The following is a 72,089-nucleotide window of genomic DNA, read 5'->3' on the forward strand; positions in this document are numbered from 1 at the left end:
CATTCGATTTTCCATTATCTCAGTCTTTTATTGTATTTCAACAATGGTTTCACTTTAACACATACTTGTCATTTAACAAATTACTGTACTTTATATTAATTTATCGTAAAAATGCACTGATGTAGTCAAATTACATACTGGAGCTTGTCAAGATATGTTGCATGAATTCACAATGGGAATACAATAAATGGAAAAATGATTGAATTATTACTCCCACAATTTTTCACACATTTTCACCATATATTTGACCCATTCTACACTTGACAAGCAGTTCCATATTCCACCAATTTGTACGCATGGTCATGGCGGTGCGTAAATTTACGCAAACTCTCAAGCAAACGTTCACATTGATAAATCTTACACATTACGTTGGAATGATCCCACACATGGTTTACGCACATATTTGTCCCTTTGAATGATAAATGAGGCTCCAGAAATTTACGCCCAATGTACCATTACTGTAAATATGTAGGGAAATTTCACATCACATCCATTATTTCCTAAACAGTGTAAATGTATTGGTACATCTTGTTTGGCTAATGTCACCCTAAGTCTCTTCCTGTACCCACACACATACAGTAAATGCCCCCCCTCCCAGGCCACTTATCCACCCTGACCTTTTTAAAGTGGGTATCAGTCTTAATGTAGGCTTATACACATCAATAACTTAATTACATCTGTCAAGCAATTAGAATTTATGTAAGTGTTCATTCATGGCCTCTTTCTCCTTGTGTAGAAATTACTTTCCCATCAGACATCACTTCAGATTAGACTCCTGACTGCTGTTGGAACATCATGGCACTGACTGAGGGAAGAAATAATCCCGCTTAAAAGCAGAGTATTCGTACTGCAGCCATAAATTAATAATATTAATGAATCATCCACGGAGGAATTATAATATATGATTATTTCTGTAAGTGCTTTCTGGCCTCTTCAATATACAAGCAATGATAATAGATCATTAAAACTATTCCTTGAGAGATTGAATCTCCTGCACCCAGACAAGATCATTCTTAGGCTACAATCTGCCTCTGTTTTTGGCATCGTGCATTACTTTGAACACTGCTGCTGCAAGTCTGAAAGAATCATAGTTATGTTTACCAGCTTGCTGGGAGTGTGTGAGTGTGAGTTTGTGTGTGTGGCTGAGCAAATCTCCCAGATGGTAACTATGCAGTTTTTTTTGTCATTGACAAAGTACCTGTCTGGGAGTCCTAAATTGACTATGGTGTGAGGACCTCTAGTGGACTGTAGATTAACTACAATCACTGTACAATAAACTAACCCTGAGTCATTCACCCAGTTGATCACCGGTGTGCTGTCTGTCTCACAGGGGACATGGAGGACGGACAGGGGGACAGCCATGCTATTGGTGTTTGGTCAGGCTGCTTTCACTGCCTCCCACCCCCCCATCACAACCAGCTGCTGAATGGAGAGATTAGCCCCATCTCTCACTCTTCTCACTCATAGAAAAAGGCTGACTGGGTTTAAGGGACTGATAAATGGCTTCTGTTCATTCCTTCATATATCTTGACCTGTACTGCACACACACTGAAGTGTAATCTTCCTGACGCGCTAGCCCCTACATACTGTATATTGTTTATTATTACGGCTGAAATTGCTTTCATTAGAATCTCTCTTCATCATGGGTATTTGCATTGGGTGTAACCTTTACCTACTATGGTCAGATAGCCTTTCCTCAATTATGAGTTCATCAGTGCGCACTACTGTAAAAATATTATTCTAAATGCTCTTGGACATAGCTTTAACCTGCAGTACTTTCTTCAATTACTCATTGGCTATTGGCACTAAATAGTAATTCCCTCATATTTGAACTCAAAAGGACCTCAGAGAAGAAATCACATCTATGTAGAAGAAGCTGTTTCTGCAGAACAAAGAAGGGCAGGGCGGCACTAGTTAATTACCAGATTGTTGAAGACTGAACATAATTTAAAAGCAAGGCAAGCAATCAAACCAGAACCCCAATCTCTCCGAAGTAATTACTAGATCCGTGCCTTCTACACCGAGCTGTCAATCACTCCACACAAACAGGCTCCAGCTTCATACTGAGACAAAGCGCTCTCTACAATTAAAGGGATTGTAATGAGACAAAAATATTTGAGACTTTGTGTTTGTGTGTCTGTCTATCGGGAATTGTTTTAATTAGCTATTGATACAGATCAACTGGCTATCATCCTGAGTCAGTTCAGCCTCGGGCACACTTCTCTTACTCTGATGCCAATAGTACTTTTCATCTTGGACACACACACACACACACACACACACACACACACACACACACACACACACACACACACACACACACACACACACACACACACACATTCTCTTTCTATAAGGGGATTTCCTGGGCTGTTTGTTGAGAGTGAGTGAGGGGGTATTTTAATTGGATTTTGAATGATCCATTCCACAGTGAGGCTTTTGGAACAAGTTTACTGTTGGTTCTGAAGTGATTTAATTCCTTCAAAGCCTTTTGTATTTTTCATTTTCTGAGAGGGCTTTAGTTATAATTTAAACTGACTTCCCTTAGGGTATCTTCCCCAAAACTACTATAGGAGAAACAGAGAACTATACTGAGCTGAAAGAAAGCACAATGGTGACACTGAATCACCAGGGGAAAGCCTTATCTACCACACTGACTCACTGCTGCTAATTAAAAGAGGGAACTTAAAGACTAGAATAAGGAGATGAAACAGGATGGTGTCACGCAGGACATGAACATAATGAACATCATGAACATCACATTAAGGTTGCTATTGCCTAGATGTACATGATCTCTCTGTTGACAATGGTAAAGATGAGGGAGAATTATAGAAACAGACAAAGATGGTGACAACAGAAAATACACAATCCCTGTGTTTGTGTGTGTCTGTGAGAGAGATTTGATGCTCTGGATGTGTGTGAGATCTGGAGGCGGTGTACAGGGGAGGACAACATTCAATTAGAGCCAATTGCAGAATTACAGCTAATCAGACAGGAGAGATAATGTGTCTGTAATGAGGATAATAAGGTCAGGTTGGAGGGGAGAGAGGAGCTGAGTGTATTACTGCAGGTCTGGAACCACCCTTTGGACAGGACTGTCTACAGAGATGCTCACTGAAATGCTTTCAAAATGGGGATAGGAAACAGTAACCCCGACATGAAAGAGAACAAGGGATGGCGGCTATACCCATATGTGTGCAATGAAAGGGTTAATACAGGAAGGCTGGAGAAAGAGAATAGATCTGTTGGTGCTGTGGCTACCTTAATGACATTTCTATAGATATAGAGCTTTATTGTTTACTCAGACTGTCGTCTTTTAGTGATCATTTTCCATGTTGACAAGCAACAGCAGTTGTGGGAGTAATAGCAGAAAAATGCGGAAGCATACTTCAAATATTGGCATGGCCAGCCCATCACAGGCTCCAGCTGTGCACTTCAGTGGTGTTTAAAAAGAACATTTATGCATTGGTGTTTTATTATACAGTCTGACATTTACCTGGAATTTTCTTTGAATTTCTTTGGGATTCATGGAGGAAATAGCCCTCTGTATCGTTTGGTAAATAACTGAATGTACAAACTGTTATTGTACCACGTGATTTTGTGACTAAGTACCAGGTCAATAGAGTCTGAAACAGGACTGTGAAATACATTGTTGCATTTTCCTCTGCTGTCCCAGCTGTTAAGTAACCTCCACTCATTTATTTTGTGCAGTATGTTGAAGGGAGATCTGTTAACACACAAACCCAACCAGGATCCTCCTGAAAACCATGGCATATTGCCCCAGTTAGAATATTTGGTTTCTTGGAAGTTGTGTGAACGTACGTTTGAGTTTTTCCATTAGTTCTGGAACGAAGCCATATGGTTCCTGACCAGTAAAATGTAACGTTTTTTTTAAACGTTCTGAGAACGGAATGGAACATTTGACCTTTTCTGGGAATGTACATTTTTAGGTTGCAGGGAGTTTGTGAGAATGTTTTACTGTGGTTCCCTGAAAGTTTTCCTGAGATGTTTTATTTGTGCTGAGAACAGAAATTATAGGTTACTTGAAGGTAATTCAATGACTTTCTGAGAACATGTTTCAATAAGACTTTAATAAAACTCCTAGCTTAGTTTGGATTCAATAAGACTTTAATAAAACTCCTAGCTTAGATTGGATTAACCTCCAAGCACAGATAGGACACATGGAAATGAATTTGCTTAGGCATTAATCATGCAAACAAATTTTTATTTTTTGTTTTAGATTCGAACCTATAATATTCTGTTCTCTATCCATGGATTTAGTCCACCTTGCCTCCAGGATGGAGCTAGCATGATAAAAAAAAAATTAAACTCGTACCAAGTTGTTAATTTTAGTCTATTCAAGCAGACCCCATTTCAAAGGAATCAAGCACTCATTCGAATCAGGTGTGGCCAATTAGTGGGCTCAGCCAACAAACCTGAACACACTTAACAAGATAAAGGATAGAGTTTTGTTGATGCTGAGAATGGAATGTGTATCTTTTTAAATAACATTCTTAGAATGTTACAAAAGTGTTTTTTATGGAAAGGTTTCTTAACACGTTCTAAGAACAATTTGAGAATATGACTTTAAATAGAACCATGAGGAAACGTTATGCTGAAGTACTGAAACTTCCACAGAAGAACGTTATTCCTTAATGTTCGCTGAACTATTTTAGAACATTCCAGTTGGACAAACTTCCTAGACCATTTCCAAATGTAAATTAAATGTAACCATCTTTGAACTTTTAGGAAACATTCTCTTAAAGTAATGAAATACCAAGAAAATAACCTTTTTTTTTGTCATGTTCCTTAAATGTGCTGAGAATGTTCCAAAGCCACACAACTTTCCTTCACCATTCCCAGAAAGTTGTGGGAAGATTGTATGCAAAATAACCATAGGACAAACACGCTCTCACCAAGCACTAAGAAACATATGGTTCTCAGAACGTTATGTGCTAGCTGGGCGAGAAGTAATATTCTGCCTTTGTTTTGGCCATTTGTATTTTAAAGCATTCTTAACTGATGCCAAAGATGGCACAATTTCACTCAATTGATCTAAGACCAGGGGCTGTGTTATCAGATAAAAGCCCCTCAATGCCAAAACAGTGTTATGTTATGATGCAGTCTCATTTTGTCTAGAAGATCTTCGGGAGGGCAAAGTGGCATAAGATGGCATTATACACTTGAGCTGACTGGAAGAGAGTTTCTAACTGTTTTAACTCCATTCCCTCTTCCTGCCCCTGCTTTATGCAAATGAGTTTTTTGCTTCTGCCAGAACATCTTTGATCCAGCAGCTTTGAATCCCTCTGCAGATGCTGCCTTAGGGGTCATTCTACTATCCAGAACCAGGGCCAGAGCCAGAGCCAGAACCAGAGCCAGAACCAAGGCCACCGCCAGGCTGAGGCAAAGGATGTCCAGACACACAGTTAAGACAGCTGCCACCATAGCCATAAAAAACAATGTACATTTTTGGTGAGCTCTGATTTTACAACTGAGTGCAATGTGATGATGAGGACTATTTTAAACAATGGGTTATATAATTCAATACATTATTGTGACAAACAACACAAACAACATTTGTTCAATAAAAGGGGGTTATTATTGAAAATCAAGGCAGATTTCGTACACAGTCTGACTGAGTATCCTCCAGTACTGTGACCATCTAGTTGAGTCGCTTGGCACAGACAAAGGCCAACAGGTTGGAACAGGTGAGATCATTCCATTGCATTCCACCGGGCCACTTAATGAGAACACAGTCTTCAGTGTCTTGGTCATTATCTAGGCTGCTCTCCGTTCCAGTGGATGAAGTCCACCTGGGAGCCGTCAGACCACATCCACCTGCGCTCCTTGTGGATGTCGCTCAGTCCGATCCAGGTGAGGCTCTCAGCAGGGTCGCAGCTCTTGATCAGGTTGTTTATAATGTAGTGTTTATCCAGGTAGATCATTTCTGGACGTGGAACCCTCATCACCTCAAAATGAATGGTATGCAATGAACTATTGACCTATGTTATCTTTGAGGCTGTTTAGTCAGTGTATGTGGCAAAAAAAGGACACAGAAATCAGAGGTTTTAAGTGTATTTCTCTCTACCCTCACTAAGAGATATAAACAAGCTGTAAAAGGCAGCACTACAAGATAAGTGCTATTGCCACATAAACCAGTTCTTATATCTGCAGCTGTGTTTTTCCCATAATCTATGCCAAGTTAAGAAGGAAAGAAAATAAAGAAAATAAACCTAACAAAATACAAAATATAACTTTAGGGTCAATCGTCAGTGATATCAACGAAAACTATTGTTGCTCTTTAGAGAAGAGAGTAGAGAGGTCTTCATAGTCTAGGTACATTAACTAAGCACACAGATACAGTAATGGTGCCTCTAGCAGTTCTCAATGAAAGAGGTTCTCAATGGACATAGCCAGTAAGTGAATGTATTGTCTTGAAACAATTGAATTAATAACTGAAGAAAATATGAAATAATAATATAGGTTACATGTTTTGTGACTGGTCGAAGGTAGGTACTAGGGTTTAATATTTTGTGTACTGTAGGCAGTCCAACAGGTTTCCATTGACCCAGCAACAAAAAAACATTGCGATATAGGATCATTTTTCTAACGATCGACAACATTTTAATTCGCCACTGGCGCCCTGTGCTCTTCACAGATGAAAGCAGGTTCACACTGAGCACATGTAACAGACGTGACAGTCTGGAGACGCCGTGGAGAACGTTCTGCTGCCTGCAACATCCTCCAGCATGACCGGTTTGGCGGTGGGTCAGTCATGGTGTGGGGTGGCATTTCTTTGAGGGGCCGCACAGCCCTCCATGTGCTCGCCAGAGGTAGCCTGACTGCCATTAGGTACCGAGATGAGATCCTCAGACCCCTTGTGAGACCTTATGCTGGTGCGGTTGGCCCTGGGTTCCTCCTAATGCAAGACAATGCTAGACCTCATGTGGCTGGAGTGTGACAGCAGTTCCTGCAAGAGGAAGGCATTGATGCTATGGACTGGCCCGCCTGTTCCCCAGACCTGAATCCAATTGAGCACATCTGGGACATCATGTCTCGCTCCATCCACCAACGCCATGTTGCACCACAAACTGTCCAGGAGTCGGATGCTTTAGTCCAGGTCTGGGAGGAGATCCCACATGAGACCATCCGCCACCTCATCAGGAGCATGCCCAGGCATTGTAGGGAGGTCATACAGGCACGTGGAGGCCACACACACTACTGAGCCTCATTTTGACTTGTTTTAAGGACATTACATCAAAGTTGGATCAGCCTGTAGTGTGGTTTTCCACTTTAATTTTGAGTGTCACTCCAAATCCAGTTCTCCATGGGTTGATACATTTGATTTCCATTGATAATTTTTGTGTGATTTTGTTGTCAGCACATTCAACTATGTAAAGAAAAAAGTATTTAATAAGAATATTTCATTCAGATCTAGGATGTGTTATTTTAGTGTTCCCTTTATTTTTTTGAGCAGTGTATTAATTGCACTATAATGGTGACAAGCGGTACCCACAAAGTGTTAGGGCCTACATAAGTTCCAACAGCAGTCCCAACACATTACCACTTCTACACCTGGCTATCAGCGGAGCCATGTCTGGCAGCAAAACAGTTCATTCAGCCTCATTTACTGCCTTTAAAAAAAACATACAGTGGCAAGAAAAAGTATGTGAACCCTTTGGAAATACCTGGATTTCTGCATAAATTGGTCATCAAATTTGATCTGATCTTAATCTAAGTCAAAACAATAGACAAACATAGACATAAACTAATAAATTATTATATTTTATTTTTCTTGTCTATATTGAATACATAATTTAAACATTCACAGTGTAGGTTGGAAAAAGTATGTGAACCCCTAGGCTAATGACTTCTCCAAAAGATAATTGGAGTCAGGAGTCAACTGACTTGGAGTCCAATCTATGAGACGAGATTGGAGAGGTTGGTTAGAGCTGCCTTGCCCTATAAAAACACTCACAAAATTTGAGTTTGCTATTCACAAGAAGCATTGCCTGATGTGAACCATGCCTGAACAAAATAGATTTCAGAAGACCTAAGATTAAGAATGGTTGACTTGCATAAAGCTGGAAAGGGTTACAAAAGTATCTCTAAGAGCCTTGATGTTCATCAGTCCACGGTAAGACAAATTCTCTGTAAATGGAGAAAGTTCAGCATGGTTGCTACTTTCCCTAGGAGTGGCAGTCCTGCAAAGATGACTGACTGCAAGAGCACAGCCCAGAATGCTCAATGAGGTTAAGAAGAAGTCAGTTAAAGACTTACAGAAATCTCTGGAACATGCTAACATCTCTGTCGATGAGTCTATGACACGTAAAACACTAAACAAGAATGGTGTTCTTTGGAGGACCCCACGGAAGAAGCCACTGCTGTGCACAGATGAAACTACAGTGGAGTTGTTTGGAAGGAACACACAACACTATGTGTGGAGAAAAAAGGCACAGCACATCAACCTCATCCCAACATCATGGTTTGGGGCTGCTTTGCTGCCACAGGGCCTGGACAGCTTGCTTTTTTTGATGGAAAAATGATTTCCCAAGTTAATCAAGACATTTTGCAGGAGAATGTTAGGCTATCTGTCCACAAATTGAAGCTCAACAGAAGTTGGGTGATGCAACAGGACAACGACCCAAAACACAGAGGTATATCAACAACAGATTGGCTTCAACAGAAGAAAATATGCCTTCTGGAGTGGTCCAGTCAGAGTCCTGACCTCAACCCGATTGAGATGCTGTGGCATGACCTCAAGAGAGCAGTTCACACCAGACATCCCAAGAATTTTGCTGAACTAAAACATTTTTGTAAAGATGAATGATCCAAAATTCCTCCTGACCATTGTGATGGTCTGATCTGCAACTACAGAAAATGTTTGGTTGAGATTATTGCTGCCAAACGATGGTCAACCAGTTATTAAATCCAAGGTTTCACATACTTTTTCCACCTTGCACTGTGAATGTTTACACGGTGTGTTCAATAAATAACGCTGTTTCTAGACCGGCATTGAAAATAAGAATATGTTCTTAACTGACTTGCCTAGTAAAATAAATAAGACATATAGTTGTTAGTTTAAGCAGACTGTGTTTGTCTATTGTTGTGACCTAGATGAAGATCAGATCAAATTTTAGGACCAATTTATGCAGAAATCAAGGTATTTCCAAAGGGTTCACATACTTTTTCTTGCCACTGTAGCTGATATGGCTGACTTGCTTAAACAAATGTGGTTTCTACTGACAATTGAGATGTACAAACTATGGCATGAGTGGTTAAGAGGCAATCCGTAATTTCGATTAAGACATGAGCGAGCTAGGACGGACGTAGTCAATAACTATTTGTTCAGCACTTTTGAAATGTACAGCGACAGAATTCAGAACATGGGTCATTCTTACAGTAATCTCCCTGTACACCAAGTCAGAACTGTGGAATAAATAAAGGGGGCATATAAGCAAACAATGAAAGTTCTTACAATGTTCAATGATTACATTTCTCTAAAACAGGCTACATGTGCAACATCAAATCAGAACAGCAGGGTAGGTTATGAGGGAGGGAAGGGATCAAATTATTAGGGTGGGGCACATGGGCTACTAACAGCTTACTACACAACATACACTTAGCATTACTTTATCCTTGGCATATTCCTTAATTTATGCAGCAGCATACAATATATTTTGGACTCACTTTGTTGTGCTGTGCTCACCTGAACAGGAAGATGGCGTGGCGGTCCTTTTTTTGGGCTCTAGAAAGAGGCCAGAAATTCCGACTTGGAATTCTGAGTTGGATAAGCATTCAAAATGATTTGTGTTTAGTGAGTCCGCCAGATCAGAGGCAGTAGGGATGACCAGGGATGTTCTCTTGATAAGTGTGTGAATTGAACCATTTTCTGTCCTTCTATGCATTCAAAATGTTATGAGTACCTTAGGGTGTCAGGAAAATGTATGGAGTAAAAAGTACATTATTTTCTTTAGTAAAGTAAAAGTTGTCAAAAATATAAATAGTAAAGTACAGATACGCAAAAAAATTACTTACGTAGTACTTTAGAATATTTTTACTTAAGTACTTTACACCACTGCCAGTAGATTGCCAACATGATGCACGATGATGCCTGCTTGTCTAGCTTGCTAGCTTTTGAAAGTATGACATGATCAACCCAATCAAAGCTACGTTAGATATAACTTGATTTGATGTAATTTTATTTATGGCCAATGACCTTGAGCCTTCTTGGATGGGCACTTCTAATGTAAGTCTATGGCAGCACCCAATGGGCTTGAATTTTCAAGCTCTACCTGTAGATTTTGTGGTGACGTAGTGTCCCCATGAGTGCCAGAACACGGAGCCATTCACGGCGCAACTAGAGAACATTACCAACCGTACCCTCCATATATTCTGCTGGCTGCCCCTCCATCACAGAAAGCACTGAGCTAGGCTGAAACACCTGCATTTTGGAGCTGCCTTACTCAAGAAAGCAAAAAAATATATATATTTGTATGCGGCTTTGGAAACTCAATTTGTTTTGTTTTTTACATTGTCTGCAAACTGATATGTGACGTGTATTAATGCCAAAATAACTGCCTCATCTGCTCTGAATTACGCAACGTCACTGTACATCCTGTACCGCCCTGGGATCTTGTCAGGGTATCTCTGTGCATTGAAATTGCCATTGATAAAGTGCAATTGTGTTTGTTGTCCGTAGCTTATTCCTGCCAATACCATAGACCCACCGTCACCATGCGGCACTGTGTTCACAACGTTGACATCAGCAAACCGCTCGCCCACACAACGCCATACGCGTGATCTGCGGTTGTGAGGCCGGTTGGATGTACAGTACTGTCAAATTCTCCAAAACGTTGTTGGAGGTGGATTATGGTATAGAGATGAACATTCAATCCTCTGGCATGGCAACAGCTCTGGTGGACATTTCTGAAGTCAGCATGCAAATTACACGGTTCCTGAAAACATGAAACATCTGTGGCATTGTGTTGTGTGCCAAAACTGCACATTTTATTTTCCCCAGCACAAGGTGCCCCTGTATAATGATCATGCTGTTTAATCAGCTTCTTGATATGCCACACGTAAAGTGGAAATGAGAAATGCTTTTTTATATCAGCTCATGAAACATGGAAAAAACACTTTACACGTTGCTGTTCATATTTTTGTTCAGTGTATTTTCTATGCAAACTTTTAAAATGTTGACAAAATAAATCACTGGACAAGTTAATGGAAACAGCTATACTGTCTTGATGCAGTGTTAATAGTGAATCTCTAGCGCCATCTATAGACCATTTTCTTAAAATGTAACCCGTTCACACAGTATATTTCCTTCGGCTACTATGATGGTTTCATTCATTCATGACATCATATACAATGTTGCAACCTTTTATTTTTCTGTCAATGGTTTCAACAATGTTACCTTAGCTTATTCCCAGTAATGCCTATCCTCACTTGAAAAACACACTGCTCCATGACAATATGTTACACAAGTATGTGACGTAGTCAAAAGAGGCGGCGTTAGCTACGCCGGACGCTTGCCTTGGATTCAACATCAAACCCGTCTCAGAAAGTTGCCTTATTTACGTATTTGTTGGAGCGTCCCATGGATTTAATATAAGTAGATCGTCTACTGACAAACTTCACGTGACTTATCTCCGAAAGTCATCGATCTGGTAAGTTTTAGGTAATTTTTTTCTCCGTGTAAGGCCTAGTCATTTCGCAAATGTCTGATTGAGGGAGTAGAATTCGTTCTGAAAATGTCGACCATTCTAAATATTTTTTGTTGACGATTTGACTGTCATCAAAATGAAGTTGTCAAGAGACATACATAACTTACGCTTACGTATCGAGAAACAAGCACGCTAGGGTTGTGGATTGCAATAGTTATGATCTATAATACAATTATGCATATACTCAATTAGTGGAAATAACGTGTCATTGCACAAGCGAATTTCCTGAAAGTGTGATAATGTAGCTAATGTACTCTTGTGCATTTTTTGTTTTTATTACTAGAAATCTATGCCATCAAAACCACTCTTTATTTTGAAGTCCAAGTTACAGCTAGTCTACTGTACTGTATCTGTGTCAGCTGTTCACTGTATAAAATGGACTAAGAAAATAACACAATGCCACTGTGAGTTTGTAGGCTCAGCCTAGATGATGATAGATGCCACTTTTCTCAAATCCCAGCTAGGTAAATGATTTTGGTCTGGCTCAGTAGCGGATTGTATCATTATAGTCATCATCCTGTGATTACCGTTGATCTCAGCATGTTAACCAATCAAATCAGCTACTACAGTTTATGACCTAAAGAATAGTGCCTTTGCAATTGAGGACAATCAAGCGTTTTGCATCAAGCCAGCTGTCTAGTTGATTTTAGAGCTGATGATCCAGCATTTCTCTTTGTTGTCTTTACAAATCCCATTCCTCTGACCTTTGCTTCATGATGATGTGAACCTATGATGTGCAGAGGATGTTTTGTTAGTTCCTGTTATTCAGTGCTGTGTCAAGTGATCTCTAACTAACACTAGGGTTTGTCTATTGTGCATTTTAGGGCAGAGCGCCAGAGGTTGAGCTACAGCCATGGTGCAACAATACCAGTCACCTGTAAGGGTCTACAAACACCCCTTTGAGCTGATAATGGCGGTAAGTTATGTACATTTGTGTGTTTAGGCTGCTGCTTTGTCTATGCATATATGTGTGGGTGGGTAGTGTGGGATGCTTGTGAGAGGTTGCAGTGCTCATGTGCAAAATGGACCCAGGCAGACAGACTGCCAGTGTTTTGTGCTGCAGGAACAAAGTGTGGTTTGGCTGCATAGAAACCTATCTCATCTCATACAATATATCTCTATACACTGTATTACAGTGTCCCTGGGCACTGTATGTCATATTCTAGTGTTTTGTTGGTGAGATCATTGTTTATCCACCTTTTTGTTTTGAGAACACAGTCTGCAGTATTTCTGTTCACCCAACCCAATTAGTCGTGGCAGCAGATAACACACTACCATATTTATTATTGAGTATGAAACTGTAAGAGTACGATTTAATTAGTAACTTTTTGCCTTTAGTATTTTTGCAGGTCCTTGACTAAAGCGATGCTCTCTGTTAAATGCAATACCATATATTAGCTTTTCCACTTGCCCTGCTGTAATATACATCATTCTTGATTTCAGTCACCAATCACCACTGCATAGATGTACTGGTACATTAGTAGTTCTGCAGATGGTTGCAAAAGTCATAGAAGATATACCAATCCACAATGTCATATACAGCCCCAAAGCATGATGTTTCCACCCCCATGCTTCACAGTAGGTATGGTGTTCTTTGGATGCAACTCAGCATTCTTTGTCCTCCAAACACGACGAGTTGAGTTTTTACCAAAAAGTTATATTTTGGCTTCATCTGACCGTATGACATTCTCCCAATCTTCTTCTGGATCATCCAAATGCTCTCTAGCAAACTTCAGACGGGCCTGGACATGTACTGGCTTAAGCAGGGGGACACGTCTGGCACGGCAGGATTTGAGTCCCTGGCGGCGTAGTGTGTTACTGATGGTAGGATTTGTTACTTTGGTCCCAGCTCTCTGCAGGTCATTCACTAGGTCCCCCCGTGTGGTTCTGGGATTTTTGCTCACCGTTCTTGTGATAATTTTGAACCCACGGGGTGAGATCTTGCGTGGAGCCCCAGATCGAGGGAGATTATCAGTATGTCTTCCATTTCCTAATAATTGCTCCCACAGTTGATTTCTTCAAACCAAGCTGCTTACCTATTGCACATTCAGTCTTCCCAGCCTGGTGCAGGTCTACAATTTTGTTTCTGGTGTCCTTTGACAGCTCTTTGGTCTTAGCCATAGTGGAGTTTGGAGTGTGACTGTTTGAGGTTGTGGACAGGTGTCTTTTATACTGATAACAAGTTCAAGTTCAAACAGGTGTTCAAAAGTTTGGGGTCACTTAGAAATGTCCTTGTTTTTGAAAGAAAATCACTTTTTTTGTCCGTTTTTAAAATAACATCAAATTGATCAGAAATACAGTGTAGACATTGTTAATGTTGTAAATGACTATTTTTTACCCTCCCTAACCCGGACGATGCTGGGCCAATTGTGCGTCGCCCCATGGACCTCCCGGTCGCGGCCGGCTGCGACAGAGCCTGGGCTCTAACCCAGAGTCTCTGGTGACAGAGCTAGCACTGCGATGCAGTGTCCTAGACTAGAGGTTGACCGATTATGATTTTTCAACGCCGATACCAATTATTGGAGGACCAAAATAGACTCTGGGTTCGAGCCCAGGCTCTGTCGCAGCCGGCCGCGACCGGGAGGTCCATGGGGCGACGCACAATTGACCCAGCATCGTCCGGGTTAGGGAGGGTTTGGCCGGTAGGGATATCCTTGTCTCATCGCACACTAGCGACTCCTGTGGCGAGCAGGGTGCGTACAGGCTCGGGAGAGACAAAGGTTGAACGATTTAAAATAAAAAATATATATATTTTTTTAAATAAACATTACAACAATACTGAATGACCACTACTTTTAACTTAATATTATACATCAATAAAATTAATTTAGCCTCAAATAAATAATGAAACATGTTCAATTTGGATTAAATAACGCAAAAACAAAGTGTTGGAGAAGAAAGTAAAAGTGCAATATGTGCCATGTAAGAAAGCTAACGTTTAAGTTCCTTGCTCAGAACATGAGAACATATGAAAGCTGGTGGTTCCTTTTAACATGACTCTTCAATATTCCCAGGTAAGAAGTTTTAGGTTGTAGTTATTGTAGGAATTATAGGACTATTTCTCTCTATACCATTTGTATTTCATTAACCTTTGACTATTGGATGTTCTTATAGGCACTTTAGTATTGCCAGTGTAACAGTATAGCTTCCGTCCCTCTCCTCGCTCCTACCTGGGCTCGAACCAGGAACACATCGACAACAGCCACCCTCGAAACAGCGTTACCCATGCAGAGCAAGGGGAACAACTACTCCAAGTCTCAGAGCGAGTGACGTTTGAAACGCTATTAGCGCGCACCCGGCTAACTAGCTAGCTATTTCACATCGGTTACACCAGCCTAATCTCGGGATTTGATAGGCTTGAAGTCATAAACAGTGCAATGCCTAAAGCACAGTGAAGAGCTGCTGGCAAAATGCATGAAAGTGCTGTTTGAATGAACACTTACGAGCCTGCTGCTGCCTACCACCACTCAGACTGCTCTATCAAATATCAAATCATAGACTTAATTATAACATAATAACACACAGAAATACGAGCCTTAGGTCATTAATATGGTTGAATCCGGAAACTATCATCTCGAAAACAAAACGTTTATTCTTTCAGTGAAATACAGAAGCGTTCCAAGTCTAAATATTCCTGTTACATTGCACAACCTTCAATGTTATGTCATAATTACGTAAAATTCTGGCAAATTAGTTTGCAACGAGCCAGGCGGCCCAAACTGTTGCATATACTCTGACTCTGCGTGCAATGAACGCAAGAGAAGTTTCACCTGGTTAATATTTCATGCTAACCTGGATTTCTTTTAGCTAAATATGCAGGTTTAAAAATATATACTTCTGTGTATTGATTTTAAGAAAGGCATTGATGTTTATACTTAGGTACATGTTGGAGCAACGACAGTCCTTTTTCGCGAATGCGCACCGCATCGATCATATGCAACGCAGGACACGCTAGATAAACTAGTAATATCATCAACCATGTGTAGTTAACTAGTGATTATGATTGATTTGTTTTATATAAGTTTAATGCTAGCTAGCAACTTACCTTGGCTTCTTACTGCATTCGAGTAACAGGCAGGCTCCTCGTGAGGCAGGTGGTTAGATCATTGGACTAGGTAACTGTAAGGTTGCGAGATTGAATCCCCGAGCTGACAAGGTAAAAATCTGTCGTTCTTCCCCTGAAAAAGGCAGTTAACCCACTGTACCCAGGCTGTCATTGAAAATAAGAATGTGTTCTTAACTGACTTGCCTAGTTAAATAATCGGCCAAATCGGCGTCCAAAATTACCGATTTCCGATTGTTATGAAAACTTGAAATCGGCCCTAATTAATCGGCCATTCCGATTAATCGTTCGACCACTACCCTAGACCACTGCGCCACCCAGATGGCCAATATGGGGTGCATTCTGGCTTGTGACACAGAACAAGCAGTTCTCCCGTCGCCGCTCCTCCTCCATATCATTTCTTCTCTCATTTCTATCTTCTCTCGTCTCTCCCCTGGGCCTAGTTGTATAGTACCCGTCTGCTGCCTGGCCTACCGCCACAGCCCTGTTAGGGCTGATAAGACTACTCCATCCGAGGGGGGGAAGTTGTGGCTTAGTACAATTTCACTCAGACAAAACACGCTGTATGAAGGGTTGTTTATATCATATCAACCCCCACATCTGTTCAGTGCACGGCCTAACTGTGTTTTAAGGTGAATAGCTTGGTCCAAAAGCCATTAAAATGCAATCATTATATCTTAAAATTTATATCCACTTTTATTTAAGCTCTTGGCTCTGTCTTGGCATCTGTTTACCTTGTTTCTGCTCTGTTTGAGACGCTGTGCCACTTCCTGTTCTTTGGGGTTATCTATTAAGTCAGAAGCAAGTTACATTGTATAATAAGAAGGCCAGCGCTGGAAAAGGTCATTACTGAACAAAAGCTTAGTTCGTTAAAAACACTGAAATTGTTTATTTTGTAAGTGTCCTGTGTTACGCAACCTGATTACAGTGGAAGTCAGGTGCTCTGTTCTTTCTCTTTCTCTAACTGCAGCCGTGGCTCTGCTTCACCAAATACCAAAAAACCCAACCTTTGACCCCCAGCAGTTCTTATCTCAGTTCTAGTCTCGGCAACATCTGTTAAATGTCTGGGAATGTTTTGTTCTACTTCCATTCACACACTGTCAGCGTGATTCAAAGGCACTTCAAAGATTGTCAGTTGATTTAAAGGTTGCGGGGCTGCCTGTCTGTAAAAAGCCTGTTCTAATGACAGCAGTTCACACTAGATAGAGGGCCTAGCCAGACTAGAGGCTTCCTCTGTCCTCTGACTGACCATCCCACTAACTGATCCTTGGTTTGGCCTACTGACAGCCATTACAGTATCACTCCTGTCCTGACACCATCATCACACCAAACCTGGCATGTTGGTTTACCGCTTATCACTGACGACGACAACTCCTCCGTTCTCGGGAACGTTTATGTAAACAGATTTGTTTTTCATATTCAAATCAAAATCAAATAACATTTTATTGATCACCTTCACATGGTTAGTAGATGTTAATGCGCGTGTAGCGAAATGCTTGTGCTTCTAGTTCCGACCATGCAATAATATCTAACAAGTAGTCTAACAATTTCACAACTACCTTTTACACACAAAGTGTAAAGGAATGAATAAGAATAAAACCCCAAAGATCAAGCAATGCAGATGTAGCACAGTGGCTAGGAAAAAATCCCAGGAAAGGCTGGAACCTAGGAAGAAACCTAGAGAGGAACCAGGCTCTGAGGGGTGGCCGGTGCTGGAGAGAGAGGATGGAAACAGCAGGTCCGGTTCAAGGTAGCATGACAAGTGAATAAGTCAGGGTTCCATAGCCGCAGGCAGAGCAGCAGAAACTGGATCAGCAGCACATCTGGTGAACAGGTCAGGGTTCCATAGATAGGTTAGCTGTCAACGTCACAAGAACGATGTGCGCGCATCCGTGGGACAGAAGTCGGCGTGTTGTTGTGATTCTGGATGGCAAGATTTGTTAGCAAGAATGACAAGCTGCCATGTGGGGAATTGTAAATGGCTAATTTCAGCTTGCTGTTGATAGCATATCTTGTTTTGAGGTGTGGCTGATTTTTGGTGGGGGGGGGGGGGATCATAGCTAAGATCACACAGTACACCAGACTGACCCTAGCTTCCTGGCATATAGACTATTACAGCATAGATACTGGAGGGGGGGTCAGGGGGGTCAGGGGACACTGGCACCCATCCAAAGTTATTATTATTTTTTTGTTGTTGTTGAATTTTACCCCTTATTCTCCCCAATTTTGTGGTATCCAATTGTTAGTAGCTACTATCTTGTCTCATCGCTACAACTCCCGTACGGCTCGGGAGAGACGAAGGTTGAAAGTCATGCGTCCTCCGATACACAACCCAACCAAGCCGCACTGCTTCTTAACACAGCGCGCATCCAACCCGGAAGCCAGCCGCACCAATGTGTCAGAGGAAACACCGTGCACCTGGCAATCTTGGTTAGCGCGCACTGCGCCCGGCCTGCCACAGGAGTCGCTGGTGCGCGATGAGACAAGGATATCCCTACCGGCCAAACCCTCCCTAACCCGGACGACGCTAGGCCAATTATGCGTAGCCCCACGAACCTCCTGGTCGCGGCCGGTTACGACAGCCTGGGCGCGAACCCAGAGTCTCTGGTGGCACAGCTGGCGCTGCAGTACAGCGCCCTTAACCACTGCGCCACCCGGGAGGCCTCCAAAGTTATCCCCGGACAGGTCCAACCAGGCAGGATATAACCCCACCCACTTTGTCAAAGCATAACCAACAGACCACTAACTTACTACCCTGAGACAAGGCAGAGTATAGCCCACGAAGATCTCCCACACCGCCCGAGCCTGAGGGGGCGCAAAACAGGAAGATCCGGACAGGAAGTTCACTTTAGTAACTCAACCCACTCAAGTAGGGTAGAGTGTAAAAAAGCCTGGCACAATGCACCCTACCTAGGGACGGCATGGGAGACGAGCAAACCAGTGACTCAGCCCCCGCAATATAAGCAGAGAATCCCATTGGAGAGAGGGGAGTCAGCCAGGCAGAGACAGCAAGGGTGGTTTGCCACGCCAGTGCCTTGCAGTTCACCTTCTCACCCCTGGGCCAGACTACACTCAATCATAGGACCTACTGAAGAGATGAGTGTTCAGTAAAGACTTAAAGGTTGAAACCCAGTCTGCGTCTCTCACATGGATCGGTAGACCGTTTCATAAAAATGGAGCTCTATAGGAGAAAGCCCTGCCTCCAGCTGTTTGCTTAGAACCTCTATGAACAATAAGGAGGCATGTGTCTTGTGAATGTAGCGTACGTCTAGGTATGTACAACAGGACCAAATGGGTAGGAGCAAGTCCGTGTAATGCATTGTAGGTTACCAGTAAAACCTTGAAATCAGCCCTAGCCTTAACAAGAAGCCAGTATCGTTGGCCAATAACACAACATCCAGACACAAAATAATGGATATGTTTTATCTATCCTAAAGCAAGATTTAGGCCTAAATATTTAGAATATCCATTTAGGCTCAGAATGTCTGAGGCAGTTTGGTTTTCTGAATGCAGGTACTGTTAGAGATGATGGACAATGCACCCAACTATCTAACTGTAAGCTTCTTGGTTTATGCACTGAAGCCAATATACTACTTTAGTGTTTTGGCTTGGTAATGGGGAAGAAGGAAATTGACTCCGTATCTTATGTTCCCAAGCATTGGAAGATAGTAGTTACATGTCTTGGTTGTGTAACTGTAGTCAAATGTATATCCTTCTGTCATGTTATCCAATCAATATTCACGGATGATGTCTTCGTGCCTCGTAATTTTATCGATCAGTCTGCACACCAGCTCTGTTTGATCGATAAAGACTTGCACTGTTGCACTGTCATTAACCACGTTGTGATGGAAACAGGAAGTACTGGTCCAATTTTATAAATGCCTCCAGATCATTTGTTTGTTGGGATCTTTTTGTATCGGTAAAATTAATTATGCGTAAATATTTATAAAATAACCATCAAATTGGAGTCACACCATGTTATGGTATGTGGTCCTCCCACTACGACTCGGGAAACCATGCAGTTTATTAGGCTACAAATTAAGTAAGTTATGATGAACTTCACAGGGTGGTGAAAGTGCACAGTGAATAACTTGATGCTCCTCGCCAATAAATATTGAGGGTCTTATTCTGGTGACATGATCGATGCTTGACTGCCATTTGACAAATATACATATTCTCAGTCTTATCCATAGTAAACTCATCCTGTAGACTAGACTACCCTCACTGTATCTGATTATTGATGCTAGACGGGTGTTTATCCATAGTAAACTCATCATGTAGACTACCCTCACTGTATCTGATTATTGATGCTTGACTGGTGTTTATCCATAGTAAACTCATCATGTAGACTACTTTCACTGTATCTGTGAGCTGTTGGCTAGACTGGTGTTTATACATAGTAAACTCATCCTGTAGACTAGACTACCCTCACTGTATCTGTGAGCTGTTGGCTAGACTGGTGTTTATCCATAGTAAACTCATCCTGTAGACTAGACTACCCTCACTGTATCTGTGAGCTGTTGGCTAGACTGGTGTTTATCCATAGTAAACTCATCCTGTAGACTAGACTACCCTCACTGTATCTGTGAGCTGTTGGCTAGACTGGTGTTTATCCATAGTAAACTCATCCTGTAGACTAGACTACCCTCACTGTATCTGTGAGCTGTTGGCTAGACTGGTGTTTATCCATAGTAAACTCATCCTGTAGACTAGACTACCCTCACTGTATCTGTGAGCTGTTGGCTAGACTGGTGTTTATCCATAGTAAACTCGTCATGTAGACTAGACGACCCTCACTGTATCTGTGAGCTGTTGGCTAGACTGGTGTTTATCCATAGTAAACTCATCATGTAAACTACTTTCACTGTAAATGTGAGCTGTTGGCTAGACTGGTGTTTATCCATAGTAAACTCATCCTGTAGACTAGACGACCCTCACTGTATCTGTGAGCTGTTGGCTAGACTGGTGTTTATCCATAGTAAACTCATCATGTAAACTACTTTCACTGTAAATGTGAGCTGTTGGCTAGACTGGTGTTTATCCATAGTAATCTCATCATGTAGACTGGCCTCTATGTATCTGGGAGCTGTTGGCTAGACTGGTGTTTATCCATAGTAAACTCATCATGTAGACTGGCCTCACTGTATCTGTGAGCTGTTGGCTAGACTGGTGTTTATCCATAGTAAACTCATCCTGTAGACTAGACTACCCTCACTGTATCTGTGAGCTGTTGGCTAGACTGGTGTTTATCCATAGTAATCTCATCATGTAGACTGGCCTCTATGTATCTGGGAGCTGTTGGCTAGACTGGTGTTTATCCATAGTAAACTCATCATGTAGACTGGCCTCACTGTATCTGTGAGCTGTTGGCTAGACTGGTGTTTATCCATAGTAAACTCATCATGTAGACTACTTTCACTGTAAATGTGAGCTGTTGGCTAGACTGGTGTTTATCCATAGTAAACTCATCATGTAGACCACTTTCACTGTATCTGTGAGCTGTTGGCTAGACTGGTGTTTATCCATAGTAAACTCATCCTGTAGACTAGACGACCCTCACTGTATCTGTGAGCTGTTGGCTAGAGCGCACGTGTCATGACCAGAGTTGGCACATTTTCTATTTAATAAATTGCCCCCATCCCTCCTGCTAATTGGACAGTTTTTGTGACAAAACTATAGCCAGAGTAGAAAATGCCATGGAAACCCATTGGTACATTAAAACTACATGTTTTGTGCACCATGTCATCACACACTGATTTTTATCCGCAACAAGTCAGTTTGGTGGAAACACCACTGGTGGGAAATGTTCTATTCTAATAATTGCATGAAAATCTGTCGCTAATTGGATGGAAACCTAGATAGTGACTCTGAACAGGGTGGGTGTTTTATGTGTGTGTCAGCAGATTGACCTCTGTGTACTCTGCACCGTTGTGCTAATTTGGGGTTTCACCCTATCAGATTCCAGCAAAAATCATCTTTTTGTTTATCTGACTTTCATTGATCTGCATGTCCAGCCCTTATATTTAACCTCACAGTCAAGTGTTTTACCATTTTCTTTTCAGGACAACCAGGGATACAAGTGGAACACTAAACCATTTTAAATAAACAGTTGCATTCATGAGTTTTATTGACGAATGTCAATAACAAAGCAACAGTAAACATGTTGTCCCCACGAATGCATCGTAAATGCCGCATCATTCACCCAAGTTTAGTCAACATTGGGCCAATGCTGTCGAGATCGCGTGTGTCTAACGTACGTACAGACGGCTGGACAGAGACCGATCCAAAGTCCCCAACTTCATCGTTGGGGACGATAAGGTCCGCCAAAACAAACACCTGATCAAATGAATTTGATGTACATACAGACATTTTTTTGCGCACTTAAATGATTATCCAACAAGTCACTGACAACTGTGTGGAGTCTGGAGTTGGACAGCAATACTGTGAACTTATTACAGTTTTATAGACACTATGTAGACACTGGGCTGCCGGGTGGCGCAGCAGTCTAAGGCACTGCTGGAGTGCTGGAGGTGTCACTACAGACCCTGGTTTGATTCCAGGCTGTATCACATCTGGCTGTGATTGGGAGTCCCATAGGGCGGCGCACAATTGGCCCAGCGTTGGCTGGTTTAGGCCGGTGGAGGCCGTCAAATAAAGGTTAAATAAAATAAATGTACTGGGATCTGCTGTGTAGAAGAACCCTTTACCTTCTAACGACTCTTGTGCAGCTTGTGAGAGTCATAGGGCAAAACATGTTTGTGAGAGTCTCAGCTTTTCATATATAGCTTTTAGTAGTTTGTAACTCAAACCATTCAGACTCTACAGTCATTCTTGTATAAAAGACCCTGTCCTTGCCAGATGACTGCTTAATGGTGAAACTGCCACGTCCGTTTGCAATATCACAACAACAAAGACGTTTCTGCAAACAACGCAGGCTGTTTTTCTGTCAGACGTAATTGCAGGTGTGATAGAACAGCAGCTTGTAATGCAATTTATTTTACCTTGATGCGCAACTCCCCCTACCTCTGCTGCTTTGCCATGGAAACAAAAACAGTAACGGTGGCCTTTTTTTTTATCAAAGTGATTATAACCCAGAAAATACTTTCGCTGTATGTCATGGATTGCGTTTTGTTTTCATCATGTGAGTAATATTGCATATTTTCTTCCTCCTTCCCTCTCTCCCATTAGGCCTATGTGCGGAGGTTTCCAAACTGCCCCCTGATCCCCATCTTTGTGGACAGTGAGGTGGTGAAGGAGGAGCACAGTGATGACGGAGCCACTGTGTTCATTGAGAGGCGCTGTAAGGTGGAGGCAGACGCCCCCCGGCTGTTCAAAAGGGTATCTTACCTTTAACCTTTCACCTTTCTCTTGAGCAGTGAAGCTACTCAAGTTAGCAATGTATAATAGTGTCTGTTTGATTCTCTTATTTTCTAATGTGAAGGCTATTAGTGATTATTTCCCCACAGACCTGAATATCCCGGTAGGGGTGTTGTTGTTGTGGTAGTGTTGTCCAGAGTTGATTGACCGTGGTCTACTGTGTGTGTCTAGATGGCTGGTGTGGACTACCTGTACTTCATCCATAAGAACACTCTGGACAGCAGGGAGAGGGCGCTGCACATCGAGGTCGTCAACGAGACCTTCTCCAACAGAGTCATCGTCCATGAGATCTGCAACTACACGGTGTGCCCCACACTATAATAATAATACTATAACTATAATAATCATTGGTTACATGGGCTGCGTTTTACACAGGCAGACTAATTCTGATCTTTTGTACACTCATTGGTCTTTTGACCAATTATATCAGGTCTTTGCACATGATCTTTTTCAGAGCTGATCTGATTGGTCAAAAGACTAGCAAAATATAGTAGTTGTGTGTGTTTGACGCTCTTTATTTTCTTAAATGTGTGAAGGCTATTAGTGATTATAATATATTAGATTTGAGCTGCCTGTGTAAATGCAGCCATACTCTTATCACTGCAACAGGGTTTGTAAAGCCTTTCCACTTGTACCCATATATAGGTTGAAAAAGTCAGCTTTGGGGACTGATAAGCGCCTATTAATGACAGAGCTCAGGCTCTGAACTTCACAGCTCAGAATGGGTTTTGAACTTGAGCACAGCACGCGACAGGAAGTTGCCCCCATCCCTCCTGATAATTGGACAACTTGTGTAAATTTTTAGTTGCCTGAGTGAGGAAAATGCTGTAAATTAAGAGGACTCAATGTATTTTTAAGGATGAGACGTTGAAGATGGTAATAAATACCACTTTGATGACATACAAGCCAAACACACGTGAGTCCGAATGTGATCATCACATTTCCAAATCGTAAAACTCATGTCATTTACAGTGTCAGTGTTTATGATCACTATGTTTGATGTACAGTTACCAGATGACATGACATCATACCCTGGTTGTTCTGAACAGAATGAGACGGTGTTTGTCTCAGTGGAACGTGTACGTTAATGCACTCCTTTCTATGCGCACCAAAATTACCATCTGTTTGAATTACCCTGTGAAAGCCTAACACTGTAAAATCCTATTTTATAACTTAGCTTGTCATGGTGGCAATAGATCAAGCTTTCAATCGATGCCCATCTGACCCAGATTGCGATTTATAATGGGTAATTTTTGGATTGTGTAAGCAACAACAGTCATTGTGATTGTAGGAATGCAGGGTTGTGTTCCTTACATAACAACTACAAGAGAGCCAAAATAAAGCTCCTCATAGTTGAGGACTGTTATTTGAGTCTTAAGTGCATGGAAGTTACGTAGGGACTGCACACTGTGGAGAGGTGTGTGGTCGCTTGGAGACGTCAGTTAGCCCTCTCACTCAAACCCTTGTCACTTTTTTCCTCTTATGTTGCACCAACCCACATTTTCCAGGAATAGTCTCATCATGTTACTGAATGTATCCAGAGTATTTACAGATTTGATCAACAAATGTGCCGAAAAAATATAGTAAATGTGTAATGTTTGTGGCCTAACAATTTTCCCATATTCTCCAAACTGTTCCCTTTCAATTGCTACCATGCTTACGCCTATGCTTTTCATGTTTCTTCTGTAAGAAACATTTCAATTTAGCCCTATCCATATAGGCCAATTCCCACCAGTGTAAAAGGTTCATCCATTTGGCGTCTGTTTTGTGATGAGTTGTGTTTCCTCCACAGGTTCACCCAGAGAATGAGGAGTGGACGTGTTTCGAGCAGACAGCCAGTCTGGACATCAAGTCCTTCTTTGGCTTTGAGAACGCAGCCGAGAAGCTAGCCATGAAGCAATATGCCAACAGTATTAAAAAGGTGTGTTCATGTGTCAGTCTGTGAGCATGTGAGGACAGTATACATGTCAGTGTGGGGGATGGATGAGGCTATAGGATATACCATCATCATCCAGCATGCTGCTCCCCATATAGACCCAGTGTTACATGAGCATGCTGCTCCCCATATAGACCCAGTGTTACATGAGCATGCTGCTCCCCATATAGACCCAGTGTTACATGAGCATGCTGCTCCCCATATAGACCCAGTGTTACATGAGCATGCTGCTCCCCATATAGACCCAGTGTTACATGAGCATGCTGCTCCCCATATAGACCCAGTGTTACATGAGCATGCTGCTCCCCATATAGACCCAGTGTTACATGAGCATGCTGCTCCCCACATAGACCCAGTGTTACATGAGCATGCTGCTCCCCCATATAGACCCAGTGTTACATGAGCATGCTGCTCCCCCATATAGACCCAGTGTTACATGAGCATGCTGCTCCCCCATATAGACCCAGTGTTACATGAGCATGCTGCTCCCCCACATAGACCCAGTGTTACATGAGCATGCTGCTCCCCCATATAGACCCAGTGTTACATGAGCATGCTGCTCCCCCATATAGACCCAGTGTTACATGAGCATGCTGCTCCCCCACATAGACCCAGTGTTACATGAGCATGCTTGTGCAGTCTATTTCCAGGCCTTCTGTGATCCAGTCTGGCAGCTCTGTGTAAACTGAGTGTGTTAACCAGGATCTTCTGACATTTGCTCGTTGGGCCATATATCCTGCTCAGCTTTGTCACACAATGGGGTGTGCTCGTATGCGGCCAGGCGCATGTCTAAACAAACCTGCAGTATTTGCTCACAGTGTTTGCTCATTACACTCGCTACCTGTACTGTCCTTATGCAGTCATGTGCTCTGTCCTCCAGGGCAAAGAGATCATAGAGTATTACCTGAAGGAGTTGGAGGATGAGGGGGTGACCCACGTCCCCCGCTGGAGCCCCCCTCAGGCCCCCCCACCCACTGCCAGCCCCACAGATCTACCGGCTGGCTCCCCAGATGGTCAGTGTTCCGAGTCCGAATCAACACAATAATAAACACACACAATCTGAGGGATCTGTCACGGCTGAAGTCCCAATCCCATTCTACTGGCTCTGACAGCAAACATTCTGGCCTTGCCTTGGGCTGCATTGGGCTGGTAGACTGTGGTTATGCATTTGGGTATGTGTGTGAATTGACTGTGTCTGTGTTTCGATTGCAGACAAGTTGGATGCAGACTACATCAGGCGTTACCTAGGAGACCTGACGCCGCTGCAGGAGAGCTGTCTTATAAGACTACGCCAGTGGCTGCAGGAGACCCACAAGGGCAAGGTTGGACACGTGTATGAACACACCTAACACTCAAACTCTGACTCAAATAGCTGCAAACAAGAGCAAAACTTGAATCCAAAGAACATAGATGTAAGTAACACTCACATCCGACTCACACACACCACAACATCTGAATAAACACAATCTCCGCTCCCTCCCCTAGATCCCTAAGGACCAGCACGTGCTGCGTTTCCTGCGGGCCCGGGACTTTAACCTGGAGAAGGCCCGAGATCCTGTGTCAGTCGCTCTCCTGGAGGAAGCAGCACCAGGTGGACTTCCTGCTGGACTCCTGGGAGAGACCTCAGCTGCTACACGATTACTACACCGGGGGCTGGCACCACCACGACAGAGGTAGGTTCCTCTCGGAGCAGGATAGAGTTTTAACGGCAGGGTTGTGTTCAACGGGCACAGACAGAAGATGAAAAGTAGTGTTCTTGTTGCACAAATTCAGGAAGTACTGCACCACCAGTTTCACAATGTTTTCTTCCGCTTGGTTTCTAGTGAATGTATCCCAGCTCTTACATGTATTGGTAATGACTAACTGTAATGTCTGGTTGCTTCTCTGGAAGTGGCATCACTAGCTATGTTTCCATGAACTTGTCCAGTGATTATTTGTAGTTTATTTTTTTAAACATTTTGCATAACAAATAGTTGGAACAATTGACTGCTATGGTGCATTTCTGTTGAACTGTTTTGTGTTGATAAAAACAGCTGGATGTAATGACGTCACACTTAAAAATAAAAGTTTTTTTTGCAAAAACCGAGTATTGAACACAAAATTAAGTGATTGAAGTGTTTTCATTATCCATTTTGGCAAATTGTGCATTAATAAGCCTGTATGCTCACTCCCACCAATCCATTTCATGTCTCAGGTAGCTTGCAAAAGTCAGCATGGATAGAATGCAAGAAATGACAAACATTTCTCATGTGCCGATGTATGCCACGGACTGTGCCATGGTGAAACTTGCACTCCTCTAGCTCAGAAATACTTGGATGGTGAAACAACCAGAAAAGCAAGACAAAGCAATTCAGGCATTCTTGAAAGTCAGGGCAATCCTTGTCCTGTAAAGAAACATTACTTGTATAATTGAACATTTTGATTTAGCAAGCAGTAGGCATTTAGAATTACATGTGGAGTGGAGCTTTATAGTTACATGATGATGTCACATGACCTGCGAACTGTCAAAATGATTGGGCAATAATTTATTTATTCGAAAGCACCGTTTCCATTATTTGTCGCAATAAAGAATGTTGGACAAAATAAAAATCCGCCCCTGTCCAACAGATGATACAATGTTGTTGATCTTTAGAACGTTTCTCCTACAGCTGCTGTTTCCATTACACTGCCACAATGTTTTTATAAACCTGGGTCAATGGAAACATGCCTACTATGTGTCAAGGGAAATCTCCCAGTCTGTGGGCATGAGTCAGACGGGCAGCTGTTGGTCACTTTCTCCTGCTGTGTCAGCAACTGACAGATTGCTATAGCATATGATGTGGTTAGCAGAGATGTAAAATACCTGTCCAGGCATTGTAAGATCTGGCATGTGTCAGAAACGTCTGGGCAGAGGAAATGACCCATTATCTCCATTTAGCTGATAGCCAATCGGACATCTAGGACCAGGAAGTGACCCATAGTAACCATAATAACAATAACCCCCACCTAAAAGCAAATACAGCTGGTTGTAAAACGCCTATATTTACATGAATGACTTTAATGTGAGTTGTAAATGGATATACTGTAGATGTGATTATGGTCAACACAATCTGACTCGGTTTCTCTATTGATTTAACTGAATACTGTCTGCGTCCGTTTAATGTCATGATCATTACTGATCCTCCGTAGCTTTAACAGTAAGGTCACGTGTTTGTGTCCTCGTCTGTCTATAGATGGACGCCCTCTGTATATTCTGCGACTCGGTCAAATGGATACCAAGGGTTTAGTACGCGCCTTGGGCGAGGAGTCCCTTCTGAGACAAGTGAGTATGACACACACACACATCCAGATGCTGGGTATAAACACATACTATACGCAAATGCTCTCCCTTCCCCTAACCTCTCACCCCTTCACTCTCCCCCAGGTCCTGTCCATCAACGAGGAAGGTCTGAGGCGTTGTGAAGAGAACACCAGAGTCTTTGGCCGACCCATCAGGTAGCTACCATTTCACACTCACTCCTCTTATGTCTCTCATCCCTGAATGCAGTATGTATTCAGTATGTCCTATAACCCTCCTGTCTCAGCTGCTGGACGTGCCTGGTGGACCTGGAGGGGTTAAACATGCGTCACCTGTGGCGTCCGGGGGTTAAAGCCCTGCTGAGGATCATAGAGGTGGTGGAGGCCAACTACCCAGAGACCCTGGGATGTCTGCTCATACTGAGGGCTCCACGGGTCTTCCCTGTGCTCTGGACCCTGGTGAGAGCCTTTAACATCACGCATTGTAGTGTACATTACATTGTACAGTGCTTTCTCTCTCTCTCTCGATCGATCGCGTTCAGTTGTATTCAATTGCGTTCAGTTGTATTCAATTGCATGTGCAGAGAAAAGATATGAGACTACCGTTGACCCTGAGTGTCTTCTCAGGTCAGTCCATTCATTGACGAGAACACCAGGAAGAAGTTCCTGGTGTATGCTGCGAATGACTACCAGGGGCCTGGAGGTCTGGTGGACTACATCGATAGAGAGGTCATCCCTGACTTCCTGGGAGGAGACTGCCTGGTGAGTCTGTCTGTCAAACCGGAGTCTCATCTGGCTGTTGTAGACAGTACCCTTCTACATGCATATGAATTCATATGGACTAATGCTGCTAGTACATAATATAGTTAACTGTGGGTCATCTTGTTAGACATTTTCCTTGTGTGTGCTGATAGAACTGGGGGCTGATTGTGTCTCTTGTGTCCTCTGTCATGTCATATTCAGTGTGAGATCCCTGAAGGAGGTATGGTCCCAAATCTCTGTACAGGACAGCAGAGGCGCTGGAAAGTGAGGAGCTGCGGCTGTGGACAGATACCATCTACAAGACTGCCAGTGTCTTCAAAGGGGCCCCACATGAGGTAACCTGATCTAAACAGTAACTACAGTATGTGTTTTCCAGCTTCTCAGTTGACTGTACTTAAACAGTGGGTTAGGTTGCTCCCTCTAGTGGAGAAATACAATGTTACAGCAAAACGCTGTAAAAACCCATAATGATCATTTGTCTGTAGTTTTGTCCTACTGTGTTCACTCACTACCGATCCTGTTCCAGCTGCTGATCGAAATCTCTGAGTCCTCTTCTGTGATCACCTGGGACTTTGACGTGTGTAAAGGGGATGTCATCTTCAACATCTACCACTCCAGGAGGGCGCCCCAGCCCCCCAAGAGGGACGTCCAGGGGGCCCACGGCAGCATCGTGTCGCAAGCCACCAACAACATGCAGCTGATTGACAGATCCTGGATTCTGGGGCAAGACTACAGTATGGTGGAGACAGCACTCACCTGCAAGGAGGGAGAGAGTGTTCAGGTAAAAAAAAAAGCCTGGTTTCAAACCAGGGACCTTTTGTGTGTGAGGCGAATGTGATAACCACTACACTACGGAGACTAACCACCAACCTTAGGGCTGAATCCTAAGATGTGAGTGTAACTGAAACATCCACTGATGTCAATGGGAGTTCTGTGCAGTGCTCATATCTGGTCTCTTCATCCCTATGCAGTGTTTCTGTTAGCTGGTAATTACTGGCTTTTGGACATTTTTTATTTAGATATATATATATATATATATATATATCTCTCTAAAAGCTGACAAATAAAAACATTGCAACGCATGGAAGTTGGTTCAGGTTGTCTTTCAATCCCATCATCTGTCTACTCCAGCTGTCTGTCTTCAGTTCACACTCTCACTAGCAAACTTGTAACATTTTATCAACTGGTACCGTCCCACAAAGTTTCCCGTGCCAGTGAGTCTAACAGACAAAGCTGTGTGAATAGAGTATAAATATTCAAGTGTTTTATTACATTTTGCTAGATGAATCTCTCTAATAGACCATTTACAGAGATGTCATACAAGTCCACCAAGGAGGAGAATTTAGATGAAGTCATTTATCTTCCCTCTTCTAATCTAATGCCTGGTCCAGTAGCCAGAGGGAGACATGCAAGGAGCTGACTTTCAATTTGTAGGCTATCCTTCTTCCTCCTTGCGTAGCTCAATAATCATTGCAGTCACTTCTATGTGGTGTCATTCGGCAGTGGGCAACGCCTTCAAAAGTATTTGCCTACATGTGAGGGAATTCTAACGGGTTTCTATTACATAAAGTGTGTCATTTCGATATTGAATGTGCTATTAGCTATAGCCTGCGTTTGAATGGAAATTGTGCCTCTGACCCTCGACCTCACCTGTCCCCTCCTCCTCTCCCCAGGGCTCCCATGTGACGCGGTGGCCCGGGTTCTACATCCTCCAATGGCGGTTCCATTGCTCCCCGGCCTGCTCTACCTCCAGCCTGCCCCGGGTGGATGACGTTCTGGCCTCCCTGCAGGTCTCCTCCCACAAGTGTAAGGTCATGTTCTACACCGAGGTGCTGGGCTCCGAAGACTTCAGGTCAGTCACCATTCACTATACTATACTGTATAACACAGTGTATTGTTATGGTGATGCTTAGTGTGTAGGGCTGCTGCATGTCAGTGAGTAAATGTTTTAGGCTAGCTTGTTTTTTAGGCAGTGTGTAGTTGTGTGGGGAAAATGTATTTGTGATCATTTCTAAGGGTGTCTATAAAGATTCTTAGGGAAGCAGTGCTCTAAGAAAATATGTTTGATGGATATTTAATCTATTGTCTGCCTGCCTGTCTGTCTAGGGGCTCTATGACCAGTCTGGAGTCCAGTCACAGTGGCTTCTCCCAGCTGAGTGCCGCCACCACCACCTCTAGCCAATCACAGTCCAGCTCCACCGTATCAAGGTAGCATCCAGCCAATAGGAGGTGAAGGAGTTTGAGTTTTGCTACACGGAGATCCCATTTAGGATCTAACTGACTTCTGATACTGTTGACTTCTGCCCTGTTGCCTTAAAGAAAAAACAGTGCTGTACCAACACCTGCCAATGAGGACTTAACCTTACCCAGGGGATGAGAGAAGTGTTATGAACTGTATGGAACAAGGATAGCCTATCCTTAATGCCATGTGGTGGAACACTGGACTTCCTACCTGTGAGCACCTTCTAGTACTGCATTTAAAGCACTGGAATACATTATTAAAATATACATGTACGTTTTTTTATCTATCTATAATTAGTGACATTAAGATTGCTCTGGAAGTGGAACGTCTGCTATATGAGCATCTGCTGAATGAATAAATGCATATGGAGATGTCTTGCAAACCATCCTCTTCTTTCTTTCAATACCATTATTCTTTCTTTTTAAGGGAAGTGAAATGTTTCCCATTGTTTTGAAATTGAACAATAAAGCACTGCCTATTTTCAGCATTTGTGTAATACAATGATGCCTACTGTTTCAGATGGTACTGTTGAAGTTACCCTTATTCACCATAGGATGTCAGTGTGTTCATGAGGAACGGTGCTACACACAGCCATACTACAGTAGCCCTTCTCCAGCCAGTGATTGTCTTACCAGCCACTTTGTCACTCCTTCCGATCTACTCAACCTTTTAAAGTTGTGTTGCTGAAATAGAGAAGGACATAAGTTATAACTGATATGGCGATCAGCGATTTTACTGTGAGAGGTTCCTAAACCTCCATGTATTTTCTAAAACACTATTTGACCTTGCGTCAACGAGGTGGTACAGGCTACTGGGTTGTTACATGTTTATTATTCCCTGCTCATTTAAATGCAGTATTGCGTTCCTTCTCCCGCCTTGTGGTTGTGCGCGAGGCCTTGCAGTCGGCTGTGATTTACATAACTTTTAATTTCCATAAAGCCGTCCAATTTATTTTTCCTTTTGTCGTTCCGTTGCCCTTGACTGTATTGTGTTATACAGTAGTGGCGGCCACAGTGCTTGGTTGAGAGGCGGCCTGCTTGGCAGTGCTTGGTTGTTGGGCTCCCTGCTGGGTTGTCAGTGTTGGTAAAACCAGAAGTGTGCTGTCTGTTGTTACCAGGAGGATGTTTGCTGAATATTTCATTCCGCTCTAATGACCTCCTGGGACACATGTTGTCCACAAACTCTGACTCGGGGCCACACTTCCTCAAGTCTCATTGGCCAGTTAATTACATTTACATTACATTTAAGTAATTTAGCAGACGCTCTTATCCAGAGCGACTTACAAATTGGTGCGTTCACCTTATGACATCCAGTGGAACTGCCACTTTACAATAGTGCATCTAAATCTTTTAAGGGGGGTGAAATGGTACTGCCAGAAGGATTACTTTATCCTATCCTAGGTATTCCTTAAAAAAAAAAAAAAAAAAAATCCTTGAGGTGGGGTTTCAGGTGTCTCCGGAAGGTGGTGATTGACTTTATTTGCTGTCCTGGCGTCACATGAGGGAGTTTGTTCCACCATTGGGGGCCAGAGCAGCTTTAACAGTTTTGACTGGGCTGAGCAGGAACTGTACTTCCTCAGTGGTAGGGAGGCGAGCAGGCCAGAGGTGGATGAACGCAGTGCCCTTGTTTGGGTGTAGGGCCTGATCAGAGCCTGGAGGTACTGAGGTGCCGTTCCCCTCACAGCTCCGTAGGCAAGCACCATGGTCTTGTAGCGGATGTTGTTCAACTGGAAGCCAGTGGAGAGAGCGGAGGAGCTGGGTGACGTGAGAGAACTTGGGAAGGTTGAACACCAGACGGGCTGCGGCGTTCTGGATGAGTTGTAGGGTTTAATGGCACAGGCAGGGAGCCCAGCCAACAGCGAGTTGCAGTAATCAGACGGGAGATGACAAGTGCCTGGATTGCAAGACCTGCGCCGCTTCCTGTGTGAGGCAGGGTCGTTTCTGCGGATGTTGTAGAGCATGAACCTAACAGGAACGGGTTTCCACCGCATCTTGATGTTAGTTGAGAACGACAGGGTGTTGTCTCAGGATCACGCCAAGGTTCTTAGCGCTCTGGGAGGAGGACACAATGGAGTTGTCAACCGTGATGGCGAGATCATGGAACGGGCAGTCCTTCCCGTTTGGGAGGAAGAGCAGCTCCGTCTTGCCGAGGTTCAGCAAAGAGGTGGTGATCCGTCATCCACACTGATATGTCTGCCAGACATGCAGAATGCGAAAGCCATGACACCTGGTCATCAGAAGGGGGAAAGGAGAAGATTAATTGTGTGTAAACGTCTGCATAGCAATGATAGGAGAGACCATGTGAGGTTATGACAGAGCCAAGTGACTTGGTGTAAATTACGAGAATAGGAGAGGGCCTAGAACAGAGCCCTGGGGGACGCCAGTGGTGAGAGCGCGTGGTGAGGAGACAGATTCTCGCCACGCCACCTGGTAGGAGCGACCTGTCAGGTAGGACGCAATCAAGCGTGGGCCGCGCCGGAGATGCCCAACTCGGAGAGGGTAGAGAGGTTTTAGGATCTGATGGTTCACAGTATCGAAGGCAGCCATAGGTCTAGAAGGATGAGAGGAGAGAGAGTTAGCTTTGCAGTGCGGAGCGCCTCCGTGATACAGAGAAGAGCAGTCTCAGTTGAATGACTAGTCTTGAAACCTGACTGATTTGGATCAAGAAGGTCATTCTGAGAGAGATTTGCTTTAGAGCTGGCCAAGGACGGCACGTTCAAGAGTTTTGGAGAAAAATAAATGAAGGGATACTGGTCTGTAGTTATTGACATCGGAGGGATCGAGTGTAGGTTTTTTCAGAAGGGGTGCAACTCTCCCTCTCTTGAAGACGGAAGGGACGTTTAGCCATTTTTTAAATGCGGTCAGGGATGAGTTGATGAGCGAGGTGAGTTAAGGGAGAAGGTCTCCGGAAATGGTCTGGAGAAGAGAGGAGGGGATAGGGTCAAGCGGGCAGGTTGTTGGGCGGCCGGCCGTCACAAGACGCGAGATTTCATCTGGAGAGAGAGGGGAGAAAGAGGTCAGAGCACAGGGTAGGGCAGTGTGAGCAGAACCAGCGGTGTCGTTTGACTTAGCAAACGAGGATCGGATGTCGTCGACCTTCTTTTCAAAATGGTTGACGAAGTCATCTGCAGAGAGGGAGGAGGGGGGGGGGGGATTCAGGAGGGAGGAGAAGGTGGGAGCAATTATTAGGAAATGGAAGAGTGCTAGGATGGTAGTGCAGGGTGCTAGGATGGTAGTGCAGGGTGCTAGGATGGTAGTCTAGGATGGTAGTGCAGGGTGCTAGGATGGTAGTGCAGGGTGCTAGGATGATAGTGCAGGGTGCTAGGATGGTAGTGCTAGGATGGTAATGCAGGGTGCTAGGATGGTAATGCAGGGTGCTAGGATGGTAGTGCAGGGTGCTAGGATGGTGCTATGATGATAGTGCAGGGTGCTAGGATGGTAGTGCAGGGTGCTAGGATGGTAGTGCAGGGTGCTAGGATGATGGTGCTAGGATGGTAGTGCAGGGTGCTAGGATGATGGTGCTAGGATGATAGTGCAGGGTACATAGTCCATTAATGAGAAGATCATCATGAACCAGGTGGTGGGAGGTTTGGTTCATGATTGACCTGAACCATCATCTGGTGTGCCTTCTTGGCGATTGCTGTGGAGTTGTCCTTCCACTTGAGGTTGTGGGAGATGATGGACCTCAGGAATTTGAATGTATCAGCAATGCTTACAGCTGAGCCATTGATTTCAAATGGGAGAGATGGTGAAGGTTATTTCCTGAAGTCAATCACCATCTCCACGGTTGCGTATGCATTGGCCATGTTGCAGTGGCACCTCAACCATAGACATGCTGCAGCGGTTAGAGAGGACCTCTGTAGACCGTATGCTGAGGATGCACACACACTCCAGACTGGGGAGGAGTGCTGCCATCTTGCCAAGATGAGTCACTGATGCTGATTTGTTGATCTATTAGGAGCATAGTTCTGGGGGGGGGTGATTCCATACCATGTGCCACTTTCCAGAGTTGGCTGAAATGTACATCTCTTAGGAAGCCATTGATATAGAGTAGAGTGATGCCGTCATGTCACTGCTGCCACTCTGCACTTTGTTTCCTGTATGCTGTGTGCTATTCATGTTGAATAGCTAGCTATACCTGATTTACTGTGCCTCATTCTGTTTGATGTCAATAGGGCATCTCATTGTATGTGTTTGCTTTTCTATGTCCCTCTCTGTCTCTGTCTCTCTTCTCTTTCCTCACCCCAGGCTACATTCTCTCCATCTCTCAGTCCTGTGCTCCATGTGACCATATTAAGACAGTGTAACCAGACAGACGGCTAGAAAGTCATGCTCCAGAGTGTGGCTTCTCATTAAAACCCAGGGATGTGTTTCCTTCGCTTCCATCTGAAAAGCCTGACCTTCCTGTTTTATTGAAAAGGAGAATTCCGGATGAGTCTGGTAAATCATTTTTAGGGAAGAAGAAGTTGAACAGAAACGTTTAAGGTAATGCATGTGCTATGTTAGTATGCGGTGTCTAAAGTTTCTACAACTCTGACTCAGTGCCTCAGCGCATTGATTGGGGTTAGTCTAAAAAGAGAATACTGATCACAGTTTTTAGCCATGTGAACACATATTCTCAGAGAACATTGAGTATCTCAGTTGTATTAAAAGCTGTCTAATAACCAAACTCATATTCTGTAATACACTATGGTGGCCTGCTTAATTTGTCTACAACAAGATAGATACAGTCAAGTCTATTTCTCTGTGATTCCTCATCCTTTCTCTCATATCTTACTGCATTGCATTCCCTGGAACAATAGTGCCATCAATCTATCCTCAATTTAGGACAATTTTACAAGCATTGCCCTTGTTTGCAGCTATCTTTCTCTCTTATGTTTAAGACACATTTTTTATTGGTTCCTGAAGATCAATCCTGGTGTTATTTCTCTGGTGTGTTTTCTTGGCCGACTTGTCCGTTCCATAACCCCTTAAACTGAGGGCAGGACTGGCGCGTCAGGTATAGGCTGGCCCTTCCTAAATGTTACGAGAACATCAAGCCATCCATTTTCCCTGACGTGGGGCACCCATCAATTTCAGCCTGAATACCAGGCTCCGCTCATTAATATATTTTGTTTCTTCAATTATTAATGGCTCAGGTTGGTATGTTGTGAAATAGCAATAGAGAAATGTAGACTCTTTGAATTACAGTAGGTACTGACAAACTGAAAAACATTCTGAACTTACTACAAGACATGAAAGTCAATATAGCTAGAATATTCTTTTGCAGATGATTTTCTGTAAACAGATTAGTGATTTTCTAAAGCACAATTTGAAGCAGTAACAAAACAGTGGCTGAACAGCTATTGGCTACCTGTGTATGAGGACAGTCAGCACGTGGACTGCATGGGTAGACTGAGAGCCCAGCTGTGTAGCTCAGAGCAGTCTGCTCTCAGTCTGTGTTCCCTGACCCATTAGAATGAGCCCAGTCTAGATGGAACCATGGTTGGTGCAGAGGAGGGAAAAGTCTGCTGTGATTACCTGGACAGAGCGGTCTCTGCCAGTGGGGCCAATCAGACTGTGGGGAAGGGAGGAGAGGTCAGTGTCTAAGACATCCTTCTTCCCCCTTGGCTTACCTGCCAAGCCTCAGTGAACACAGGCTGACTGTATCGGCCGCATGGCAGCCCTCAATACTCTGGGACAAGGTGGATGACTGAAATAGAGAAAAAGAAAGGGTTGGAGGTCGGATGATAAAGAGAGAGAAAGAGAGAGACCGAGACACAGAGAGATTCAGGACAGCTCGCTTCTGGGCATCCTTGGGGATTGGCAGGCTGCCTGTTGGGCCTTTTCTCTCCCGTCTCATGCTGTCGTGAGATGTTATTTTGGAGGGTGTATTGCAGGACTCCTGTCAGGGGCTTCTGTTTTGGAGCCTGTGGCTATGTCTGTTTTAGTGTCTGGGTGTCTCAACAGTACTACTGTTCTGTCCCACTCTCCTTGGCCCTCTGTCTGTTCATCCAGTGAACTCTTCCTCTTCTCAGTCTCTGGGTAAAAAGTACTCTTCCCCTTCTCAGTCTCTATGGGTAGAAAGTACTCTTCTCCTTCTCAGTCTCTATGGGTAAAAAGTACTCTTCTCCTTCTCAGTCTCTATGGGTAAAAAGTACTCTTCTCCTTCTCAGTCTCTATGGGTAAAAAGTACTCTTCCCCTCCTCAGTCTCTATGGGTAAAAAGTACTCTTCCCCTCCTCAGTCTCTATGGGTAAAAAGTACTCTTCCCCTCCTCAGTCTCTATGGGTAAAAAGTACTCTTCCTCTCCTCAGTCTCTATGGGTAAAAAGTACTCTTCCCCTTCCTCAGTCTCTATGGGTAAAAAGTACTCTTCCCCTCAGTCTCTATGGGTAAAAAGTACTCTTCCCCTCCTCAGTCTCTATGGGTAAAAAGTACTCTTCCCCTCCTCAGTCTCTATGGGTAAAAAGTACTCTTCCCCTCCTCAGTCTCTATGGGTAAAAAGTACTCTTCCCTTCCTCAGTCTCTATGGGTAAAAAGTATTCAACTGTGTTCTGCAACCCCTGGAAGTGTTCTGTACAGGTAACTGCTAAAATAACGGAAATTCTGAGCAATTGAGGGATACTAAGTATATTAAAATCAGGTGCTTCCACACAGGTGTGGTTCCTGAGTTAATTAGGCAATCACCATCCCATCATGCTTAGGGTCATGTATAAAAATGTTGGGCAGGCCAATATATTGGCTACCATGGCTATGCCCCCATAGGATGACAATGCACCCATCCACAGGGCACGAGTGGTCACTGAATAGTTTGATGAGGATGAAAACGATGTAAACCATATGCCATGGCCGTCTCAGTCACCAGATCTCAACCCAATGTAACACTTACGGAAGATTCTAGAGCAGCGCCTGAGGCAGCGGTTTGCACCACCATCAACAAAACACCAAATGTTTGAATTTCTCGTTGAAGATTGGTGTCACATCCCTCCAATAGAGTTTCAGACACTTATAGAATCTATGCCAAGGTGCATTTAAACTGTTCTGGCGCGTGGAGGCCCAACGCCCTATTAAGACACTTTTATGTTGGTGTTTCCTTTATTTTGGCAGTTACCTGTACCTGTACTGAGCCCTTAGATGCACTTTCCATGCAGCTGTAATGAAGCAGAGACCCGGGAGGGAGAAGTGAGAGAAGGTAGAAGCAGCACAGCTCTGTGAGGTAAACGCTTTTTGGCAGCGATGATGTCCGCACCCTCTCTCTCACTATACTGATGAGGTCGTTACTGTAAGCCAGGCCGTAACCGCTCCAATGATGCACGCTGGCAACCAACTCAATCTGTCTGTGTTTGTGGCCCGCGTGTCTTCCTGGCTCATATGAACAAACTGCTTCATCATAACTGTTGATTAAGATCATTCATTTCAGGCCGTGGAGGGATGCCTTTCCTCTCTGGTGTTTATGTGGCCCACTGACTGTAAGTACACCATCAGTCTAGGCCTGATTACACATCTTTAAGGCCAGTGGAGGAGACTGATAGGCCCGTTGGCCCAATTTGCTATCCACTGTGACACTAATTGTCCATCTGGTTGAGGGGCTGTAGCCCAGGGTAGTGGTATGGGTAGACTCTGGTCAGGAAGGGTTATTGGGCTGTACATTCCTAGAGACAGGGTGGACATCTTCATTGTCTAAAGTGGCTTCCTCCCCTCGTCTCCTCTCCTTCATCTGAACTAATCTTATAACACAGGTTAACACCTGGTAGGTGTCTGTTGGGAATTTGCTTCACCTGCCTGCTCATTCTAATCAGTGCAAAGCAAGGAACGGAGATGGACAGAGGAAGCCATTGTAGACAATTGAGATGCACCCAACGTTTCCTCTGCTGTCCAAAAGAGGAACAGTCGTTCTTCCCAGAGATGCAGATGTTGTTATTGTCTGTCCGTGGGGACTGTGAGAAGAGTGGTTCTGACAGCAGACTGACAGTAGATGGAGTCTGACAGGCCCTGCAGTGCTTGAAGGGAAAATGTCATCAGAATTACATTACATTAGATTTCTGCCACCATGTTCTTGCCAGTAATGGCCTGTTTAGGAAATGAACAAGCCCCACACTCAATAACTACCCATATTGGCTGGCTGGGAATTCTTGACGGGGATGAAGGCTTGAGCCCCATCACCATGCAGCCTGAACGGGCTGCTGTAAATAGCCTGTCAAGATGGGATAAGACTGTACATCCAGAGTCTTTGTGCAGTGTTGACCTGCTAAACCTATTATGCTCTTATTGTGGAAAGGACAATCCTGTCTGATTGATGATCTGGCGGAGGAGACAGAGAATTACTACACATGCCTATTCAACATGTTTAATCACTGTTTAGCTGGGCTCAATCTTTTTAATCTATATTAGATGTTATTTGTCAACACAATCTGCATTCAATGGAGAGCTCTTTTCACTAGAGAGGGGCTTACCGCTAGATATACATCTCAGACAATTACCCATGAGACTTGATCTTGCTGCCAGGCTCTCTTTAAAGCTGATATTAACATTAGTCTGGATACTCCATGTTTTCATGCATCCCATCTAAAGAAGTTGTCTAAGTCTGATGGATCATGGGAAATGGCCTTTTGTCAGTGTGTGTAAGAAGTATTTACTATTCCCCTGGTCACTCTCAGCAGGCGGGCTAGGAGGAGTGGCTCTCCACAGCAGACATGATGAATGCTGTGTGGTTTAGTGGTGAGCATTTAGTGGTACTCATGTTGCAGGTGTCATAGGAGACATGGAGCATCTGTCCGATGGCTCTGGGTGTATAGTTAACCTGATGATTAACATGCCTGTGTGTCTAGCAGACGAGCACTGAGAGACAGCCAGGGGACTGTTATGGATGGTATGTCCTCATGACCAATCTTCAATGTATGAAGTTCCCTTGTCATCTTCAATTTGCTCTCTGGATCAGGTGAAATAACTCAACTACCTCTTGACTGAATTGATCTGAGTGAACACATTGCTACTTCTATTTCGTTGACACCCTGTGTGTGTCCTCACTGGACATCACTAGGCTCTGTGTCTGGGCGTATTGAGTGATGTACCTCTGCACCGTCAGCATCTCAAGGCAAGTGCTTTCAAGCCTGTTCCATTAAATTGCCATTTCACCCTGATGCACTGATAAAACTAAGCAGATCCAAATGGGCTCTCTGTCTTCCTCTCTCAGACCTCCTCTCCCAGTCCTCCTCCCTCAGGCCTCCTCTCTCAGTCCTCCTCCCTCGGGCCTCCTCTCTCAGACCTCCTCTCTCAGACCTCCTCTCCCAGTCCTCCTCCCTCAGGCCAACACAACAACGTGGTGAACTGCACTAAACAGGGAGTACATTAATATACCCCAGTATTGCCTCGCTCAACCACATTTTCTGTCTTTTTATTGGAAGCAATTCGCTATGAAATGTGCAGGTCCCGTCCAGGTTATAGAGAGCGAACGTCTGACTTGACAATTGATTTCTACGATGTCCTGTAAATCCAGGAGTGCTGAGGAATTACAGTAAACAGAGTTAAAAGGCTCTGGTGTTGAGGAGGACTAGGTGATCTTGTAAATAGCATAATAAGATCATGCTCTCACCTGTCAATTTCAATGAATCCCTCTGTTATCAAAGTGGGAAACTGTAGCGATGGAAAGAGTGATATCTATTGGTAGGATGTAGGACATAGCCTGACTGAGGAAATAATTGATCAGTATTAATCAACGCTTTAATCCAAAACATTTTAATCCACAGTTAGATATACTGGATAGTACAGGAATATAATTCAGATGTGCCAAATATTGATATGCCATCGTTGTGTTAGGGTTTGGGAGCAACTACAGCTCTGTGATTGAGCGAGCTGCTAAGCTGTTTTTCAGCCACCTGGTTGTGCTGTTTCCCTTCTCATCAGCAGCTCTGTACTGCAGCAATGTCTGGACCGGATGTCACCTCTTTGCTTTTCTGCACCAGACAGGAGCCCCGTGTACATCACAGCCAACCATACCCCACGTTTGTGTCTGTACAATACTGTATGTCCTCATGATCTCTCTCTCTCTCTATCTATCTTTTTCAGTCATCTCTAAGCCCTCAGTCTTTTCATAAGAAATGTCTTGAGCAGTGAGCCCAACAACCTCATGCATATCCTATGGGTTTCTTATTCCACGCAGTCAAACAAAGCTTTTTATCTCCACTTTATTATCCACATCTTACAGACGCAAACATTTCTGTCTGGCTGTCAGACCCTGTTCTCTCACTCCTGTCATGTCATCCACTGCATTAATATATTGTTTTGGATCACAAAATGACTGAGTGCCATTGGTGGGCATTTCAATCATTCTGAGCATGACTCAACAACAAGTTCATGGTTAGAACCATAGAATTAGGAATTAGAATAATAATAGCATTTGAAAAGGATCTCTATGGTTTAGATCAGTCTGTTGGATCTTCAACTGAGACAATTAGACCATGCCTGGTTAATCACAACAGAGAAAGAGAGAGGGGTGAGGGGGGTCAGTCCTTGAGTACAGTACCATCACTTTAAATTGATGGAAGTTTTTAACCTATACTTAAGCAGCAGTTTACATTATTCTTAGCAGTACAGTCAGAATTGTATCCCATAACTTGTAAAGTGAATAGTATGACAACATGCCTTGGCGTTCCTCTCCTTTGTTCCAGCATATGCTTCAGTGTAATCTGATTGATCCTAGCGTCAGTTAGAATCAAGGGCAGCCGGGTCCGGATTAAAAGCATCTCACACTCTCAGTAGATGAAAGGGTTCAGACTGGCCCTCTGTGGCAGGGTGTGCTCATGCCAAGGCTGGAGATTTCCCTTACTCAACGTGATTAGAGCTAGAGAAGAAGTCTTCAACGTGGCGCATGCACAGTGACTGATGTAGTACACTACTGATCTGCAATGCAGATGTACACCTGATATATGAGAGGATATGGATAAAGAGTTTGGATATTTGGGACATCGTGGGACTCCTGGTTGACTTGAACTGTGCTGAGCTTAGTGTATTCGTGTGATAACAGAGATGATTCAAAATGGACCCCCACTGTCCTTTTCCCTCTCTCTGACTGCAGTAATGGAAATTATCCATTGCGGCTTTAAATGCTCACAGTCCTCACTCAATTCTGTACTGATTGCCTGCACAGAACAATAAAAATTAATTAGGGTCTTTGCCTCAGGTGAGTGTTGGAAATTTGCAGAATTTCATTGTAATGTTCCCAAGGGCTGCAGTGCTAAATGTAATTTCAGTTTGAATAGTTTCCTCAGACCTATGAGGTTTGCCTTGTGCAGAGCAATAGAAAGGAGCAGTTACCAGTGTTATTATCTAGCCCAGCCCCATTACCCTAAGGTTGTGTCCTGATCTGGGTGCTTCCACTTCAGCCCTTTGTGTTCAAGACATTCAATATACATGTTGCTGTGTAACTGTCTCGTTTAACCATTTGATTTGAAGATTCGGATACAACCAATCAGTTTGTTGCTCACTGAAAATCAATGGTAACCCTTGTTTTAAAGGTCCATAATAAACCATTTATAAGGCATTTACCAACAGTTTGCTCACTATTAATTATTCATTACTCCTGCATTTGTAAAAGTTAGTAAGGTACTTGTAAGGCGTCTAGGTGTAGCAGGTAAGGTGCAGTCAGGCGCAGGACACAGAGATGAGTAATTCACATAACTTTACTCAAAACAACAAATATTCCAAGAAGGAAAATAATCAAGCTCACAAATACAGACCAACTTACAACGAACAAACACCCACAAAACCATGGGGGAACCAGAGGGTTAAATAAGGAACATATAAGTATGGGAATGGAAACTAGGTGTGTACAATGAAGACAAAACAAATGGAAAATGAAAAGTGGATCGTTGGCGTTGTTGTGTGCTTATTCTTTGACCAGGTACTGCTGGAATGTCTACCACTTTTTGTGAGAAATTACACTGTTCACTCAATACATTTATAAAGTATTAATAAAGCATAAACAGCGCTCACTTTAGATTAGGGGCTGCAAAAATACTTTACTAATCATAAGTCAATTGTTTATAAATATGTGAGTAATGGTTAATAAATGGTTAACACACACTTTATACATGCCATATAAATGGTTTATTACGGACCCTTAAAATAAAGTGTCACTAAATCAATGATGTTATTGAGGTGTCTGTTCCGATCTGAACCCTCCAAGCTGGAGCCCCATCTCTCCCCCTGCTGTCATCGCAGTTGTCCGAATGACACACGTTCAGTCTGCTTAACAACAAGTGCTTGGATTGCCATGCACTGTCATCTGTTTGAATGAATTAAGTATGTTTTTTTAGCCATTATACCACAGGATCTCATAGCAGCGTGTGTGAGTCTAGGTTGCGGTTCCTGCGGTATATTTGATCTGTACATGTGCCAGCACCGGTAACACAAGCCTCCCTCTTATGGGCGAGTGAAGTGAGTTCGGAAAAGCTGAAAGTTTCTCTCTCTCTCTCTCTCTTAGAAATAGTATTCACATACAAACTTTATATGTCCAAAGTCAGAATCAAATAGTATTCCAAAAAATATCATGGTCACTGTGGTAGAACTTTTATTTTGATTGTCGATTTTTTTCCTGCATTTATCAAAAGTCCCATCAGTAGCCTGATTTCAGATGTGTCCATGTAAACAATAATATTAGGGAAATTGTTATTCTTCCAAGCATGCAACATTTTTAAACAAACTAATATATGAATGTGACTATCCACAATAATTGTATTATTGTGTGCATCTAACCGTGCTCAGTGTGTCAAAGGGGAGTGTAGGTACGAGTGTCCAAGGGGAGTGTAGGTACGAGTGTCCAAGGGGAGTGCAGGTACGGGTGTCCAAGGGGAGTGCAGGTACGGGTGTCCAAGGGGAGTGCAGGTACGGGTGTCCAAGGGGAGTGCAGGTACGGGTGTCCAAGGGGAGTGCAGGTACGGGTGTCCAAGGGGAGTGCAGGTGGGTGTCCAAGGGGAGTGCAGGTACGGGTGTCCAAGGGGAGTGTAGGTACGGGTGTCCAAGGGGAGTGTAGGTACGGGTGTCCAAGGGGAGTGCAGGTAGAGTGTCCAAGGGGAGTGTAGGTACGGGTGTCCAAGGGGAGTGTAGGTACGGGTGTCCAAGGGGAGTGTAGGTACGGGTGTCCAAGGGGAGTGTAGGTACGAGTGTCCAAGGGGAGTGTAGGTACGGGTGTCCAAGGGGAGTGTAGGTACGGGTGTCCAAGGGGAGTGTAGGTACAGGTGTCCAAGGGGAGTGTAGGTACAGGTGTCCAAGGGGAGTGTAGGTGTGAGTGTGCACATATGAATCATACTTAGTCGAGCATGAGCCATAATATGCGCCTTATGTGGGAATCATAGGTGCAATCTACTGATAAGATGTGACTGATGTTAGAATTGATCAGGCAAGGGTCTGTATTCTCTATACTTACAATGGGCTTCCTATCTTGGTTAGCCCTATATTGTTTATTTATGGCTCCCACCTCACACCTATAGACTGAAGACCATGTGCCAAATGTACAGATGTTTAACAGATACTTTACCAAGGTTTGGATAACAAACAATAGGCATATTGTTTTTGTGTTGAGGATACTGAACTGCCTTTTTAATACCTGAATCAATCAAAGCCATGCTCTCTCTGTTGTAAATCCTTTTTTATGAGCTACAATCAATTCACTATTAATAAAACAATCAGTGGTGCCCATGTTTGCTGCCCTCCCTCTGAATCCTGCCAGCCTATCAAGTCTAATGAGGTAATACCTGCTGGAGTTATTGTTTTCTTCTCCCTAACCTTCTCTTGCTAACCTGCGAGCCAAGCTGTGCTTCCCAGCTGGCGGGGAGTTTTTTTTTTAGTGACTGACAGAGCGGGGGAAGGTGATTTATGGGTTTTGCTCCTGTGGCCCAAATTAGTCAGACCAGGGTTCAGTTGCACAGCAATGCAAGCAGGCACCTGGGCGAGTCTGGGAAAGAGGGTCAGTGGGGTGAGGCTGGGGCGGCAGTTTGAGGGCAGTGCCCAGCTCACTCTTCTTCACACTGGCTGACTGACTGACTGCCTGCCTGGCTAATGGTAGGTCTAAGTACCAAACTCTACCTGCCTGCTACTACTGCTGGGCTGGCTCTGTGGCTGGCTGTGATGTTTGCTCTCACAGCTACACTCTTAGAAAAACAGGTTCCAAAAGGGTTCTTTTTGGTATCCAGGTAGAACCCTCTGTAGAAAGGGTTCTACATAGAACCCAAAAGGGTTCTACCTGGAACCAAAAGGGGTTCTTCAAAGTGTTCTATGGGGACAGCTGAAAGAACCCTTTAAGGTTCTAGATAGCACCTTATTTTGTAAGAGTGTACTGTTAAGGTTACAACTGTGTGAATAACTTGCCTTGCAGATAAGCCTCTGTTCCATCCACACTGGTTAATTGATGTTACTTTGACCTGGGATCTTAATATTAATGACTTGTCAAGGGTATAGAGTGGTATGTAGAGTCTGGGTTTGAACTCTATCTAACCTGTCCTAGCATTGTTAATACACCATCTGTGTTTGAACTGAGCTCCATCATAACAATTGCTATTTGTTTGGTATAGATTATTACAGAATATTATTCCTGCGCTGTTCTCACTTTTGTTGATATCAAAAACAAGACTAATGGAAGAAAATGTGGTTGTATGACTGCTCTCATACAGTATATGCTTGTTCATCATGATTATTTATAAGCTGTGCTTGCTGTTTGTTTGATTAGTTGTTGTTCAAACCCGTGATGAACTCAGCATTTTCATTACATTAGGGCTTTTCCCAGAAACACTTTCAGCATTTCAATGTGGGTCAGTTGAATGTGTTTTATAGGCTATGCCTCAGGGCTGAGGCATAGCCTATAAAACACATCACCCTCTCTATGAGGTGTGGAACCAGGTGTATTTCAGCACCATTACACAGTAAATAGCCTTCTGAGGAGAAGGTGGTGTTTTATTGACTTGGGAGCCATCATGTTTTCCTACACAGTATCCTGCTGCCATATTATCCCATGGATCAATATTACACCTCCCAACCAGCCAGGCAAAGAAAGCATCACTCTGCTCAGCACAGTGTGTGGAAACAAACACATATCTAGTTCTACTCCTCTATATGCAAGTAATTGGCCAGATGTCTTCTTTGTATGGGCAGATCCTACTGGGTGGAGTAGTGTTAAGGCTGCGTGGTGTTGGGAGGAAGAGGACAGGGAGAAGATAGACATCCTAGGTTGACTCCTGCCTGGGTTGTTTTTGATTGTTCTACTGATCCAGCGTTGCTGCGTTATCTCAACTATAATGGCATTAGGAGTGGGAACAGGATGGATGGATGGTGGAGTGTAAATGGGATGGTTGATTAAAATACCCAGGCCAGCAGTGAGAGATGTACAGGGTAGCTGAGGACAATGGTAGAAGGTTGGGAAGGATTCACGGAGTAGGGTTGTAAATAGGAGGGAATATTACCAGAATTTATCTGAACATTTACTGGAAACTATTACTGGAAATGATCTATTTTAGCAATAATACATGAGAGTCCATGAGTTATGACATTTACCATGATAAAAATGTTATAACACATGGACTCATGTGTATTACTGCTTTTATACAACGAGTTACCAGCATTAAAATCAACATTATTTCCCAAACCATCATTTTTCAACAAAAGGTGATGCTACATTTACTAACTCTTCTTCTTGTTTCATTTCAACTCTTTCTTTTTGTTGGCACCATTCATTAAATGTTAGTCGATAAAACAAATCAAAAGTCACTTTAAAATCATCCATGACGAGTTACAGGTGCTAAGACTAGTAGTTGTACAAGTAGTAGCTTAGTTTAAGGTAACATTATGAACGCTGCCATGTGTATGTTGTCTCATATATCATGGGCAGGAGAGGCTCTAACAATGGGAATTCCAAACCAGCCATGTGTATAGGCATTTATACATTTCTTTCAGAATTCAAAATGGTTGGGAATTTTCAATCGTAAAGATACTGTAAATGACACATGGTTGATACACTTTAAAAAAAACATCAGATAGAAATACATCCACTAACATGTTTTTATTTGTGTGTAAAAGCGTGCGTACGAGTGCGTATCATATGTTTGCATTTGAGACGGGCGTGAGGGCGTTATTTACAGAAGACCAAAGTGTAAATGAACTTATACAGTGTACATTTTGCTTTTGGACATATTTGATGTTTATCACAAACCAGAGATGGAAGCATTGATGTTTTCAGCACTTGTAAGTATGAGGGACTGGGCTTTTGAGTAGTTTACAGATGAAGGCTGCTGTCGCCGCCCCCTCCCTCCCCCTCGGCTGCACTGTTGGAGCCTTTGTGAATAGCATTGCGTCAGAATCTTCCGTGACAAAAAGAACAACAGCAAAGATCTGAAGTACATGAGATGGAATGCCAATATGAGACGAGGAGGGGGAGGACAGGGCTGCACACTAAGAGGTGGAGAAATAGAGAGATCCAAGGCCTCTAAAGGCATTAGAATAACATATGGCTATCTGTAACTAAATTGGCACAATAGCGGCAGATATGTTATTACAATGGCGTGACAATGTTCAGCCATTCTATTCATGAATGTGGAGCTAAAATCCATCATGCTAAGTGTAGCTATGATGGTTCCCTTTGTCTATTATGATGAGTGCTTCCATCACATCCGAAGATTGTGATTTGTGTATCGTCAAAGGGAAGACTGTGTGTGTGAATGGGAGGGATCTTTGTTCATTCCCATTCATGTATTGTATGTGAACGGGTAAATTGTATATACAGGGTCCATGAGGAGCAATCTGTGTTATTTTGTTTCCAGGCGCAGTACCTTCTGGTAGAGATTAGGCTGTACTCTGCTCTGGGACTCTGGGACCGCTATCAAACCTTTCTCTGTGCTGAGGACCAGATGCTTTGTGTGTGCTCTGCTCCACCCAGATGACATCGCATGATTGTAGCACAACTTTCTACCCTCTGCGGACACACTCGCACACACACCTCCCTCTCTACATGTCTGGAGCCACCTGTCTCATCCACCTGACACAAACAGATGCGTCTGCTGCGATGTAAACAGAATGCTTTGGATTACCTTTGCTGTCTTCCAGGTATATAAGAGTCACACCTCCCTTACAGAACACTGCTGGCAGCTGACACCTGCTGTTGTGCAAATGATGTAGATAACCAGCATATGTGATTTATGATAAACAGGTAAATACTCAGTTCTTGACTTGGGCAGGAGCTCACTGGAGCTGAGTACCAGCATCTCTTTCAGTCCAAGTAAATAGTCCTTATCTATTTGCGTTTTCAAAAATATTATATAATCAGACAGGATCTCCCTTACCTGTGTCTTACATTTTACTCTCACCAGGGTAGCTGCAGTATGTATTTGCCTTGCTTTTCAATCCAAGAAACACCACCAATTCTAATGTTTTCTGGATATGGCTTAATGACTGTATAGAAAGTCAGTGGGCATTAGAACCATTAGAGATTAGAATTTATAGTTACCCTGACTTTGCTGAAATGCCATGTTTTACAAAGTATGTGGACTGGTGAACTCTCAAGGGTTCTCTTTGACATGTTAGTAACACTTGACTGGTTCAGATGCCTTACAGGTCAGTGCATAAATAATCATTTACAAAACAACTTTACAAAACTCCCAGTAGCTTTCATACGTACATTGGCTTGCCCACATCTTTGGCCAGGCCATGGGTTGTGTTGCCAGCTCTGATCTTTAAATATCCCCCACTTCGGGATGAATCATCACTTCACTCTTCTTCCAGTCAGTGAAGCTGGCCACAAATGCTGAAAAATGGCACCCAGACAGGCTTTGTCACCCAGGCCATTACTCAGAGGGTCTGAATGGCAGAACAGAGAGGGGGCTGACTGATGCCAGGGGAGCAGAGTCACGCAGACATAACGATGAGCAAACACCATGCCGAGGCACCAGGAACACATTCACGCTCTGCAATCCTCTTTATGTATCAGTAACCAGCCTCCACTCAGAAGGCCTCCCACACGTGCCATTACCCACAGCTAGTTTACACTACACAACACAATACAGTAGCCTGGTTCAAGGGAAAAATAACAATCTGTTACACAGCATGTGTACCCTTTCTTTCCTACAAGGTGCAGTATGAGTCACCCGTGAGTTAAAGGCACTGGACTCATGCTATTCCTCTACCAATGACATCCATGGTTTAACATACATGTATCTAGGCATGCACATGTATCTAGGTGTGTGTGTGCGCGTCTGCATGTGTCTGAGTGTGATTGCACAAGTAACGTCTAGTGGGCGTCGGTATGATTCATTATTTTACAGCACACCTTCCTCTGCAGCCTGGATTCATTTGTTAGAGCACTACTCCCATTTGTTTTGTGAAGAGAAGAATAACATGAGTGAATACACGGTAGAATGGCTTTGATTGATGAGGAGCGCCATGAAGTGTTTATCAAGCAAGGATATGTTACCTTGGACAGTACTCTCATATTGTCCCACTTCTGAAAACAAGAGCTCAGCAGAGAGGACTACAATGACTATTGCATCTGACAGTGTGTCATGTTTAACATACAGTACTGCTGTCCGTCTCTGGATCACACAGCCTTTCCTCGTTAACTTTGCCTGCCATCACATGCCAGCAAAGTTACTTCACCTTAACTCGTAAGAGTTGTCTTGAATTAAGGGTTGGGAGAAAATGGCAGAGAGAAAGTATGAACATTTTGCAATTACAGTCTAATTGAGAGGTTTTAACTGATTCATTCAATTCCTCACATACTTTTATTTTACTGTAGCTCAAGCTGTCTGCCCTCCAAGTCCTCTCAGTGACAGATGTCTGTTTTCTAGACGAGCTAGAAGTTAACCCTAAACAACTCCCTCTGTCAGGCTGGCATAGAGTGGTGAGGTGGAGGAGCTCCGTGGAGCCATTCATTATAGCCATTGGCGTTCTGTAGTTTCTATTTTCTCTAGTTTTCTCATGTCAATGAACTCATGACATTCCTGGATTGCTCATTATATTAATAAAGTCAGATTTAATCAACAAATAAGATAGTCAGTATAAAAACAGTTAAGGGCAAGACTGTCTGTGTTGGCAAAATCACTACATATCCCATGGTGCCGAGCGGGGAGAGGGCCGGTGGATCCTTCCCCAATTGCTGTACTTGGGATCCACGTTAAGTAACAACGATATCCTTCCCCACCATTGTTTTACGACACAACAGATAGCTTAAGTGAACCAGTCATGACTATTCCTCAAAACAATAAATCATTTTCAAGTCTCTTTCCAGCGAATTTCTTAGTTACATGATCAAGTTTGTTGAAACAATTCAGAGACTGAAACAATACTTCAGATGACAAATATTTAAAGGAGAGCAAATTGATATACAATCCGAAATCAGCTGTAACTGTCAATAGTAAAACAAAGCTTAAAATGATGTTTGAATGAACCTGAATCCATAAAATGTATGGTGAAGTCTCTTCCAGACATTGTAGACTCCTCCTCACCACTCTACTTCTCCTACTACAGTCAGGAGTGGAGTATAGTTCTCTGTAGTCCAAACTAAGTGAGGGGAGAAGCTATTTTAATTACCAGGACTGCCATATTCCATTTTAAAGGTCAAACACTCTCCTCCAAACAGGCACCTGGGGAGCACAGTCCTGCCTCAATCTCTGCAAAATGAGTTTTCCCCTCAGCAGAGCATTATCAATATTAAAGCAGCAGAGGCCCTCTAAAGGCTAGATATGTCAGGTATGCTGCAGCTGGAAAACATGTCAGGTAAATGTTTGTGGGGTCATGATATTTTTTTGCCTTCCTCAAAATTGGTTGCCAGGATTTGGAGGGGAAAATGTTTGCTCTTCTTCATCGACTGCATTTGCTGATGTCAGCACAAACTTTTGCCATTTGTGAGTGCTTTGTCTGTGAGCCAGTGAAGTCCAGTTTAAAGTAATTCACTGAGTTTGATGCTATGTCTTTGTTTTTGCAACTTGCTCTACTAGAGCATATAATGCAAATAGATTCAAATGGAACCATTTCTTCAAAATAATTTAGTTTTGTGTGAAATGCAGATGGTAGTCTCTTCTCTAACTACTCTACCGAAAGCTGACCTAGGTAGTCAAGGTTGGAGGGCATGTCAGGCTTTTCCCACGGGAAATAATGATGAAAGAATCAAATAACGTTAACAATAATCCCTGTGTTAGTGTTAAGCTGTGGCATCGCAGGCACCATGAGACAATAACGTAATTACAGAGCGAGTCACGCCATCAGGGATTAAATGGGCCCTGACCCAGCCCATAGGGCTCACCTTGTGTGAAATAGAGCGCTGCGTTGGTCTTACTGGACCTGTATCAAAGCCTGGTTATCTGTCATAAGACCACTAGCTAAAGCAGTCTGTATCTCTATAAACCCACTATTAGTTAAAAGCTTTAAATTGTTTTCACTGTTCAGTTTACTTTCTAAAGCCTGTAAGGATACACTTTCCATGATAACACTGACTCATTCGAGGCCTTTCATATAAGTGTCTCTATTCGATATCAAATTATTGTAGCCATTGTGGGATTATCAAAACAGACCTACGTCCATATAAATTGAACGGCCGTTGCTGACCTGTTTTTTTCATGAAAATTTGATTTATGAGCTGGAGATTAGATCAGTCACGACACAATTTAGCACTGAGCTGGGGAGGGGCTGAGGTGAGGACACACTTGTTAGTGTGTTGCACACATCAAAGAAAGTGAATTGCAATGGATTGTCCTCATGGTCTGGGTTGAAAATAGTTTTCTCTGTAAGGCAGGGAAGAATGATATTTACCACAATGAGAGAGAGTGGTTTCATATCAGGCCCTTGTTTGATCTTATTGAAATGGAATAACAGCTCTCTGAATTTCTGTCTCTATACAGCAAACACGCTGCATGACAGCATAAAAAAAGAGTTGTTTACAGGTTTAAATTTGTATTATTTTTTTCCCCATCAATCTGATAAACATGTTGATATTATGCACTAATGTGGGATCAAGATAGGAGGGTGTTCAGAACTTTGACCTTGAATAAACAACACATTGAGTCACTCAAAACAAAACTATGTTTAATTGTGATTGTGGGACCATGAGAGGACATGCCCAGTGACTCATCTTAGAGTTGTCCTTTCAGCACCTCCACAGGACCATGGACAGCAACCAGTGACAAGGCTGTCCTTCAGCACCACACTGCCTAGGCAGGGCTATGGACAGATCCTCAGTACTTGTGGTGCCTATTATTTCTTCACAGGTCTTGCTGGAGCTGGTTTACTGACCCATTCAGACTCTACATTAATATAAATGCAATAAAGCAAAACTAGTTGTCCTCAAAAGGACTGAACTTTTCAACGAGTGATAGATGTAATTTTATATCAAGTAGTAAGTTCTATGAAATTCTAAAGTAGAGTATGTTTTGAAAACAAAAGTCTCAAATACTGCATCTGTCCTTACATCTACTATACATAACTTGGTAAAAGGCCACAGGGATGTGAGTTCTGTAACAATCAATAAGGAATTAGTTCACTCTGTCCAAAATTAAATAATCTGGTTTGTTTTGCTTCTTCTCTACAATTACCTTGAATTTGCATTTTTATGGCACTGTCTCTCACTTTCAAGTCCAGTATTTCTTCACAGTTTGACTCACACAATAAATCCATGGGGAATGTGTTCTTGTCTTGCTGTAAATGGATTTAGCCAATCATAAATTGTTTGTAGTGTATGTAGCCTTATATTGTAAACGAACTCTACAATCCAAGACAAATAAGGACACAAATAGCACTTTAATGGAACATTTCCCATGTAGTCAGTTATTGTCCTGTTGTAACATAGTTATAATGTTATGTTATGACCAGACTGGTTGGTTGAGAAATTGACCTTGGATTAGGAGCCGGTCCCTATGGTGACCTGGGGTGAGAGCCATGTCCTAGGATTATTCAATATCACTGTGCCATGTTTTAGGACCTGCGCAGGGTTGATGTCAAATGTGTTTTGAATGTGCTCTTGTTCAATGATCATATGTAATCATTATGGACGTAACACAAATGGGTCAGTCATTCATTGTAAAATCCTCTTTAATAAAGATACTAAATTGTCTTATTACATATATTTAACTTTCCTTTTAGAAAGAGCCTTCGTGCCACTCTCCCCTCCCGTCTTCCACAGCAGCCATGTGAGCATCTCTAAGCTGTGTTTAATAGTTTGGGTCTCTGACACCCTCAGCATCTGTCTCATCAGCAGCTCAGCTTTGTCACTATTCCTCTGGTGGGCTGAGACTGACAGTCAAGTCCCTCTCAGAACTAAGAGGCTGTCCAAGAGCCTGGCTTCTGAAGAGCAGGAGTAGTGCTGACTGAGATCAGACAGAGAACAATCTGTTTTTAGGCCACATGCTTTTGACTACAATGAGTATCTTCAATGGAGATTATGTGTTGTCACTGCAAACACATTCTTTGTGCATTACAAGAACACTTTACTCCCAGGTTCCTACTGGGCACCACCCCTAGAAAGGCTGCTCATATGTATTCAGCTCACTTTTTGATTTGAATGGCACGTCTTTCGAACTTGACTCACCTTGACCTGCCGTAGCCTACTGAACTTTGATTATACTACAGTTTGTTTCCCCATTTAAACACAGTACACGCTTCCTGCACTCTACTCCTGTAATGACTGAGTGGTTGTGTGCTCCTTGTGGAGGTGTGCCAGGCTAAATCCTACAAATAAACATTCCTATCCAGGTGTCAGCACTGAACAGGGAAATGCTAGCTCTTTGATGTGACCGGTATGATTAGCTCTGGTCCATAAATACAGGTCCAAGGTAGAGATTTGGCCAAATCCAGATACCCCTCCACCTGCCCTGCAGCAAAGATCATCAGATCTCAACCACATAGCCTGAGAGTATGGCTAAACAGCACAGAAAAATACAGCTGCTATCTGCTTCAACTGTTATTTTATACCTGCCCCTTTATGGCGGATTGTTGTATGTTTTACTCTGGTGGGATGAAAGATGAACATGTTTCCATTTCATAGTACAGCCTATACATTTGTCCCATGACATCATATTATACCACGTCATGAATCACAGAATGACCTATACCTTTGGTTATGTTATAACAGTTATGTACCCCGTTGTAGCCTTGATGACACTCCAGTCCCGTTTACCTTCCGCTAAAATGCGTCCTGATCTTGACCTGATCTAGTCTGTTTACACTTATAAGATCTGATCACAATCAAACAATTGTGAAGCAGAATTCACCAAGCGTTGGATTGTTCACCCACTAACAGGGAACGTGAGCTGGGGTTAGACTGTCGTGAGACAGGTTAGTTCTACCCTTTAATCATCTATATACCTTTCCAAAAATGTTGGTACAATCAGAATGTGGACAAGATCAGAACATAGTACACATGTTAGAACCAGGTATGTATCTTAGTCAGGAGCCAGATGTTTTGCTAAATAATGTGTCTGTGATGACTCACACCACCAGGACTATGGGGCAGAACTGGTACTTATACTCTGCTGAGGTCATCCCTGTGCTGGTTTGCATTGTTTAGCAAGGTACAGTATGACTGCTCCATATTCCTGTAATGGAGTTGCTGTGGAGTCTCTCAGTTGGATTTGGCCCGGTGGCTCCAGTCCCGGCCTCCAGATGATTGATGTCTCTCTTGGTTGGTGGGAAGCTCTTGTTCTGGCCCGGAGAGATTTAATATGTTCTGTGTCTATCCAGGGTATTGCTGTCAGAGCAGGGTGGTGCTTGGATAGATTGAGTTACCTTGTTTAGACATACACACACATACAGTCATTTACTAAAGGCCCTTTTCCTGGATCATTAGTCCAGTGTGTGTTCTCTCCATCCACCTGTGTCAGAGACTATGCCTAATTGCACTGATCTTTTGCTCCATGCAGTACTGCAGAGAAACACACAGGGGCTTCGGTCTGTACTCAATAGAAACCTAACTTTATTGACATTTCCTTGACAATGACAATTGCTCTAGAAAGATGGCCCTATGAGAGTCACTGATGAAAAGGGCAAACAGGGCATGTGGTTGTTCAAGTCTCCTATTTCCCATGTGCCACAGGGAGGCTGTTAAGTTTGAATGGGGATGAGGAGTAGTATATTATTATTCTGTGGTCCAACAACCCAAGCCTGTTTCATTCTTTACCAACTCATGTCACAGTCCTCTCTCTCATCTGTCCTGTATGCTCTTAAGAGAGGCACAGTTAGCCGCTGCCATCCTTCTTCCTCTCCTCTCCTTCCATCCTTGTCACAGGTCCCCCAGCGCTGCTTCTGCGATGACGTCTACAGGCTTCACGATCAGTTATCCTGTCTTTATTGCTTAAATGGCTGTGACACAGATAGTGTATCACGCTCTAGCCCAGTCCCAGTGTCTAACCACCAAAGTAATTAAGTCTTCTAATGAATCATCCACTGGACTCACACACCAATCATCTGCACTCTGACACACTAGACACCACACACACAAATCCTCTGCACTCTGACACACTAGACACCACACACACACAAATCATCTGCACTCTGACACACTAGACACCACACACACCATTCATCTTACATAATTGATGCAGATTAAATGTGTTTATTCACTTAAAGGATGGTTTTCAATGTGTTTTTGTATATTTGAGTGAATGTGAGTGATTCAGTCTTCTGTATAGAAAATCAGTAATGGGGTTTTGTTTAGAGATGACTAACATCTGGATGATGTTTTTTTGCTGACCAAAAATCCATATCCCAAGGACATTGACTGTGGAGTATACTGTACTCACACAGACGTTATTTGAGTGACACTGTTACAATAGGAAGGACAATGACATTTCTCTTTGTCTGACTCCTCCAGTAGCCAAACATACCATCACTCAATGACATTTCCTCCAAGGACCCTGGGACTAAACACCTCCCTCTGCAACTGGATCCTGGACTTCCTGATGGGCCGCCCCAGGTGGTAAGGGTAGGCAACAACACGTCTGCCACACTGATCCTCAACACTGGGGCCCCTCAGGGTGTGTGCTCCTTTACTCCCTGTTTACCCACAACTGCGTGACCAAACACGACTCCAACACCATCATTACGTTTGCTGACACAACAGTGTCGACAGCAGCCTCATCACTGACAACGATGAGACCTGGCTGTGTGGTGCCAGGACAACAACTTCCCCTCAATGTGAGCAAGACAAAGGAGCTGATCGTGGACTACAGGAAAAGGCGGGCTGAACAGGCCCCCATAAACATCGATGGGGCTGCAGTGGAGCAGGTTGAGAGTTTCAAGTTCCTTGGTGTCCACATCACCAACAAACTATCATGGTCCAAACACACCAAGACAGTCGTGAAGAGGGCACGGCAACACCTTTCCCCCTCAGGAGACTGAAAAGATTTGGCATGGGTCCCCAGATCCTCAAAGCTGCAGCATTGAGAGCATTATGCCCGTTTGCATCACGGCGTGGTATGGCAACTGCTCAGCATCTGACCCGCTACTCACTGTTTATTATCACCCCTACCTACATGTACAAATTACCTCTACTCGGTGCCGGTACATCCTGTATATAGCCTCGCTTTTATTGTCATTTTATATTTGTTAAATATTTTCATCTTGAACTGCACTGTTGGTTAAGGGCTTGTAAGCATTTCACGGTAGGGTCTACACCTGTTGTATTCGGGCGCATGTGACGAATAAAGTTTGATTTGATGTTACCCAGTATTCTTACCCAATGAGCTGACCTGGGGTCATTTCTAGTGGTGCCAGTCCTTCTTCATTAGAGGCATAAATTGGCAGCTGATTATCTCTGTGGTGCACTAATGGCTGTAGCCCATTAGTGAAATGATCATCCTGGTTCCCACTGAACTGACAATTAATTGGACATGACATAGTCTAGTTACACTCTAATGGATCACTTCACCCAGGCTCTCAATAGCTATCCACACACAGTAAATGGTCTAAGTTAAGAAATGGGACCAGGCAGTTATCATGTCCTCAAGCCGATCAAGACACCCCTGTCCAGTGTGTCCACATTGTCTTGGAATGCATATAGCATCATCACTGTATACACCTCTGTCCAGTGTGTCCACATTGTCTTGGAAAGGATATAGCATCATCACTGTATACACCTCTGTCCAGTGTGTCCACATTGTCTTGGAATGCATATAGCATCATCACTGTATACACCTCTGTCCAGTGTGTCCACATTGTCTTGGAAAGGATATAGCATCATCACTGTATACACCTCTGTCCAGTGTGTCCACATTGTCTTGGAATGCATATAGCATCATCACTGTATACACCTCTGTCCAGTGTGTCCACATTGTCTTGGAATGCATATAGCATCATCACTGTATACACCTCTGTCCAGTGTGTCCACATTGTCTTGGAATGCATATAGCATCATCACTGTATACATCCCTGTCCAGTGTGTCCACATTGTCTTGGAATGCATATAGCATCATCACTGTATACATCCCTGTCCAGTGTGTCCACATTGTCTTGGAATGCATATAGCATCATCACTGTATACATCCCTGTCCAGTGTGTCCACATTGTCTTGGAATGCATATAGCATCATCACTGTAAACATCATGTAGGCTCACCTGCTGTATCTGTGAAGCTGGCTGGTGTTCCATGTGTCCATGCTGCCAGAGACTCTCTACCATTGCAATCCCATAATGAGCAGCCATGTTGTCCTATCGACTGTATGAAGAGGAGGCAGAATGACAGTGGAGGAAAGGAGCAGTGTGTGAGGGAATGCAGCCAGGAGATGTAGAGGGTGGGAGGGGGAATTGACAAGGGGAGATGGAATCAATGTGTCTGTGAGGAGCTGCAGGTAGGTACACTCTCATTCACTCTTTCTCACACACTCTTTCTTTCAAACACAGGCACGCACGCACGCACGCACGCACGCACGCACACACACACACACACACACAGTGTCAGACTGCAGGACTCTCATTAGCTGTGTTACAGTTAGTCGGTGTGTGAGCCTGTCCAGAGCTGCAGAGACTGTTCAGGGATGGAGGGGACATTGTTAAAATAATTTTCCATTCCAGCAGAAGCACACCATTGGATGTCGTATAATGGTCTCCACATAGCGTGACAAAAAAGGTATGTTGACTTGGGAAGTTAGTAATGAGACTTTCCAGAGCCATCCAGTGTCCCAAGGCTAGGATCATAAGTGGCCTATATTAACTATGGTGGTGACAGTCTTGCCCCCTGACCCTTTGGAGCAGTGGGATCACTGAGGTTTGTGACTGCAGGGGCCAGCTCTGGGCCAGCTCTGGGTCTGTGACTGCAGGGGCCAGCTCTGTGCCAGCTCTGGGTCTGTGACTGCAGGGGCCTGCTCTAGGCCAGCTCTGGGTCTGTGACTGCAGGGGCCAGCTCTGGATCTGTGACTACAGGGGCCTGCTCTGAGTCTGTGGGAGTCAGTGTTGATCACAGCTATGCATGTGTTCTGCTAATTCCCATCAGAGGACAGAGACATCACCAGGCCAGGAGTCAAGTGCTAAGCAGGGCCACCGTCTCTGTCTCATAAGGCCAGGTGTCCTTGACCCTGATATGGCCTGTGGCGTGCTATTGTGTGCATAGGGTTATGGAAAAAAGGAAACACAATTATTCAGCCACTTCTACTCTTATCTTCCTATTGACGTAGATAACTTCAGGGCTGCCGTAAACTCTAAAACTGTTATATAACTTATTTTTTTAAGTTAATGTAAATTTGACTGTTTTCACGTCCACTCCAGTAGCATGGGGGAGTATGGTTCTCTGAGGACATGGATTATTCATAGAGGAGAGACGGTGATGACGGTGTCTGTGTGTGTCTCAGACTGGCGATGATGATGCCGGTTGCGTCAAGTCACCCGAAAAGGCAGTTGTGAGCACAGAGTTCAGAGAAGTGAAGTATCACTCAGTGGATGTTTGTGGTGCAAATGAATATTTTGGAAACATCCGTCAGCTTCTTGGAACTTTTAATCTCTCAATGATTGCATTACTCTCACCGTTCAAAAATAAGCACCAGGCTTTCAGCAGAAGATGAGGAAACTCATCTAAAAATAATTACATGATGAAACTCATCGAAAATATATCCCTGTGTTATTAAGATTCACAATTATATCCTTTAGACAGTCATGGTTACCCAACAGTACATATGCCGCAATCTCCTGTGGTTTGTGATTCAGAATGAATGTCTATACATTACTCTTCCACTTTACAGATAAGAAGAATGTCTCAATACCTGCATTCTACAAGTGAATGTCTATTTAGCATACCCTCATAATACCTGCATTCTACATGAATGTCTATTTAGCATACCCTCATAATACCTGCATTCTACATGAATGTCTATTTAGCATACCCTCATAATACCTGCATTCTACATGAATGTCTATTTAGCATACCCTCATAATACCTGCATTCTACATGCATGTCTATTTAGCATACCCTCATAATACCTGCATTCTAAATGAATGTCTATTTAGCATACCCTCATAATACCTGCATTCTACATGAATGTCTATTTAGCATACCCTCATAATGCCTGCATTCTACATGAATGTCATAACCTCATAATACCTGCATTCTACGTGAATGTCTATTTAGCATACCCTCATAATGCCTGCATTCTACATGAATGTCTATTTAGCATAACCTCATAATGCCTGCATTCTACATGAATGTCTATTTGACTCATTGAAAACATGACCGTAATGCAACCAGATTCTGCCAGTTGAGCAGCGAGACCACGACCAAGTCAGACCACTGTGGAATAGAAACTGCACCACAAAAGGAAGGCTAAAGAAATTAAGGAATCCAGTAATGACTATACAGACCATTGGCAGTAGCGCAGTTGGACAATATCATACTACACGATATCATATGGCCTCTAATAAACTAGCTTAGCATATACTATGGCCTGACTACAAGTACACAGACAATACTGAACATAATCATATGAATAGGCTATCCTAAACAAGGCGTGTTACACATAGTGTAGACGAAACCATGCTAGCATGACTAGGCTAGCTGGCTAGGAATAGCATGACACACATGGAAAAGGAATAACTGGTAAATATCTCAGAGCACTGCCTTAGCCACACCCAACTAAAATACCAATGACATGTCAAATCAGTACTTACACCTAAATGAACGCACTAAAACACAGGTCAAATACAGATTGGTGAGGAACAGTCCAAGACGTCCATCCTCGTCTGACATGTCAACAGATCTCACTCTGATGGAGTTCAGTGAGCTGCATCCTCGTGGTGAACTATGATTGGCTGATACAAGTGGGGTGACTTGTAGATACCACTAATAAGAAAATAAGGGGTGTTGGGAGAGTACAGCTAATTAATAGTTCAGGGGTGTTGAAACTACAGGCTGGTCTTTTTAACACTGCCTGCCCTGTACTTCCATCTATGTGTCTGTCCTCCATTGTGTAGAAGTGGTACTGTATGTGGTTCTGGCCAACATCTTCTCCTGGCCACTATTTAATCCAAGTTATCAACACTGTCTGGGCTGGGTTGATTGTGTCTCAGCCCTATGAAATCTTTAAATTCTTTAGATTCTTTCAAAGAGTTCCATCCAGTACAGAAGAGACTGGTACATACATCCCTTTGTGTTCTAGAGACTAGAGTACTTCTTTTATCTCTCTTTTGGCTTTGCAGCTAGCTTTTTGTCATACTTTAGAAAACATTTCCCAACAGAATCTGTTTTCATTTGAAGTTGTAATCCTTTGGAGTGAGATCCCAATTTTTCAAACCTAGAAAAATGATTAAGGTTGCAGCTTTTGTTCTTATCTTCATATTTTATTTTTGTTGGGGTTCTTATGAAAAGACCAATGTGCCCAACTTAGCAGATGTTGAACTTTTGTTCACATTCTGCCTGCTGCCACTAATTTGTAGTTTCTGTTTTATTTGTATGCATGAGAGTTGCTGTTGATTTTTTTTTCAGACACATAGAATTGTCAGTATAGCTCACCTGTTTCTGTTTCTGTCTGGTTAGGTGTGAAGCTCCCCCTCCTTCCCCCCTCTTGCCCCCTTCTGGCACCAGCCCTGTCACACCTTCTCTGTATGTTCACACACATAGCAGGGCACCAGTAGGCTGTGTTCTGTGCCCAAACCCAGGAATGGTGAGCAGGTGCTGGGTGGGGGTGAGAGATGGTGGGAAGGTGTTCTGTCTCTGATTGACCTGATTATGGAACACAGCCCCTGGCATCGTTCCCAGAGGGTGCAGAGATTGTGGCAACGTCTTGAAAAATATTCCTGTGGTGTCGGCTTCTGTCATACACCTCCCGTGGCTAAGGCCTCTCAGTGGCAGGCAGGCAGCCAGAAGGTGTGTGGATGGGGCTAAGGCCTCTCAGTGGCAGGCAGGCAGCCAGAAGGTGTGTGTGTGTGTGGGGGGGGGGCTTCTGTCATACACCTCCCGTGGCTAAGGCCTCTCAGTGGCAGGCAGGCAGCCAGAAGGTGTGTGTGTGGGGGGGGGGGGATTCTGCAAAGCTGATCTAGGATCAAGGCCAGTGTATTGTATTACAGTACACTTGGTCTCTAAACACCCATCCCAGTAGACCCTTTTACTCCTACTGGGGGGATGGGGGGACACACAACATAACATGTGTTCCCCTCCCCTCTCCCTGGTGGCAACAGCACTCTGCCACCCCCTCTAGGGGCTGTGGCCTCCCAGCAGGCACTGAGCTGCAGAGTGTGGCACAGCGCCAGGGGAGGAAGAGCCAACAGGAAGTGGGCTGGATTGGCCCATTAATCTGCACTGTCATCCTTTAGACAAGACAAACTGTATGGGACCCAGAGACGCCATGACCCAAAACCCACTGAACTGCTCAAATGGTGACTTCTGAGGGTGCTGCAGTTTGATACTTACCATCTATATACTCCCACATTTTATTTGTGCTGATGATTTCATACAACCTGCAGTGATATTCATCCCTGGTGATAAGAGCAGATCATTTGTATGTAAAGCACCCTGAACTAGCTTCTTCTCTTAAAGGCACTGGTCCAAAATGACTTTACCCCTAGAGAAGATATCAGATACCTGCCTATCTGGGATAGCTCGGGAAGGTTCTTCAAAGGAATCTGCCCAGCCTAATGTTTGTGTTTGTATTTCCCCAGAGAGGCAAAGCGTCGACTGCGGCGGTGGAAGAAGTAGTGAATCTGAGTGGCTGGCTGGTGCACTGGCAGAAGAGAAATCTGAAGGAGAATTTCCTTTGCTTCCCGGGATGAAATAAATTATTCATTCAGTGACATGGAGTGTTGAGCATGAGTCTGACAGCCATAGAGAAGGCTGTGAGATTATGGGCGAATATGGATGTGTCTCATGTATATTCTGTTTCAGTTTGCCTTACAAATGCCTCTTGTCTTGTCTCTCCGCCAGTCTATCACAGGGCTCTGTTGGCCTCTGTTATGGACAGTCAGAGGGGATCCACTGTAGCTCTGCCTGCTGTAATCCAACATGAAATAATTACCAGAGAGATGAATGGGAATGGTTTGCTAATGCTGTGCAATTATGAATAGGGTACATATTTAATAAGGCTGACCAGAAATGCTTAGCATAATAAGATTTGATTTGAACAGTGATCTACTGCTTGTGCTTGCTCAAATGAGCTGGGAAGGAGTTTTAAACTAACTACAAAGGAGTTTCACAAGGCCTTTAATGGTAGGGTTTACATCAATGGTAATTGGTGATATTGGACTTCTCAGGGTCACCCTTCATTCAGCCTCTCTAGGAAACGCTCCCATTGGTCTAAGGCCACTCCCACCCACATGGGGTATTGATACTTTGACTAATGACATTGAGTCATACTGGATGTAGTGCTTCTATGACCTCTTTCTGATGATGTCATGTTTTTCCAAGCTCTGCAGCTGACCTATCAGAAGCTCTGTTACTCTAACCACTTGTACTGTCACGGACCAACATTCTTATCAACAATCCAATATGCACCTCCCAAGGTTTTTCTAAATATCACAAGAAGTGAGGATCATATTCAACATCAATATGACCTTTGCATAATTTCCTCCTCTCTTCTCTGCTGACCCACATTGAGGAGCTGTTTACCCACCCTGGTCATGCATTTTTCATCAGGCTCTGATCACTGGTGGGACAGTGCCTGGCCTTTTCTCAATATGTATTCAAAGAAGGTGGAAGATGGCAGGAGAGAGAGATCTTGTTAGCTGCCACCTTCATACAGTCATAGCTAGCTGGATGCAGACGGCAAGGTCACACAGGCAACTGGCCAAGCTGGTCAACCGGACCAGGCATCTGTGAGAATAACATAGTGGTCAGAGCTATGGACACACATACAAACACAAATACAATTCATAATTTAGGGCAGATCATTCTGATTGGGGCAACTGTATGCAGTACTCGTCCTCACACATCACCTGTCAAATGCTTTATTAGCTGTGAATGGGATGACTTGCCAGTGTGGAGTGTGAGTCAAAGGGTCAGGGACAGGGACAGGGGATATTTAAGCAATAAGGCATGGGGGGTGTGGTTATATGGCCAATATACCACAGCTAAGGGCTGTTCTTAGGCACGACGCAATGCCTGGACCCTTAGCAATGGTATATTGGCCATATATCACAAACCCTTGAGGTGCCTTATTGCTATTATAAAATGGTTACCAACGTAACTAGAGTAGTAAAAATAAATGTTTTGTCATACGGTCTGATATACCACAGCTGTCAGCAGCTGTCAGCCAATCAGCATTCAGGGCTCGAACCACCCAGTTTATAATGTACAATATAGTTGAATATGTAGTAATGTTGTGTGGTGCATGGTAGATATTACTTGTTTGTTGACTGTCTGTTGAGAGCCAGTTACTTTCGAGTTGTGGATTGTTCAAGCAATGAGATGCTAAAATACACTTAGTAAGATATTGGGTTCCCAGTGCAGCACTGTGAGCTTGTTATCCAGGAGCCTCCAGCTACCAGCCTTTACCTGTTCATTACCGCCCCAGTGTTATTCGTACTGCTCCTACTGCATCACGCCAAGGGAGAGAGAATAGGTTTCTGAGTATGGTGAAAGACTGGAGTTGGTTGTTACATTTCAGACCATGATATAATAAGGACAAACAGATGTGGAGGAGATGACCCTGATAGGAACCTTATATCAGAATAGTAGTGCTATTGGCCACGCAGTGCTGACCAGAGTCCCTCCTGTCCAGCTAGGATAAAAATACACCTCAAAACATCTGGGCCAGGATTTGGGTCAGACCAAAAAAAAGCCTGATCCGGACCAGACACCATGGTCCAGAGGTGAAGACAAGGTTGACCTATTATATCTCTGGTCTATTTCTGGCCTGTGCTCCAGGGGCCACGCAGAGGCTGAGGTCACTCAGGGGATAGATAACCTGTTTGCTGTTCTCCACCACAGTAGGAATTATCTCTGTAACCCAACTCCATCTGTGTCCAAAACAGCAGGTGGTAATGGCTATGGGATATGTATAGGCTACAGCAGGATGGCACCTGGGGAAAAGACTTCAGATGTGTTCCATGTCCCAGAGGTGGATCATGGGAAACCCACCACTCAACTGAGGTGGTTTTAAACATGAATTATCGACCTGGCCTCATTACTGAGTTCATGAACCCTACTAGCTATAGGTCAAGCCCTGCCAATGGAACCATATACTACTGGTTTTACATGGTATTTCTGTGATTGTATATGGGATACAGGATGCATTGCAATGGGGCAGCAGGTAGCCTAGTGGTTAGAGCATTGGGCCAGTAACTGAAAGGTTGCTAGATCGAATTCACGACCTGACAAGGTAAGACAAATGTCGTTCTGCCCCTGAACAAGGCAGTTAACCCACTGTTCCTAGGCTGTCATTGTAAATAAGAATTTGTTAACTGACTTGCCTTGTTTAAAAAAAAGATATTATAACATGGGCCCTTGTTTTTAGATATATCAGTTTTTAAATGTTTTGCCTGTAGTATTTCACTCTCTCTTATGCAAAGTGTAACAACCAAGTGCTATTTTGATTGAGTGGTTTATTCTACACTTTGGTATGTTGCTGAACACCTGCTGTCATGCTTTACTGTAATTGGACGTTATTCTCACGTTAGTCAAGTGTTTGTATGTAAGGAATGTATGTAGGGAAATGGGCATGCCGTCTGCGTATCTCAGTTACACTCCTCTCTAGCTGTCGTCGACTCAAAGCTATTGCTAATAGACATCAAGCTTCGGGAATACTGGTGGGTATGTGTTCTTACGTGTGTGTCTGTATTTTTATGTCAGGAGGACAGAATATTTCCCATGTAGCCCTTTAGTTGGTGGCAATGGAATGCACCTTGAGATGTTGTCTGGTGGGCCGGGAGATTTATCCAGTGGTAATGAGGACTAGCTTTTCTTTTAAGGAGGAGGCAGATAGTGTTGACCTTCTCTATCCTCTCCGGGTCCTGGCCACGTTTAGGGTTAAACTTTTAGGCTTCTGTTAGGGTGCTGTTACACCACCGACCCGGTTCATCCACTGATGCCACATACTGAAACCCAGGTCTCTCAATGCCTCTCAGTCTGTGCATATCTAGTAAGAGGAAATGAAAGGGAGTGGAGAGGTCTCTGAACCTGCCATTGATTCTTGACAATAGGTTTCACAATGTTAATTGAGACTATAGAGAAATGTAAGAGGACTCTCATATGCTTTCAAAAACATGTGTAGGCCTGTGACATGCATGGGTTACTCTTGACAGTAATGTCACACTCACACAGGGGTAGATTCAGGTATCACAATTTTATTTAAAAAATTAGAACTTTTTCATATTTCAGTGTTGCCATGCTTTGAGCATATAACAATACAGTATAAAATCTCAAACCAAAAGGAGGATAGTAAAAGCAGATTTTGTTGATGCTGCTGCAGCAATTAGTTAAGTCATGCTGTTACTGTACAGATAACATTCCCATTAAAGTACAAACACCTCAATGAATTGCTTTTAAGTACAATAATCATGTTATTATCCAACGCAATGTGTTATGATAATAAACATCTCTTTTGGAAATAAATCTCGTTGTAGGCCTACAGGAAAATAAATACGACACAAAATACTTAGCAAATCATAATGAAGGTGCTGAGTTATTTCAACATCCCAAGGCACCCAGGCTTGTATGTTGGCAAAAAGATGTCATTCTTTACACAAAATTGCGTCAAGCAGGTGGTGATAGAGAAACGATAGCGATAGAGCAGAAAGCTGTGCCTGTTTCATAACCGTTTAAGTATACATTCCTTTTCAAGTCTACCCGTCGTTCACAGTGAAAATCCCAGGCAGTGGGAATATAAACAAAATCGCATGATTGGTTGAAATGCGTGTCCCCAGTCCAATAAAAACAGGGCAACAGTAAGCATGTTTGTTGTCCCCACAAATGATCCAGCACCCCCCTTGGGCCAATCAGTATAATTTTGCAAATGACTGATTTCTATGGCAAGACGCATCATTCACCCAAGTTTCGTTAAAATCGGGCCAGTGGTGTCTGAGATATCATGTGTGACTAACGTACATACAGTTGATTACTATAGCATCCCCCCTTGGACCAATCAGTGTCATTTTGTGAATGTTGGATCTCTATGGCAAGAGGCAACATTTACCCAAAATCGGGCCAGTGGTGTCTGAGATATCTTGTGGGTTAGCTAGACTCATCACTCTGAGTCATATGTTGAGTCTTGACAGCATTTGTTACAATACAAATATTCTTGACTAATTTTTGCCAGACCATGCCCAAGTGAATATTTATTGGTCAATAGTGGCCATGTTGTTTTAGGTATTAGTCTGGAAAATATTGTCATCATGCAGATCATTCATTCGGTGCCAGAAGAGTAGCTTTTCAGTGTTTTTCACAAAATTCTAAATAATGGAGATCCAGAATGGTGAAGCTTATTGGTCCCTGAGGCAAATTTGTTTATTTTTTAGCAGAGGGACATATGCACCGAATTTCATGACTTTAGGTCAAACGGGGTAATGGGTGTGACCTTTCAAAGTTTGCATTTGAAAAATTTAACATCTCTTGTTATAGCTCCATCATCTGGCCAATCAGTGTAATTTTGTAAATGCCAGATATCTGACGCAAGACGCATCATTCAAGTTTTGTCACAACCAGGCCAGTGCTGTCTGAGATGTCACGCGGACTAATGTACGAACGCAGTAATGTACTAACGGACGGAGACAGATCCCCATGGTCACCAATTCTATTGATGGTGGACGTTCTAAGTGGTCCTTTGTCGGGGAGTGCTGTCTGCATCTGCACTGCGTTGTGGTGACATGCTGGCCTGTATGTGTCAATTGCTCTGAAGACCATGAGATAACAAACCGGCCAGTTGAACAAAGCGCTTTGAAGCATCCAACCAGATGCCAAAACTATCCAACTGAAATATCCAAGATGAACAAGAAGGTCAGAGTCTTATTTTAGACAGGTAGAAATCTAGTAAGTGTCCACACATAAAGAATTCAATATCTATAACAAATCCAGATATAAAATAAATGCTTCTTTATCTATCAAATCAGACGTATTATCAACAGAGGCTTTAACACACGCATTTCTCATTGGCTTTTCACTTTTCCCTGCAGTTCAGTTCAGTTGACGACAAGCCTCAAATGTCCACTTGGAGGCTCCTCCGTAAATATCAATGCTGCTCTCCAACCACGAAAACACGTTGCCTATCTGCGCTTTGCTGCTGCAAGTTGCCAGGTTGTATATCTCTCCAATAGACAACTTCCGGTCCCAGATATGAAAATTCGCCAGGTCTCCAACAAAAGCTTGTGTAGCATCAAAGCCCCCTCCAAGCGTATCCTGTGGAAAATAATATTGAATTAATGAAGATGGATATTGTGCTAACACAAAGGAAAACAATATTTCAAGTTAACCTTTGGAGTTAATTTGTGCATTAAATCATTTATCCATGCTTCCATCCATGTGGCTTGTTAGAAGAAACCAACGATAGCTCATATATCAAATTAGTAAACTTTTTCATTTATCCAGATTACTGTTTTGACTAATGAATCACGTTACCATGCAAACGGCTTTTCATTTTGCCATTGCAGTGTGAGTTGATAAATCAGAATTGGATTTGCCCTTTTTCGTCAGCCTTGCCTCATTCTTTACGCATTTCTGAGCACCTCCAAGACATATGATACCTAGTAGTGGTGTAGTTACTTTAGCTAGAAAGGGAGATTGGTTGGTGAGGATGGATGGGAGTAATTTGCAACTGTCTAGCAATCCAAAGGTTGTGTGATCAAGTCGCGTTGGGGACAACTGTAGCATTTTAACTTACTCTTCCCCTAACTCTTTTTTGAAACTTAACCAATTTCACCTAACCTGCTACGTAAATTCCACTAACCAGTGTAATTTTAGTTCTCCTAACCTTTTACAAAAGTTATCCTAACCTTTGTTGTTAGTTCCCCTAACCACCAACATAAATTCTCCCCATAATTCTCCTTTGTTGTTATGGCGCAATAAGCAACCTGGTCCCAGAGAAAGACGTATAATAGTATAGTCCCCCAAAGTGTAGTATAATATACTTCATTCAGTTCATATGCTATTGTACAGCCGGGTAAGACGTACAATATGATACTATACATCCTATAATTCATATGATATTGTACAATCGCTATTCCATTCATAATGTAACGTACATGATGTAATATATCCTACTAAATGGAGTGTCACAGATTTACCTACAGAATAATACGAATTGCCCAGAGACTATTTTGGTTTCATGAGTAAAAATGATAATTTCTCACACTCCCAGTGGCTAGAGCTGCCGCTTTTTGGGAACAGAACACTATTCCGGACGCTTATAAGAAATCCTGCTATGCCCTCCGACGAACCATCAAACAGGCAAAGCTTCAATACAGGACCAATATCGAATCCTACTACACCGGCTCTGACGCTCGTCGGATGTGGCAGGGCTTGCAAACTATCACGGATTACAAAAGGAAACCCAGCCGTGAGCTGTCCAGTAATGCGAGCCTACAAGACGAGCTAAATACCTTCTATGCTTGCTTCAAGCCTTGTAACACTGAACCATGCATGAGAGCACGTGCTGTTCCAGACGATTGTGTGTTCAAGCTCTCCGTAGCCGATGTGGGTAAGACCTTTAAACAGGTTAACATTCAAAAGGCAGCAGGGCCAGACTAATTACCAGGGCGTGTACTCAGAGCATGAGCGGACCAGCTGGCAAGTGTCTTCACTGACATGTTCAACCTCTCCCTGACCCAGTCTGTCATACCAACATGTTTCAAGCAGACCACCATAGTGCCTGTGCCCAAGAATGCAAAAGTAGCCTGTCTAAATGACTATCACCACGTAGCACTCACATCTGTAGCCATGAAATGCTTTGAAAGGCTGGTCATGGCTCACATCAACACCATCATCCCAGACACCCTGGACCCACTCCAATTGGCATACCGCCCAAACAGATCCACAGATTATGCAATCTTATTGCACTCCTTTTCCCATCTGGACAAAAATAACACCTATGTGAGAATGCTGTTCATTGACTACAGCTCAGCATTCAACACCAATGTGCCTTCCAAGCTCATCACTAAGCTAAGGACCCTGGGACTAAACACCTCTCTATGCAACTGGATCCTGGACTTCCTGACGGGCTGCCCCCAGGTGGTAAGGGTAGGGAACAACAGATCCACCACTCTGACCCTCAACATTGCACCTTAGGGGCAATGTGGTGCCAGGACAACAACCTCTCTCTCAACATCAGCAAGACAAAGGAGCTGATTGTGGGTACAGGAAACGGAGGGCTGAGCATGCCTCCATCCACATAAACAGGGCTGTAGTGGATCAGCTTGAGAGCTTCAAGTTCCTCGGTGTCCACATCACTAAGGAATTATCATGGTCCACACACACCAACACCGTCGTGAAGAAGGCACGACAATTCCTCTTCCCCTCAGGAGGTTGAAAAGATTTGCATGGGCCCTCAGATCCTCAAAAGGTTCTACAGCTGCACCACTGAGAGCATCTTGACTGGCTGCATCACCGGTATGACAACTGCTTGGCATCTGACCACAAGGCGCTACAGGGAGTAGTGCGTATGGCCCAGTACATCACTGGGGCTGAGCTCCCTGCCATCCAGGACCTCTATACCAGGCTGTGTCAGAGAAAGGCCCTAAAAATTGTCAAAGACTCCAGCCACCCAAGTCATAGACTGTTCTCTCTGGTACCGCATGGAAGGCGCTAACAATGCACCAAGTCTGTAACCAACATGACCCTGAACAGCTTACTACAAGCCATTAGACTGCTAAATAGTTAGTCCTGGGGAGCTATTGGTTCACTAAATAGTTAGTCCTGGGAGCTATTGGTTCACTAAATAGTTAATCCTGGGAGCTATTGGTTCACTATTTAACTACCTGCATTGACCCTTTTTGCAGTAACTCTTTTGACTCATCACATATGCTGCTGCTACTGTTTATTATCCATCTTGTTGCCTGGTCACTTTATCCCTACCTACTGTATATGTACATACAATGAATTTGAAAAGCATTCAGACCCCTTGACTTTATCCATATTTTGTTACGTTATAGCCTTGTTCTAAAATTGCTTAAATTATAGATTTTTCTGTCAATCTACACACAATGACCTATAATGACAAAGCGAAAACAAGTTTTTAGAAATGTTTGCCAATGTATTAAAATATAAAACAGAAAGTTTGAAGGAATTGTCTGTAGAGCTCCGAGACAGGTTTGTGTCTAAGCACAGATCTGGGGAAGGGTACCAAAATTTCTGCAACATTGAAGGTCCCCAAGAACACAGTGGCCTCCATCATTCTTAAATGGAATAAGTTTGGAATCACCAAGACTCTTCCTAGAGCTGGCCACCTGATCAAAATGAGAAATCGTGGGACAAGGGCCTTGGTCAGGGAGGTGACCAAGAATCCAATGGTCACTCATACATAGCTCCAGAGTTCCTCTGTGGAGATGGGAGAACCTTCCAGAAGGACAGCCATCTCTGTAGCACTCCACCAATCAGGCCTTTATGGTAGAGTAGCCAGACGGAAGCCACTCCTCAGTAAAAGGCACATGACAGCCCGCTTGGAGTTTGCCAAAAAGCACCTAAAGGAATCTCAGACCATAAGAAACAAGATTCTCTGGTCTGATGAAACCAAGGTTTAACTCTTTGGCCTGAATGCCAAGCATCATGTCTGGAGGAAACCTGGCACCATCCCTATGGTGAAGCATGGTGGTGACAGAACCATGCTTCATGGCTGTGGGGATGTTTTTCAGTGGCATGGACTGGGAGACTAGGCAGGATCGAAGGAAAGAAGAATGTGAGAAACTCCCAAAAATGTAGGTGTGCCAAGATTGTAGCATCACACCCAAGAATACTAAAGCATGTAATTGCTGCCAGAGGTGCTGAAGTACTGCATAAAGGGTCTGAATACTTATGTAAATGTATATTTCTGGGTTTTTTCATACATTTTCGAAAATTTCTAAAAATCTGTTTTTACTTTGTCATTATGGGGTACTGTGTGTAGATGAGGAAAGTTTTTTTCTTAATCCATTTTATAATAAGGCTGTAATGTAACAAAATATGGAAAAAGCAGAAGGGGTCTGAATACTTTCTGAACGCACTGTATCTCCCTCAATGACCTCGTACCCCTGCACATCGACTCAGTACTGGTACCCCGTGTATATAGCCAAGTTATTGTTACTCATTGTGTATTTATTCCTTGTTATTATTTGTCTATTTTTCTATTATTTCTCTTTTTTTCTCTCTGCATTGTTTGGAAGGGCCTGG

At 43.4% G+C, this 72,089-nt stretch overlaps 2 protein-coding genes across 2 annotated transcripts in view; one reads left to right on the forward strand and one right to left on the reverse strand.

Moving 5' to 3' along the window:
• The first annotated feature begins 11,501 nt into the window (after positions 1–11,501).
• Positions 11,502–31,869, forward strand: LOC115104300 (SEC14-like protein 1). Its single transcript, XM_065010223.1, is given in 18 exon segments — positions 11,502–11,672; positions 12,554–12,645; positions 22,981–23,130; positions 23,341–23,472; positions 24,962–25,090; positions 25,986–26,118; positions 26,318–26,427; positions 26,591–26,652; positions 26,654–26,778; positions 28,318–28,406; positions 28,509–28,579; positions 28,669–28,840; positions 29,009–29,143; positions 29,345–29,366; positions 29,369–29,478; positions 29,670–29,924; positions 30,817–30,995; positions 31,250–31,869. Coding segments are annotated over 17 exon segments (2,043 nt in total). The 5' UTR covers positions 11,502–11,672; positions 12,554–12,582; the 3' UTR covers positions 31,356–31,869.
• Positions 31,870–66,062: 34,193 nt separating this feature from the next.
• Positions 66,063–72,089, reverse strand: part of nptx1l (neuronal pentraxin 1 like) — a 9,260-nt gene continuing 3,233 nt past the window's right edge. Inside the window, exon 5 of the mRNA XM_029636484.2 lies at positions 66,063–68,129. Coding sequence (XP_029492344.1) covers positions 67,908–68,129 — 222 coding nt within the window. The 3' untranslated portion in view covers positions 66,063–67,907. The remainder of the gene's footprint in view (positions 68,130–72,089) is intronic.

This window comes from Oncorhynchus nerka, linkage group LG26, assembly GCF_034236695.1.
Source record: "Oncorhynchus nerka isolate Pitt River linkage group LG26, Oner_Uvic_2.0, whole genome shotgun sequence".
Classification (NCBI taxonomy): domain Eukaryota; kingdom Metazoa; phylum Chordata; class Actinopteri; order Salmoniformes; family Salmonidae; genus Oncorhynchus; species Oncorhynchus nerka.